The sequence below is a fragment of the Pinus tabuliformis genome, chromosome 5_1 (genome assembly GCF_031772625.1).
Source record: "Pinus tabuliformis cultivar Carrire ecotype Pingquan chromosome 5_1, CPIR1, whole genome shotgun sequence".
NCBI lineage: Eukaryota > Viridiplantae > Streptophyta > Pinopsida > Pinales > Pinaceae > Pinus > Pinus tabuliformis.
In genome coordinates, this window is record NC_142305.1 from 959,951,272 (window position 1) to 960,023,360 (window position 72,089).

At 38.5% G+C, this 72,089-nt stretch overlaps 1 protein-coding gene, 1 non-coding gene and 1 pseudogene across 2 annotated transcripts; 1 reads left to right on the top strand and 2 right to left on the bottom strand.

Moving 5' to 3' along the window:
- Positions 1 to 15,201: 15,201 nt before the first annotated feature.
- Positions 15,202 to 20,624, top strand: LOC149167949 (uncharacterized). Its single transcript, XM_089430643.1, has 2 exons — positions 15,202 to 16,828; positions 18,247 to 20,624. The coding sequence occupies exons 1-2, from the start codon at positions 15,202 to 15,204 to the stop codon at positions 20,622 to 20,624; spliced, it is 4,005 nt and encodes a 1,334-aa protein (XP_089286769.1).
- Positions 20,625 to 39,107: 18,483 nt separating this feature from the next.
- LOC149167950 (U5 spliceosomal RNA) lies at positions 39,108 to 39,226 on the bottom strand. The gene has a single exon (XR_016260995.1). It is a non-coding gene; the product is annotated as a U5 spliceosomal RNA (small nuclear RNA).
- A 14,025-nt stretch (positions 39,227 to 53,251) lies between these two features.
- LOC149167951 (U5 spliceosomal RNA) lies at positions 53,252 to 53,359 on the bottom strand (annotated as a pseudogene).
- Positions 53,360 to 72,089: the final 18,730 nt, after the last annotated feature.

Below are 72,089 nucleotides of genomic sequence, written 5' to 3' on the forward strand. Positions count from 1 at the left end.
AGCTGAGCATGGGAATGCCCGCCTCAGCTAGATCATGAAAGCAGTATGAAAAATAATGTATTGTATTGTATCTTATTACAGGTCTCCTCCCAGCATTGGATGAACTTCGGATCCTCCTGATAAAGCATTTCACCCAATAAACGGCCTCATACTTTAGGGGGCAACTGTTATAGACATTTTTGTGCCTTACAACATTGAGCATGAAATGTCCATAATCTAAGGGATCCAAAGTCCCTAAACATGTTGTTCCTACCCCTAGGGGAACAAAGCTAACAAACCACAGCAATTCACAGAAGTTCTCCACCAAAAACTGCTCAAAAACAAGTCAATTCAGGATCAATTCAGTGGCTCCACTAGCTGTTTGCGCTGAATGTCAAAGTCAACACTGGCTACCTGCACTGCAACGCAGGTAGAAGCACTACCAGGGTGCGTTGAGCGAGATTTGACAAATGGCAAGTTCATTCCAAGAGGTGTCAAGACCCAGGAAGCTTCCAGAATCTTCCTCAATGACACTTGCCTCAGTGAATTCGACTGGTGATGAGTAAGAGGTTCCCAATCTCCAAGTGGAAGCAAGAACCTCCAAGTGGAATCAAGAACTGACAGAGGGAGAGGACACTAGTCAGATCTCAAGCTGACTCATCCTCTCTCCAAACATCTATATATGGATCTCTCCTCCATGAGATCTAGAGGCTGGAATTTTGTTATTGCAAAGAATTGTTGTTGGTTTGAGATTGGAATCATTGGGTGCTTAATGCTTTGAAGGGGGTGAAGATAGGAATTCCATTTGCTGGGAAGGAGATGCTGGATTGGAGCCCTCTGGGTTGTATCTCTTCCTGAGCCTTGTTATTCACCAATAAAGCTATCTTGGTTCCTTCTATATACTGATGTATCTTTGATGTATGATTGCATTAGTATGTTTAGTTTATTTCTAATCCTGAACTAGTTATGAATATGAATCCATGTCTTGTGTAGTGTTCTCTTCTTGTGATCTTGCAGAAACCTCTTGAAGTTGGGCGAGCGAGAAGGCAAGTAGCTGGGAACTCTCAAAGAGGAGGGAAACTGGATCGAGGGACAAACGGAAGACACCGGTTAGTCCATCCATCTCTCTTCATTCTTAATTCATAAAGGAAGAATACTAGAATAGTTGTCTCTGTTTGTTGCTAAGGCACTGTCACACCTTAGGTGGATAGGATCGTCCTGCATAGGCATTTTTCCCCACAACAATGTGTCTCGAATGTATGGAGAAAACAGACTCTATTTGGACATATACACTTATTTTTTGAGCGCCTCGATGCGCCACACGAGATATCTATATATATATATATATATATATATATATATATATATATATATATATATATATATATATATATATATATATATATATATATATATATATATATATATATATATATATATATACATACATATATATACATATTCCTATGGTTCATTATTGTGTTTTGAATGCTTCTTATATGCTATTTTGATTACATGTTACGCAAATGTTTGTCTAATACATGGTTTGCCAATGCATCAGTTAACATGTTTAATCTTCGTGGAATGTGCTGATATGTGATAAAATCAAAATTCATTTCTAAAAATTTAACACATAAATACAACCTTAAAATCTGATGGTCTCTAATGGAATAACGCCCATTAAGCTGGTGGACGACAAGCTGAGAATCCAGATTCACAACCAATGTATGAATACCAAGGTTGATAGCCTCAGTCAGTAACTCAATAACAGCACTATATTCATCGACATTGTTTGTGGTACAACCCATACAAACACCTTGAAGGTCTACTAACTCACCGTGAGGGTACTGCGGCAGGCACCATCGGCGAAACCAACGTAAGGTGTACTAGACATCTGCACAAGAAGCAAAAGACACAATAAGCGGCAATTATGCCTACACACCAAGCCAAACATGAAAACACACACACACAACACACCTGCTAAAAACACACATATGTACAAATCAGAGTGCATGAAGTTCACGCATAATATTTTTTCAAGTAAAGCCCATTTCGGGGCTTATCTAGAGGGTTCCCTTCATAATCAATCAGCTCATAGGCCCCTTTTTGCAAAAATCGCTTTACGGTATAAGGCCCGTGCCACATGGGATCAAATTTTCCTGCCCCCAGCTCATCATTTGCTTGATCATAGAGCATGACTAAATCTCCTTCAACAAAAGAACGAGGATGGACAGTATGATCAAAGTGAGTTTTCACTCTCTTATTTTGTGCTTCAATAGCTAGAGAGGCTAGTCGGCAAGTCTCGTCGAGCCGCTCTAGGTAGAGAAGGCATTCTTCTACCGAAGTAGTGTTGGGGAGTAATTCAACTGCTAATTTCAAAGAAGGGATCTCACACTCGATGGGAAGGGTAGCCTACAGTCTGTAAACTAATTGGAACGGGGTGAAACTAGTGGCATCCTTCACAGAAGTTCAGTAGGCCCATAAAGCAGAGAACAACATCAAGTACCAATTGGACTTGTGCATGCCAATGGTGCGTTGAAGCATCGTAACTAGAACCTTGTTGGCGGCTTCTACTTGGCCATTGGCCTGAGGATAGTATGGTGTCGAGCTATCATGCCGCAAGCCTAGCTGGGTTGTTAACTCATTCATCATATGATTACGGAAATGCTTACCGTGATCAATGACAATAGCTTGAGGGACTCTGAACCATGAGATAACATGATTAAATAAAAATTGCGTCGTTGTGTGACCATCTTCAAATAGTGTATGCATCGCCTTGGCCCATTTTGTGAAGTAATCAACGGCAACGATGATAGACCCATGCCCCCCGGCCAAGCAAGGGTTACAAGTCATATAATCAATGCCCCATTTGGCAAAAGGGCCGACGGTAACGACAGGGTGCAATGGAGCAGGAGGCGCACGCATCTCCCGTTGGTAGATTTGGCACTCTGAGGAAGCGCCAACTCCAAGCCAAGGGGAGTGATCGTATGAGTCGAGAGCTCAACTCGAAGGAGCAGATTCAGAGGGTGGAGCTGATGCAGCAACAATTTCGACATAGTTGAGCTCGGCAGGACTTAACGGCATCTCATCGGCCCATGATTCTATCTGATCAGTGAGGGGAAGAACCCAAGGATTAGAGCGAATAGAAATCATATTAATCAGAGCGACATTGGGAGGTGGGAACAAAAAAAACCCATAAGGGAAAGATATTTAAAGAGTCCAGCTCCCACACTCTCACATGGAATGGAGGTATGCTCCACAAAAGGCACGTTGCCATCGGAAGAGGAGGAGGTGAAGAAAGACAACTGGTCTACTGTGATGATCTTCCCCTGATGAGGGAAACGAATGACACAAAATAGAGATGAAGCCACGGCTCACATGGCATATGTCCAGCTTCATCCCAAAAGGAGGTTGTAAGTTAGATTGGCATCAACGACTTCAACCTCCACTTCGACTGTCTTCCCTTCCAAAGTAATAGGCAAGCATTGGAGTATACCATAAGGGCGAGACTCTCTCCCATCAAAGGCTTCCAAGGTCATAGGAGACTGGCTCAGAGTCGGAGAACCAATAGCCTTCCAACAAGCAACAGACATTATGCAAGTAGAAGCGCCTTCATCAATGACGATACAATGAATCATTTTAGAATTGATGATGACCTGAATAAGGAAGGAAATTTGGTGAGGCAATCTCGGTATATGACTGTCTAGGTCAAAAGTGATCAGATCCGAATCGACCAAGTCAATGCCACCGATAGCTAATAGCAAGGACTTCCTCTGAGAGGGGCAGCTCTGGAGAACTTCTAAAGCGGACATAGCTGATGGAGCCTGGGCTAAGTCCTCAATGATGCTATAGTGCTGAGCAGCACGAGCATTAGGGTTGTAAGAAGACTTCCAGAGTACACCTTTAGGAGGGGGTCGGATGGGTGTCTCAGTGCTAGGTCTCTCAATATGGAGGGGACCAGAACTGGACGGAGGAGTGCTAGAGGGGACCTCAGGCTCTTTCCCGGCAGGTGACGGATACTCTTTTGCCCGAGTACTAATGTGGACGGGAATCGTCCCAGCCATAAACACTTGAGAACCAAAGGGAGAAGAGGATTGGGATGGATCAGCCACCATTTGTGTTTGCTACGAGGGAAAGGGTTCTTTGAGCACGACAGGAGTCCCAGGGGCACCTTTCAACAAATGACTAACTTCAGACCACCTTGGGCAATCTTTGGTATAGTGATCCTTGTCACAGATAAGGCAAGAATACTTAGGCTTGCATTTGGTACCTTCTTCGGGTGGAGGTTTAGGGGAATCCTGCTTCGGTTGATCAGTTTTATTCTTTCCTTTTCCCTTCTTTTTTCCTTTCGAGGCTTTATCCGTCGTGGTGGACTGGACGACGTTAACCTCGGAAGTATTACCAGAATTGGACACACCCTAAGAAGTATTTTCATTTGGAGCATTCGAATTTTGCTTCCTAGGGTTCGCAGAAGATTTCTTAGAGGATGGATTAACAGAACCAATGATGTCGTCAACAGATGGTGTTGGCAGGGCTTTGGAAGTTCCAGGCCTCAGGGTATCAGGAAAATAATCATATAGTGTACCAGACTGGGAGTAAACCAAGTCAAGGTACTGAGCACGCGCAATAGCCTGCTCTTCAGTTACACATGCCCCCATAGCAATGTCCCGCACTATCGGACCGACAAATGAGGTCGTGAACCAGTCGGTCAGAAGCTGATCGGGAATCCAAAACTTAATCAAACGGCAACGCCGTCTCCATTCATGGATATGATTGGAGATATGTGTAGCCGTTGTTTGTTTCAAGGATTTCAGGAGATGTGTGCCCATTTCATATCGAATCAGCAACTGAAAATGAGTTAAAAATGCCATAGCCAATGAGTCAAAGTCCTGAAAAGATCCATGAGCTAACTCAATATACCATTTAGCAGCAGAACTAGTGAGGGTCCATTGAAAAAGGCAGAGCCGGATTGAATCATCAAGCCACGAATTTTATGAACACCATAGATGATAAGTCATAACGTGGGCTTGGGGATATTCTCCAGCTTTACCGTCAAACTTGGGACAATCACCGGGAATCTTAGTTGGAACCGGCGGCCAATACGGATTATGAAGAATAGGATCATTTGTCAGTTTTGACACATCCGGTAACTCCAACATTTCTAAAAACGGTAATTGAGGGTTAAAGGACATCTGAGGTTGCAGGTAGGAGGTAGCACCAGAGTTCCAGCCAGTTGCTTGTTGCCCCCATTGATTCTGTCTGGACAGATTTGGCCCAGAAGGGTTCTGTCCGTAGGGATTTTGTCCATAGGGGTTATAGCTATAACTGGATGGCTGACCCTGGATCTTCCCCCCAGCATTCCATTGATTACCAACTTGGAATACAAGAGCAACATATGGTTGCTGGTAATTCAGGTAAGGACTCACCTGCAGTTGTTGATAATTTTGGTACGGGGCAAATTGGGTTTGCCCTTGGGACTGTTGGAAACCATAAGGCAGCTAGGCTCCAAACTATGCCTGGGAGCTAGGCTGTGTCTGATAAGTAGGTTGAGAATGGGATCCAACCTACATTTGAGGACCGGATTGGGCCTAGAGCCTAGACTGGGGCTGAAAACCAGGTGGAGCTTGAGAAGCAACCATCATTTGAGTGCCCAGTTGAGCAGGCCCAGATGGATGTCCTTGAGAGAACTGAGGTTGAGCCACCTGGATAGAAGGTTGACCTAGCTGAGATTGATATTGACCCATTTGCCCAGAACGCTGAGCTTGCTGGGTATTGGGTTGTCCTTGTACAACTGAGGGTTGTCTTGACTGACTAGATGGCTGACACCAGGTTGACCTTGTTGTATGTAAGGTTGTCCCGGATTACTAGAAGGCTGCCCGAAATAGGTAAAAGATGAACCACCAGAGGCCGAAGGTTGTCCCTGGAAGGGTTGTCCTTGTGGGCCGCCAGGTTTCCCTGGATAAGGTTGTCCATAATATTGTTGTCCATGAGAGTGTTGCGCGTAAGACGGTTGACCTTGATAAGGTGGTCCTTGAAAATTCGCAGGTGGTGCTTGGCCTCCATGATAAGTGGTGGTACCCCAAGCAATGGATAATGGAACCGAGACCTCAACTGCGGGTTGAGATGGCATAGGTCCAGGGTAATAGATATGAGCCCCTCTAGAATCGTAATAATGAAACGAATTTTGGGGATCCAGATTCTGGAGAGCTTGTAAATATTGATCGTATGCCCCCCTGCTGGAATGGAACCAGAAGAAGGTGGGGCATTTAGCATAGGATCAACAACTCTGGATGTAGATGTCGATGGGCCACTGTTTGCTGATCCAGACGAAGGTCCAGCAACAGTGGTCACAACTGAGGATGCAGTGACAGCACCAACAACAGGGGCTGAAGAAGCCACACAGACAGTTGGAATAGTCGGGACTGAGGTGACAGACACATTGTGAATTTGAGGGATAAAAGACTCCGAAGTTGGAGTGACAGTATGAGACCACATGAAACTCGTAAGGGAAGTCCTCTAACCCATAACATCCCTCAAAGCCTTATAGCATAAAGGCAGCGTGACACCGAAAGGGGTGACACGGAAGGGTGAAGTTCCCGTTGGGATAGGAATTTCACTGCTCATCACAATGGATTCTTCACTCGTGATGGGAGATGTGTCATCCATATCAGAAGAAAACATTGGGACCGAAACACTAGGAGGAGTACCAGGAATATCTTCTTCCGAAGGCTCCCAAACGGGGTTCCAATGAATATCGTAAGACTCGTCTTCTGGGGTGCGAGAGTTAATCGGTTGGATACTCGGAATAATAGGGAGAGTATCACTAACAACTGGCATCTCAGGAGCAATAGAAGAGGGATACCTTGGTCACTTCGAATGGGAGACGGGATCGGTGATTCCGCCAAGATGATTCGATTCAAAAATCCTAGGAAAACTAACGAGAAAGAACCCTACTCAAGCTAATGCAAACAAGATCTAATAGGGTAAATGTGAACGTGGCCAAATAAATTTTAAGACACAGGAATAGAACTTGACCTTTTCATCTTTAAAGAGTCGAGAAAAGGACAAAAAGATGACTATAGTTGCCTTCGAATATTTAATGAGCCTGAAGTGACAAGTGCTCAGATGGACCTTTTCTTTTAGGGAGTCCAAAAAGGAACGAAAGTGACTACTCTGAAAACTAGGTAAAAGGTTTACGAAATAACCCGTAAAACTGCATATACACCTTGGCAGTCATATGAAAACCAAGGACTTTCCGTACGGCAGTCAATCTTCCCGAATGTTGTGTTTGGTGCGTTACGGTTTGCAAGGCGGTAGACATGGCTTCCTAAGGATAAAGGATGATAACCTAGTGGGGTCTCCCAACATATACTCGATGGTACATGGGAGCACAATTCCATACTAGACCGCTATTGAGTCACAGAAGGAGGAATCACCCAACCTTGAGTGCAAACAATAGTGACTAGGTTTAACGACGTCGAAGCACGTCTCTAGCCTAGACCTCTAAATAGTGTGTGTTATGTTCCAATGCGTTGTTAGGTTTATTCAGTTCATTTTAGAGTTGATCTTGAATTATGTTTCAGTTTTCAGGCCTTACCGTATGTATACAACAAATCCTAGGATGCAGCTAGAATGAGAAAAATATCCTTTTTCTTCAATGAACACCTACCTACGGGAGGGTAGAGAGATCATTCCCAAACCAAGAAAACCAAGATGAACAAAGACAGTCACTCAATGCATACAGACATCAATTCCTAAAGTGCACGGATACTACTAATGAGAGATTTAATCATTCACTTTCCAATATGCAAACTTGAAATGCAAATTCACTTTCACTTTCGAACACTAAATGAATGCAATCTTTTTTATTTTGATGTCTTTAAATCTAGAAGAAACAAACAAGCAATAAGCGTGGAAAAAACCGGTTGATCCAAACAATTGTGATCTATGTTCGGCAGTGAAAAGAAATCAAATCAATACCAAAGATTGGTTCAATAACAGACACTAAACAATCAACCAAAAACGAGCAATGGCGAAGGCTCAATCAAACTAACAAAAATCCGCAAACGAACCTTGAAAAAACCAGCAACCAAGCCAACTGATTCAAGAAACTTGAAATAATAAACTAGGTCACACAGGCAAAAAAGCAAGATTCATTCAACAAAGCCAACGAGAGAGCGCCTTAACCATAAACAGTGAAAAACAAGCTACTAAGCCAGCGAGAAAAGCAAGGGACCAGCAGGACTGATGGGCTCAGGAGGCAGAATTGAGAAAATCAATTCTACAGCAATCAGCGTGGGTAATACACAAGCAACTAGCGCTGATAAAGAACTAACCGCAGCAACATAGCGATGCCAACGCAGAAGTACACGACTTTTCTGCGATGGTTGGATTTACAGAGCCGTCGCGACTATGAAATGTTTTTATGCGACGCATAGGATCTTACAAAAGGGTGAGCACGATGACAGCGTGACTGTTAAATTTTTATCCGCGATGATGTTCAAAACAATGACAGGCGAACAAAAACTCCCAAACTAAAAACAATCAATTCTTCAATCAAATAGAGGTATTTCCCAAATCAACCCAGGAAACTCAAAAGACTAATAGTCAATCCCCAAACTTAAAAAGAGACCAAATCAAAATCAAAACAAGAGCAAACAAGAGAAGAACATAGGATAGACTCCCCAGCGGAGTCGCCAATTTGTGATGCAGAAAAGTGTTCCCTCTGCGGACAAAGGCAACCCCTCTAGCCCTAGAGTGGGTCTAGTCACAAACAAGGACAGATCAACAATAGCTTTCCTTAAACAATCATAGTTGGAGGCCTACCTCAACCGATGGTCAATGGAGTTCCGTTGCGCTGCTCCAGGTTCCGCTTCCTTCTCCTCAACGAGTGATCAACCTGAAACAATGCAAAGGAAATACAACAAAGCACGTAACCGAAAAACAACAATGATCTATTTACTCACAAAGTCAAGAAGTCATGTTCTATCAAGTAAATTACATACAAGACATATGAAAACATCATTGATTGTATTAATAATGAAATAAGAGCAAGCTTACAACCAAAGTCTTAACGTCGCAAGCCTTCTCAAAGGGATCCAGCCAGCATGTTCTTCAAGCATTCACTCTTTGAAGATGGATCTCCCAACATACAAAGTTCTCTCTCACTCATAAGTTTTACACAAAGTTAAAGGCACTTCACAACCTTCCACAAACTATCAACAATCCCACACTTGTCACACTCACACCAGCTACACTAACAACACTGCTAAATCCAAGAATTTACCAACTAGCCAACCATCCAACTATCAAAAACTAGCAGTGCATAGCAATGGTGAGAGTTTAAATAGGAGAAGGAGTTTCCATGAAAGGTGGAAGAGTGAGCTTATCTCCAAGGAAGGTAGCACAATTGATGGAACTTCCATGCTAGAGAAAGGAGGGCGATACAAACTATGCCAACAACCAGGTCTGGAGTCATCCAGAAGGCCGACTGTTGGAAAAAATTCGCCCAATCTGGATCATCGCAGGGGTATAACTGATCTTTAGCGCTGACATCGCTAGTGAGCAATGTAGCTAGTCATATCATTGCTAAAGATAATAAGTAACCTCGCGTTGGAGCATGAAATCGGACCATCGCGGGAATTAGATGTACTTCCGCACTGGCAGCGCGTCTGGACTGTTCATGAGCACCCTTCAGCGCGTATATTAAGTCCATAGTCGCGATGAGGCAAATAACTTAGGAAAAATGGGTCATTTGGCAGCACAAGAGAGCATTTGTTCAATATGAGCATGTTTGACTTGGACACATGACACAGTAGAAGGACTGGGGTGAAGGTAGTGACAAATTACTGTGTAACACACATGGCATTCCACACTGTGCCATGTCATAGCAAGGATGATACAACCTAGTAGCATGCCAATATGGCATGCAACATCACCCTCTACCCACATGGCTTATGCCACAACTCGACATGTGGGTGCATGTATATAGTATGAATAGTGGATCTGATATTACCACGTCAACCATATTATAATATGGTTTGCGTATTTAATTTAACACAAGTGCCACCCCCATTGAATCCAACGGGGGAGGTGTAAACAAAAAATAAATGGTGGGGATGCAATGTGGACCCCCCTCACTCTCTACCAAGTCAAAGGGGGGGTTTGTGTTCCTTGTTCTAAAGCACAGTTCCTTCATCTTTATCTCATGGCCTCCATCCTCGTGACATCACCTTGATTGATCCATCGAAAGAGGTTTAGAGTAGACCCCCACTCCTCCCTGCTTACATTAGGGTGGTATGATTTTCATATGTTTCATCCGATCAATGGCTCATCACAACCGTCAATTTACGTCAATGCCCGGGTTCCCAACTCCTGGCCATATAACCATTTTTTCCATGGAGCTTTTGAATTTTTAGCTCCCTTGTATATGAACATATAATTATAACGGAGCCTTTTTCCAAGCATCTCGTTTATCCTAGCCTCTAGCCCTTTTTCCAGATCACAAGCACCCCACTCAGATCCTTCTCACTACTATACCATTATGGCTTATCATGTCACTAGGGTCAACAGCCCCACCAATCAGACTGTCATAGTCGGCCTCTCCACGAGGAACCACATAGGTCCTAACCTCTCGACCATAGACTAGCCAAATAGTACCTAGGCCCCGACCACCAGAATCGTAACTGGGTCATGACCAATAGTCAAACCGCTCAGTACTCGACCAAAAAACATTTGAAAATATTCCCACTCTGTCGAAAAACATTTACCAATCTGCCCACACAACCAACTTTTCGACCCCCGACTTATGGATCCTCATGGAAACCCTTCAACCTGTTTTGTGGGAATTTTACACTTAGAAAATTTTCATGATTTCTCTCAAATTTCGCCAAAGCTTGAACTTTCACATACTCAACCAACTAGTAATCTTAGTCATGGTTGTTTTGTCCTGCAAGCCAACTCAACCCATACTTTTCCACTTAATTTGTCCTTTTCTTTGCTTGTAATTGCTGGCCAACAAGGACATGGCATGTCCTTGTTTTTCAATTGCATTAGTAATACAATTAGCTCCATTAATGCTACCATTCATCCCATTTACTAATATTATAACCACATCTCTAACTCCCCAAACAACCTCCTCCCCAAGCTCTGAAACTTGTGTCCCGTCTCAATCTTATATATATATATATATATATATATATATATATATATATATATTACAATGTTTGTAAGTGGGGGAATTTTCCCAAAGGGGTTGTCACAGGTATGAAATTCAAAACTACCAAAAGTCTCAAATGTTTATTAATTCTAAGCAATGTTTGAATATGAAGTACTTACCATGCTTTATTTAGTCACGCCCCATGCATTTTGAGTTGAGGCGAATATTAACTAGTATGGCTTCTTTCGCCACCAAACGTTGCCATAGTCTATTTACACCTTGTTTAGTTTGTTCCTCAAGGATATTCTCATGAATTTCAAGACACCTTTAGTACTCTTTATTTGCTTTTTCAACTACTAGACTATCTCTCTCAAATGTTCATTATCCTCTTAGATTTGTTGATTTATCTCCTATAGTTCTTGAATTTATTTTCTATTGAGATACTTTCCAATGGTTTTCTTTTGAAACTCACAAACTCATAAATCTTCTACTTTGATACTAAACTAATTTATAACCTAGTAGGTGAGTAAAAATATCCCAATGACACTCAAACCATATTTTTATTTAAAAAATAAATAAATATTTTTGTGTGATTATTCTATTCTATATTCCTTCCTTATTATGCATTCAATATAATCATACACAAGAAAACAATGCCTTTTAAGGTGGACCTTTGTGGGGAAGAAACTTTAGTGACTTCTTTAGTCTAATATAAGTTTACTAGTAAGGGTTTAAAAATGCAATATTCCATCATCTCTAGAATTCTACGTCCATAACGTTGAATATGCATATTCCTTCCACTTATAATCTCCTATATAAATTTCTTGGTTATCAACAACTTACCATATGAGAATTTTGCATGCCTGATGTGACTGTTGGTTGGCATTGCATCGTTGACAATGTCTAATAATTCCAACTTTCAAGTCAAATTCTCCCTTTATACAAGGTTCTTCTTCTCCATAAAAAAACTCTTAGATAGCCATGATCATTCAATCATTTTCCACGGTGTTATTATTCAACCTCTAACACATGTTTATGGCTTCTTGCGTTGGCCCCTTCTTAGATTCCACGGGTTCCTCATGAACAAAATATTATTGGTGTGACATGTAAAGCCTTCTCAACGTTTATCGTCTACCATTTCTTGCAAACTATGCAACAAGTCTTTAACATCTTCATTCGCTAATTGTTCTCTTTCTCTATGTCTCCTTCTATACAAATATTCAATCATGCTCAAATATGTCATTGCTTTAGCTTTCCCTTAATTTGCATGACTCGTCTAATGAATGTTTACCATCTCTTGTCTATGGTGTCTCTATAACTACAATATTTGACTCACCTACAATCAAATATTTCTCGTTTTACCTCTACCAACCCTCAATCTCTATTAGACTAACTTCTTATGGGTCTTCTCCAGGAGTTAGTTACAATCATTCCTCTTCTTTGCTCATTAGTTTAGAAATTGATTCTCCTTCTGCATGTCAAGTAATGCCAATTGTCTAATGATAATGAATTGATCCATTATCGTTAATGTGGCATACACATTGTGCTTAGAATCTAGTCATCATTTATCCATTTTGTCATTCTATAGAGGTTCATATATGTGTCCCCAAGAAACCATTAGAATTGGTAATTATGTGTTATTTGACTAGAATAATCCCAATTGACATAGTACTTGGTCACCAAATTATTTGTTGAGCATACTTCATAACAAAGATAATCAATAAACATTACTAGAACATAGTAGGTTTTTGTCAACATGCATTCATTATTGCCATGATTTGACATCAATGTGCTTTCGCAATCAATTATGCTCCATCAAGTTCTCAATTTTGTTGCTTCTTAAGCACCCAATAAAGTGTCTCCACAAACTTAGACTCTACTCAAAAAACTCTAACGTTAGATAATTATTTGACTTTTCAAAGAATACATCACACCCAATCACTATTAAGTTTCTCCCCTTAAATATAGGGATATTAAGGTTTGTTTTCATATCACAACATTCTTTTGCATCGTTGGTGAAATATCTTCTATAGGCACACTGAACTATAGCCACTAAGAATATAAATTTATAATCATGAATCAATATGAATGAGCAAAGATAAAATATTAAGTTCTAAGCAAGGTTAACATTCACCAGTGAATAATTTCAACTTCTGGAGTTTCAGTGTTTGGAATTGATTTGCAATTGATCTCACTGGTGTTCTATAATATGTAGAATGCTAAGATGGGAATGGGTTTTTGGCTCTGCTAGGGTTCTGCGAGTTCCTGCAAACGGCGCCGACAATCCGTGAAGCAGAGTACTTCTCAGGTATCGCGTAAGTTGCTGCCGCACCCAGACCTGCAGCGCATCAGGGCTTGGGAATGGCCCATCCCCAGGGGGGGGCGTCAGTGCCCTCCCCGTCGCAGTTGGATCCTGAGCATCAAGTCGTTTTTGGCTCGGTGGACGAAGAAATTCTGAACAGGGGTAAAAAACCCCAAAATGACCTCAATGGTGATGGAAAACGCAAAGAAGGAGATAACGAACCGCAAGGAGAAGCTGGAAAGCCTGGAGAAGGTCCGAAGATTACCTCAAACACGTGCCGACCAGTAGCTAAGGTACGACCAAGGATCGAGTTGCCTGGAGACAAGGTCGATGAGAGAATAGAGTTCATGAAAGATCATGCCCTCATTGGCAAGTTCATAGGTTTTTGGCCAACTGAGAGAGCCCTATATGGATGGATAGCTGCAAAATGGAAACCCAAAGGGGATGTCACGCTGCAGCTAGGGCCGAAAGGCTTTTTCACTGCTATATTCTACTGTCTGGAGGACAAACACAGGATTCTGGTGGGAGGGCCCTATTTTTTCAACTCGGCTGGGCTATATATGCGCGACTGGATCCCCAAGTTTAACCCGGATAAAGAGGACCTAACGTGGGCTCCAGTCTGGATCAGGCTGTATTCGCTCCCGGATGAATACTGGGGGGAGGAGCTACTCAAAAAGATCGGCAATGGGGTAGGCGAATATATCAGAGCAGCAGAAGAAACCCTATCTCGTAAGTACATCTCCTATGCCCGGATTTGTGTCTTCATTCGCCTTAATGAGGCTCTCCCTGAGTCAGTTACTCTTGCCCACCGTGATGAAGAGTGGATTCAGCCCCTCGACTATGAGCATGTTCCTTTCCGATGTAGGAAATGTCATACCCTAGGCCATCTATTCAGGGATTGCCCTCAAAATATCCAAACCAGTCCTCTTGATTCCTCTGGTTCCCCTGCCCAGGATGGATTCACCAAAGTCTTAGGCAGGAAGCGTTCGCATAAAAAGCCCTTCAATGGACACAAACCCCAGCCCAGCAAGCCGCATGGCCCAGTAACCAAGAACAGCTTCGATATTCTTGGGCAATCTTCGGAAGATCCCCCCACCAACAATGATGTCGTCCCTGATCATCCCTCCTCCTCCTCCCCTCCCCCTCCCTCCAACCCCCCTCCCAAATCCTCAGCCCCCATCACTAGCCCCATCATTCTGCAAAGGGATCGGACCAAATCAGCCGAAAATCTCAAAGATATGGATGTAGACGGCAAAAACGATATCCCCCAGAATCCAGATATTAGTAATGAAGACAGCGATCAAGTGCAAATAATGGACGAGGAGCCGGAAAGCATAGACCTACATGGCCTAGATCTCCTAGAAATAGAGGCGGCATGTAGAAGGAAAGCATATGATGCCATCCCAGAGTTTCAACTTGACAAACTTGAATTGGTCATTTCTCGCGCCTACTACCAGAACCAACTCGGGATCCAACCAGGCAGCCAATGGGATGGCACTCTACGCCATAAGGACTCGAAGAAAAGAGGCCGGAAGACAGATTTGCAAAGAACGATAGAGATTGGGAAAATCCTGGTCGACTCAGGCAGATATGCTAAGTTGACTAAGTACTTCAAGCCCTCTGTCAGCGGTTAAATATGAAGCTTGTTTCCTGGAATATAAGAGGGCTAAACAGCCCCGGAAAACTCAGGATGTTGAAAAACATGATAAAGAAGGAAAAGCCCCAAATATGCTTTCTCCAGGAGACTAAGTGTACTAGCTCTATGTTAGACAGTTTTTTTTCAAAAGCCTGGCCAGGATGTCGCTCAGTAGCGGTAGATGCTTCTGGAGCCTCGGGAGGGCTGGCTATTGCATGGAACACCCAAGCGGTCTTCCTAACAGATTTTCATGCAGCACATCATTTGATACAGGCTACCTTCCACATTCTGGGGACCAACATACATGGCAACCTGTCAAATGTCTACTTCCCGCAAGACACTGGCAGTAAGGTAGCGCTCCTTGACACAATCGAAGTCCTAAGTAACAGCAGAAAATTCCCGCTCTGGATCGCTGCAGGGGACTTCAACATGATCACCAAATCTGAAGAAAAGCTCGGAGGAAGAAGTAGAATGGAGCCTGAAGTCGATAGATTCAAAGAGTTCATACACTCGGCTTCTCTTATAGATATGTCGTTCTGCAATGGTACCTATACTTGGAGCAATCGCAGGGCAGGCAAGCACCAAATCGCCTCCAAGTTGGATCGCTTCCTCCTCTCTGACAACGCGGTTCACTTAGGGGGAGACATCTCTGCAGCCATCCTTGCTCATACTGGATCAGACCATTGGCCAATAGCTCTTCAATGGCAAAGACCAGGTAACATGACCAAAAGACCCTTCAGGTTTGAAGGTTTCTGGCTCACTCATCCTACCTTCAAGGAGTTTGTTAAGACCACTTGGGCCTCGTTCATCCCACCAGAAGGAGCGAAAATGTACCAATTTCAGAAGAAATTAATATTTCTCAAAAGCCATCTGAAAAGATGGAATAGGGAAACTTTTGGTAACATCTTCGAGGAGAAGCAAAAGCTCATGCAGGACTTGGAAACTCTTCACCAGCAGATTATCACGGAGGGGCACACGGAAGCAACGCTGGAGAGGGAACGTCGTATTCACAATCTACTGGACGAAAGAGGGAAGCAGGAAGAAATCTATTGGAAGCAAAAGTCAAGAGTTCGATGGTTGAAGGAGGGGGAGCGTAACACTAAATTCTTCCATAGAACAACAGTTCAAAGGAGAATGAACAACAATATCCCCTTCATCCAAAACCAATCAGGTGCCAAGGTAGAAACTCATGAAGGAATTGAAGCAGAGCTCCTCAATCATTTTCAACAAGTCCACCAAGAGCAGGGAGAAGACAGGCAACAAGCCATTAACAAAATTACCAGCAACATTCCAAAAATCATTACAGAGGAACAAAATGAACTCTTAATGCGCCCTATTAGCATAGAGGAGGTGGACGATGCTATGAAACAGCTCAAAGAGGGCAAAGCTCCAGGTCCAGACGGGTTCACAACTACTTTCTTCCATGCCTTCTGGGACATGTTAAAGGAGGAAGTCTGGCAGATAGTAGAAGAATCCAGAGCAACGCGTTGGCTTCTTCCCTCTCTCAACGCTACCTTCATCGCTCTCATTCCCAAGGAGGAAGAATCCATCACTCCGGATAAATTCAGGCCCATTGCATTATGCAATGTCATCTATAAAGTGATCTCAAAAGTCATAGCTAATCGGCTCAAACCGCTTCTGCCGGCACTTATATCCAAGGAGCAGTCAGGCTACGTGGAGGGACGGCATATAATGGATGGTATTCTACTCTCTCACGAAATCATTCATTCTCTCAAGAACTCTAAGCAGGCAGGTATGCTTCTCAAATTAGATCTTTCAAAAGCATTTGACAAGCTAAACTGGAACTACATCCATCATGTTATAGACATTTTTGTGCCTTACAGCATAGAGCATGAAATGTCAATAATCTGAGGGATCCAAAGTCCCTAAACAAGTTGTTCTTACCCTTAGAGGAACAAGGTCAGCAAACCACAGCACTGCAAAACAGTTCTCCACTGAAAAACACTCAAAAATAGGTCAGTTTTGGATCATTGCAGCTGCTCCACTAGGCATCTGCGCTGCATAGCAGGTACAACAAAGGCTACCTGCGTTGCATAGCAAGTAGAACAAAGGCTACCTGCGTTGGGCGTACTTGGACATGTGGAGGAATCTTTTTCTCAAAGTGCCAGTGCCCAGGAAGCTTCTAAAAAGACACTTGATGATAAGATTCGCCTAATGATGAGTTAAGAGCTTCTAAAACTCCAAGTGGAAGACAGAAACTCTGAGTGAAGAACTGAAGAACAACTGGAGTTGAAGAGGACAACAAGTCACACATCAAGCTGACTTATCTTCACTCCAAAACTCTATATAAGGATCTCATCCCATGGGATCTGGGAGGCCGGAATTTAGTGCAAAGAATTGCTGTTGGTTTGCAGTTGAGAGTATTGGGTGATTGCTTGAGGGAGGTGAAGAAGAGATTTATCTCCGTCGGGAAGGTGATGCTGGATTGGACCTCTCATGGTTGTATCACCGCCTGAACCTTACTTCCATATATTAATAAAGCTTTTGAGGTTCTTCTATTCGCATGTGTTTCAATAATGTATTGTCTTACTTGCGTATTTGATTTATGCTAATCCTTGAATCAGTTATGCATGCATGCTTCTTGTAGTTTCCTTTTCTTGTCTTATTTGCAGGATCTCGTGTAGCTGGGCCCGTGAAAAGACTTGGAGCTGGGAGCAAGCGGCAATCAAAGGAGATTGGATCGACCATTTGCGCAAGACATCGGTAAGTGGATCTCTTCCTTTTATCTCTTGCATGTCATAAAGAAGAAACTTTAGATAGTTTTGCTTTCAGCTGTTGCTAAGGAACTGTCACCCTTAGAGTGGGTTAGGGTCATTCCGAGTTGGATACTTTCCCCCACAACACATCATATGTTAAAAGCCTTTGGTTTTTGTCCTTCTTGGATAAGATGGATCCTGAACATGATTAACTCCACTCATTTCTCCATCCTTGTCAATGGCATTCCCTCCCGTTCCTTTAATCCCTCTAGGGGCATCTGGCAAGGAGACCCCCTCTCCCCCTTTCTTTTCGTTCTGATGGCTGAAGGGCTGGGGAGGCACATTAAGCAAGCTCTTCACTCTCAGCAAATCAAGGGTATCTCGGTGCACAACTCCCCTGCCCTCTCCCATCAGCAATTCGTTGATGATACGATGTTGTTTGGCTATCCCTCAGCTCAAGAAGCCCGAAGACTCAAAAGCCTCCTCCAGGACTTCTCTCTGGCGTCTGGCATGACTATCAATTGCTCCAAATCGCAAATTTTCTTTTTTCATACTCCTCCCTCTGTCAAAGCTGCTGTCTCCCGCATTTTGGGCTTTCCTTCTGCATCCCTTCCCTCCAAGTACTTAGGAGCCCCTCTCACAGCTTCAGCTATCAAGCACTCTGCCTGGCGCACTCTATTGGAGAAAATCGAAAGCCGCCTCAACCTCTGGACTCACAGGTCGTTAAATCTGGCAAGCCGAATTGTCCTCATCAAATCGATTTTGCAAGCAATGCCTCTCTACTTGTTTTCCTCTTTAGCCGCCCCAAAATGGGTTTTAAAATGCCTCAGAAACATTCAGCGAAATTTCTTATGGAGCAGCTCGGCCACCAATCGAAAATGGGCATTGGTGAAATGGACCAAAGTTTGTATGCCCAAGGACAAAGGAGGAATTGGGCTAAGAGACCCTGAACACAGTAACGCCATCATGAATGCCAAGATCTGGTGGCAGTGGCTCACTAATCCAGACAAGCCATGGGGGACAATATGGACAGCTAAATATGCAGGCAACAGACCCCACGAAGAACTCATTAGATTCACTCCCACTGAAAAAGGATCTTTGATATGGAACGCAGCCAAGCAACACCATCACATCATCCAACAGCACAGCTTCTGGGAAATCAGGAATGGTTGTAGCGCCAGGTTCTGGACGGACGCCTGGAATCAATTGCCTAAACTCACGAACATTCTTCACCCTTCTCTGATTCCAGAGAGGCAGGAACAGCAACAGGAAAAGGTCCATCATTACTGGCAACCAGAACCTGAATTGGGCTTCAGAAAATGGAAAACAAGTGACCAAATCCTCAGCAGAGAAGATGCCAGGATGGAAACGGAGCTGGGAAGCGAGTTGCGGAAAAGAAGTATAAGACAAGATAATGGTGAGGACATACTCAGATGGGGATACCTACCCAAAGGTACCTACACCACTGCAGAAGCCTATAAACTTCTATGTAACTTTGCAGATACCCCTGACCCTTTATGGAAGAAAGTATGGGAGCTCGGTCCCTGGCCAAAGATCTCCTACTTTCTCTGGCTGACAGGACATAAGAAGATTCTCACCTGGGACAAGCTCAGGAAAAGAAACTTCCATGGCCCTTCGATTTGTCACAATTGCTTTCAGGATGAGGAATCCCTTCAGCATCTTTTGAATACCTGCCCCCTAGCCAAGCTTCTCTGGAACAGGGTCAGATTCAAATGTCAAAAACAATGCATAGAGGAGGAAGACATCATCAACTCCATAAGGCAATGGTCTAGGCACCCCTACAAAAGCTCGATTCTCAATCACTTATGGAGCATCATTCCGGGGATCGTCCTCTGGAACATTTGGAAGGAAAGAAATCAGCGCATCTTCAAAAACAAAAGATCTCCGCTAGATGTAATATGGCGCAAGATCCAGAGAAACATTCAAGAAACTATGGCGCTCCAAGGTTGGACCAAAGAAGATTTGCCGACCACGGATAGTGAGCAGAATATTCTGAGGAATTGGCAGCTGCAGATACCTCAAGACTCTTTGAAAAGTAGCATTCCTAAAAGCAACAATCAGAAAGATTGCCATTGGAACGCTCCCCCTGAAAACTCTTACAAGCTAAACTTTGACGGGGCATCCAAAGGCAACCCAGGAGCCGCAGGATTCGGAGGCATAATCAGGAATCATGAAGGCATTCCTCTGCAAATCTACTTTGGAAGTATAGGATGGGACACCAATAACTCAGCAGAGTTGGAGGGGCTCTGGCAGGGCCTTCAACTAGCCTGGAACCTCAATCTCCAACCCTTGATTGTAGAAGGGGATTCCCAAATTCTCATCAACATGGCAACCCGCATACAGAATGGCTCGCAAGCAAGGAAGATAGCTCCCAGCTGGAGACTAGAAGCAAGATTAAATGGAATAGCACACAAGCTTAGCAATGCAAGGGCCATCTCCTTCAATCATACTCGACGGGAGGGAAACAAAATTGCCGACCTTCTGGCCAACATTGGAGTTGAGACCAGCACTCCCCTGATTTCCGGAAACACAAACACCATCTCCAACAGGCAGCAGCTCCAGGAATGTGAAAGCTTAATCCGAGAGGAGGCTGCTGTCCCGGATGCGGGTGCTACGTCGCATCACATGGAAGAGCCACTTGCCACGGAGGGGAGGTCACGCGACGGACGGAGATCTTTATGGCCCCTCGCCGCCAACTCCACAGGCCAGGCATTGCAGTTCATCAGCCTTAATGAAGGTGCAGGGAACATTGAAGGGTTAGATGGCCGCATTCAATGCGGGAGAATTCCGACGGAATGTGGAAGGCAATAAGAATTGCAGAATGGGGGCAGACGCTGCTCAGTGCGATGGTGTATATGCCCAGAATTCGGAGCAGAGCGGTGTTATTGTCGATTTGGGGGAGGCTGGCAAGCTGCTGGTCCTCCCTGGTTCTTGCCTGCGCGCATTTGTGTGTTGCCTGGAGCCGAATTGGAGGAGAATTCTGCCTAAGAAGGAAGCTGCTGGAAGTATGGTGCGAGAGAGGATGCCGTGCAGAAGAGGAAGGGGCTCAGGGCGTGGCAGCTCCTCTCGCTCGCCTGCAGCAGACACTCATCACCACTGCTACTGTTGTTACTGTCATCGACGTGTGGGAGCTTCCCCTGTTCAGGCAAGCCATTTTGTGGAGGCTGGAGGGTCCAACAATGGCGAGCCAAGGCTACCTGCGTTTGGCTCGGTTATTTTCACGTTGGGCAATTCCAGGGATAATGCGGGTATCAACGCCCACATATCCGTTCTGTTCACCAGGGTCCCTGAGGAAAATGTGGAGGGTCTGCCGAGGCCCCTTGCAGTGGAAAATCCCATGGAAAACGAGGGAGGAATTCAACAATCCCTTGCAGGGGAAATTCTGTCGGAGCATGGAGGAAGGCGGCAACAGTCTCTGGCGGAAGAAATTCGGGTGGTTGACAAAGGAAAGCGTCCACTGGGTGAGGCTTCAAGCTCGGGGGGCAACTCACTGCTGGAGCCCCACCATACATCAAGCCGTGCGCGTGAACCTGAATTGCCAGCTTTCATGGATGGACTACCCGAGGGACAAGGATGGGCGTGGATTCGGGAGGCTGAGCCAGAGGAAGCTGAGCCTGAGGAAGCTGCGACCGAGGACTAGGCCCATGTGGCACTCTCACGTTCTTCCAGGAAGCGGTTGGGATCATGGACGGTTTAGTGATCTTTCCTGTTGTCTTGTGTCTTACATTACTGGTCTCCTGTTCAATGTCGTTGGACTCTTGTCTTATGTTGTTTCTTGTTTACTTCTATGATATGGATAGCAGTTTCTCTGTTTTGGGACATAAGCACATTCCCTGTAGAAGTCTGAGTCATATAGCCTTCGAATTCTGCCCCTGCGTGGGTTCTTCAGAAATGTTTAGGATCTTTTTGTTAGTTGATGCACTGGTCAATACTGGAAACATCACCAGGTGCAAGTGTTTTTGGAATCTGTTACAGCTGCCCATGGAGCCACAGTTGGAAATGGGCAGCCAGTTCTCTCGAATGTAAGTTTCAGCTGTACATATTAATACAAAAGTAGGTAGTGTTGCTTAGAAAAAAAACATTCACCAGTGAATGACCAAGACTAAAAAGAAAAAAAGATAAAAAGATAAAATTAAAATATTTAAAGGTCAGAATCACTAATTCCCATTGAATAATATGGCCCAATAAACATATATCCTTCACCTGGTGTTTATGAATTAACTTTGAAAAGTTAGGATAGTGGGCAACCCTCTCTTGATACACGGTAATCAAACAAGTCAACAATATTAGCTTCAAAAACATGTAAATATTAACTTAAAAACACGTATATAGAGGATTTTTTTCTAAAGATTTTGATCGAAAGAAAATATATCTAAGAAATGTTAATCATAAAGTAGAGTATATTTTATAAAAGTAGAGTATATTTAAAGGTCAGAATCACTAATTCCCATTGAATAATATGGCCCAATAAACATATATCCTTCACCTGGTGTTTATGAATTAACTTTGAAAAGTTAGGATAGTGGGCAACCCTCACTTGATACACGGTAATCAAACAAGTCAACAATATTAGCTTCAAAAACATGTAAATATTAACTTAAAAACACGTAAATAGAGGATTTTTTTTCTAAAGATTTTGATCGAAAGAAAATATATCTAAGAAATGTTAATCATAAAGGAGAATATATTTATTAAAAGTAGAGTATGTATCTAAGAATTGGTAAATTTCATTATAATTGGTAATTATGGGTTATTTGATTGGAACAATCCCAATTGGTATAGTCCTTATTCATCCAAGTATTTGTTAGCCATAATTCATCAAAAATATAATCAATAAACATTACTAGAACATAATAGGTTTTTATCAACATGCTTAATCAATGTGCATTCATTATTGCCATAATTTGACCATCAATGTGTTTTCTCAACCAATTATGCTCAATCAAGTTTCTCAATTTTTCCTCAACTTTCTTCTTCAACGCCTAATAAAGTGTCTCCACCAACTTAGACTTTACTCAAACTCAAAATTCACTTGATAAACTTTAAGGTTTCTTTTCATATCACAGCATTATTTCCCATCATTGCAAAAATACCTCCTATAGGCACATTGAACTGTAGGCACTAAGAATATAAATTTATAGCCATGAATCAATATGAATGAGCAAAGATAAAATATTAAGTTCTAAGCACCATTAATATTCACTAGAAAATGACCGAAGACTAAAAAACATAAAACAAAGATAAAATTAAAATGTTTTTTAGGAAAATGAAGAAGTAAAATAAAGGTTGGAATCATTAATTCCCATTGAGTAATATGTCCCAATATACATATATCCTTCACATAGTGTTTATGAATCAACTTTGAAAAAGTTAGGATAGAGGGGAACCTTATCTCTATATAAAGTAATAATCCTAATTCAGGTTTTTGTGATCCATATCTTGAATAATGAGAAACACTCTCGATATAAATCACATCAAGAATATTCTATCGACGTGTTTCAGACCATCTAGTGTGTTTTATCGTCAGGACAAGATGGAGAATCAAATCTTGGCACCGGATTAAATAAGGAGAGTGCTATGTAGAGACAATTAATTCTAACAATTAGATTACAACGGTTGATTTTGAACAAGAATTATCATTTATTAATAAGGAATATTTTAGAATAAATTATTATTATTATTATTATTATTTATTAATTTATTTGTAATATTCAAAGAAAAGTTATTAAGACTAAAAAAGTAAAAATAAACTAAAAAGGAAAGAAAAGGACCAACCTGTTATAGGTTAAGAAATATAGTGGTCGAAATCAAAGGAATAAATGCAGGACATAATGATCATATTATATATTATGGATAGCATACATCGAAAAAAAATTGTCTGCAATGTCAGAGTAGTAGATATCGAATCGGTCAAATAACAAAAAAGGTTCTTCATCATATTCCCATAATTCCGCATTTGCAACAATTGTTCAAGTGCAAAAGCATAGCACGGTTTATGGATTACCATGCACGTAAGAGAAGTGGAGATGATGTTCTTTGAATGCTTGCAGATGGTTATGCATTTAGGTAAATTGAGGAAAAATGACCCCATTGTAAAGATGAACCTCATAATGTTAGAATTTGATTGACAACTCACGATGTTAATCCTTTTGGAGATCTCAAGTCTATTTACTCAACCTGGCCATTTCTTGTTATCAACAATAACCTTCATCCTTAGATTTCAATAAAGAGGGAGCACATAATGTTGACCATGATTGTTCCAAGTATTTGTTTACATTAATTTTTCGAATGTAACATTTTCATTTTTCTTGTTTGTTGCATAATATCTTTTATTTATTTATTTTCTTATATATACATATCATGGTAGTAATTATGTGTAATTTCAAACAATTAGGTAAGTACCAAGTTAAAGATATGAATGTTATACTGAGCCTATTCTCAACGAGCTACTAAAGTTATGGGTCGACATTGTTGTGTATGATGTCTGTAAACAAATAAGGGAGAAGCAATTTCAATTCCACTGAATACTTGTATGGACAATTCATGATGCCCTAGGACTAACAAATTTTTGTGGTATGTAATGTTCCAATATTTCACTTTAGTATATAATTATTTGACAATATCATGCATGTTTCTTAAATAATCCCTTTGTATAATTAACATTAATCCATCTCTTGCAGGTCTTTAAACAAAGGGTAAATTTACATGTCCATTTTGTGGTCCTAAGATGAAATCTCATTATTCAAAAAGTTTACGAAAGGATGTGTTTGATTATTATAGGTACTTCCTCTCTTAGAAATGTAGGTATCATACTACTGAAAAACATCTTTTCAATGGGAAAGAATAGTCTGGATTAAAACCACAAAGAATCACACCTCACCTATGGAAGTTCGAATATAATAGAATCTATCAAGGTACACAATTTTTTTTATGTATCATATATGTAATGTTTTGAATTCTTATTTTTAGATAATTCATTTTACTATATTTGATCATTATTATGTGATTTCTTCTATGTTTCATCAAGGTAGTGAAGGTATTAATAATGGGCTTCCACAGGGAATGAAAAGTTATCCCACTCAATTCATGAGGCTACCCTATTATGATCACCTAAGAATAGTTCATTTGTTTGATACAATGCATATTAGGAAGAATGTGACAAAAACATTATGGAAAATCATAAATGGTAGGAGGGATAAAGAAAAAAATCGTTAAATTTTGTAATGACATTCCAGAAGTTAGTCATGCAATACAAAGTGGGATTTGATCAAATAGCGATGGAGATCGAAATAGCCTTCCATGGTTATTAACATAGAAGAAAAACAATGTTGTAAAAGATGTCATTCGAATAATTAAATTTCCCACGGTTTTTTCTTCAAACATAAATAATATCTTAACAAAGAAATGTGAATTTGGTGGGGTTAAAACACATTATTGGCATACCTTAATTAAGGTAATTATTTTGTTATATATGTTTCTATATTGATATACATCTTCAAAGATTCTTTTGTCTACTTTGGATTAAGAAAATATTGATTCATTTTTATTGTTACAATATGATCTACCTCCTAGAAAATAAAAAAAGGCAGAAAAAAAAATTCTTATATTAATAATTACTTGTGATCTTTTAGTTATATTCTTATATCTCTTCTTTAATTTCTTTATGTCTTCTTATCATCAAGCAACTACAAAAAAAAAACGTGAAGATCAATGACACAAGATGCAGGCTCTCAGCAAGGGAAAAAACCCTCTTTGAGGGGAAAATCCAAAAATATCTTCTCTTCTTCCATAACCAAATCAAATGAGACAACTAAGACCTTTTGACCAGGACCAAGACCTTCCACCATTCACCAATTCAACCTCTCATCATGGCAATTCAAACTTTAGTCAAAGCTTCAAAAGTCAACATAGATATGCTCTCCAAAAAGGGTGAACTAGGGTCTCGACCCTCTCTGCAATCTAAGATTTTCATCTTGCACCTTCAGCCCTGCAACATGGCTCGGTCTATTTTACACGTGTGGTAGAATGACAAAATTTCAATTTCTTTCTTATTGGACAAGAATCTCCTCTTCTTTGATGTGATCTTTCTTCTCTTTTAGGCTCTTAAAACTCTCTTTTTCATCTTAGAAAATTGTAGATTGAATCTCCACTTGCTTGTCTCCAAACTAGGTCAAATCCTTTGCAATTTATAATGGTTTGAAGTTGTTCTTTAATACAAAATGCCCAGTAAGGGTCTAGACCATAATGACAAGGATTGACCTTATCTAAATATCAATCATCCTCAACAACATAAGAATCTTTATAGCGCAACCCTAGACATGAAAGTTAGTAATAAGCAAAATGATCATACCTTTTATGATGAAGACTTGTTACAAGTCTTATGATCTTAAACATACCTTGAGTTTCTCCTTTGTAAAGACCTTGAAAGGCTCCTTCTCCAACAATGCTTCTTTCGAGACTCAACTTCCTTTGAAGGCTCCCTCTTAATCTAGCCACAAACCTTTCTTTTAGAATATTCTTGAAAACCTTACTTTTTCAAGGGAAGCATAAAAGAAAGGGTTATAGTCAAATATAGAAATGGAGCTAGATCTATAGAGGAAACCATTAACAATGTAATGAAAGAAACAAAGAACAAAATACTTATCTTAAGTAGAGTCTCCCTCTCAACATTTTGAGATCCATCATAGTGCACAAGGATCCAACTTGATTACCAAGTTACCATTCCTTCTATACATCATGCTCTTAATAAGATCAACATATCTTTCTAAACTTTTGTTTTCTTCATTATGTACCTGCAACATTTATTGACAAGTACTACCAAAATACACAAGAAAAATTATGATATGGAGTCTATAGAGAGGGATAATTTCAAACCTTAAGTCTTAGGATGCTACCTTTTGAAACATCAACTCTAGAGTTTGAATTTCAAATTCTACCTTCATTTCACCCAATAATATCTACAAACCCAAGACACCAGAACTAGGATTTCTATGAGGGAATAAAATAGGGTTAGGGTTTCTCTTTAGGGTTTTAAAATACTAACAAGAGTTTACAAAAAGCTTTAGATGCCAACAACCTTCAATAATATGAATATTACAAACCCTAAAAAAAATCATAAAATCCTAACCTAATTTAAGTTAGATCTTGAATGAATAAAATAATTATACATACCTCAAGAGCTACTTACCTTGGTCTTCCAATATTTGTTGTAAGATTTTCTTGAAGATGCCATGATATACTTATGTTGGCTTTTGACAACAAAGTTTGTCCTAAGATGTCTTCAACAATGGGCTTGGTACCTCCTTCAAAAAAAGTGTAGACAACTCCTTATTCTAAGTATGATCCTTTGACTAGGGCTTCAATAATCACTATAGTAAACTGCTTAAAACAGGCCTAGTATGCCTTATACAACAGTAATTTGACTTTATTCTTTAAGTCGACTTCTTTTCCATTGTATAGACTTGGTCCTCGATATATGTGTGTGTGTATGTGTGTGTGTGTGTGTGTGTGTGTGTGTGTGTGTGTGTGTGTGTGTGTGTGTGTGTGTGTGTGTTTGTGTGTGTGTATACTGGTATTCATCCTCTTCCAGTGATATCTCGACTTATTTTTAAATACTATGATGATTGTAACTTTAAAGTAGGTCTAGACAACCTAGACAACCTCTATATAGTTTAGTCTTTTCTTTGATTACTAATAGGACTAATTCTATTCCACAAGAGATACTTCAACCTTGTGATTTTGTCACATTTTTAACTTATGCACAAAAAGTTACGAATTCAAATCTTTGTTGGTAAATTTAGAGGCACAAAACTTAAATGATTTCAGACCTTAGGCTTTTTATGCCTAGAATCTTTCTCCTTCAATTAATTAGACCTACAAGCCCAGGTCTGCAACTTTCAGGTATCTCTTAGCCGACTATAAATTTAGGCGTCTCTGCCTAAGGTTAGATGATTATGGTATGAAGAAAACTTAAGGAGAAAACCTTTTTGTTGTACTTCTAATCCTCCTTCAAAATGGTAGACCTTGATTTCTTTTGATGCCACCTTAGATGAGGTCTAGATATTCTTGAAACCAAGACTTATTTACCTTTAAAGAAAAAATAATGATGAGAGCCCAAAGATCTTCAAGCTGACTTTTTCCCTCTTCACCATAGCTCTGATACCATGTTAGAAAATCAAAAAGGCATAAAATATTTTCTTATATTGATATTTACTTGTGATCTTTTAGTTATTTTCTTATAGCTCTTCTTTAATTTATTTATGTCTTTTTATCATCAAGCAACTACCAAAAAAAACATGAAGATCAAGGACACAAGATGTAGGCTCTCAGCTAGAGAAAACCCCTCTTTGAGGGGAAAACCCAAAAATCTCTTCTCTTCTTCAAGAACCAAATCAAATGAGACAACCATGACCTTTTGACGAAGACCAAGACCTTCCACCATTAACCAGGTCAGCCTTTCATGATGACATGCCAAACATTAGTCAAATCTTCAAAATTCAACATAGATCTGCTCTCCAAAAAGGGTGACCTAGGGTCTCGGTGCTCTCTGCAATCTGATATTTCCGGCCTGCACCTTCGGCCCTACAACATGCCTCGGTCTACTTCACGCATGTGGTAGAATGACATAATTTTGGTTTCTTTCTTATTGGAAAATAGTATCCTCTTCTTTATTGTGGTATTTCTTTTCTTTTAGGCTCTTCAAACTCTCTTTTTCATCTTAGAAAATTACAGATTGAACCTCCACTTGTTTGTATCCAAACTAGGTCGAATCCTTTGTAATATATATATTGGTTTGAAGTTGTTCTTTGAGGCTAACATGAGGATCTTGAGGTCGGCTTGTAGAGTGAGTAGGCAAACTTGATGGTAGTGGAGTAGAAGACTAAATTACATCAATATAATTTTATTTATTTGATACAAGATGCCCAATAAGGATCTAGACCATAATGGCAAGGACATAGACTCATGACTCAACCCTAAAAGCACACAATGGGTGTTTTGACCTAGAAACAAAATAAATAAAGCATGAAACCCATGCTATCAAATAATTTTCTTCTATAAAAAAAATTCCTCTTTCTTTCTTTTGATAAATACATTACATCATGACTCAAATACAAAATTATGAAGGCTGATACTAGTTACATTTCTCAACTTTATCTCTCCCAGAGGAATTTGATAACAACATCAAACAACTTATATATGATCTTGGCAAATACATGAGGTAAGTAGTGATTTATATGCAAAGTGTTTCTTCAATTTGTTGTCGTTGAAATAAATCCATAAATAAAATATAAACTATAGTCTATTGGAGGAGAGAAATTCCTTGACTAATGTGTGAAATGCAAAAGTATCTCCCTTTGACATTTTTTAATTCACAAGAAAACTACCTCATACACGTTGAGAAGATTGAATTGTGTGGACCTGTACACACAAGGTCAATGTGGATGGTGGAGAGGCACTTGAAATCATTCAAGGCTTTGGTTAGATAAAGAGCATGTCTTGAGGGTTCTATGGTAGAGGGATATATGTTATATCAATCGATGGTGTATATTATTCAGTATATTCCTAAATATCCACGTGGAGCGCATTTGAGATGTGAAATCCATCATTAAATTTGAATGGGTGCACCTATTGGGGAAAGGTAGAATAAGCAACGTTAGAGGTAATTAAATATTTTTGGAGATTTATAATACATACAAATTTTCATTTTTTTGCATATCAAACTTATTTCAGTTTTATTCTTTAATGAATTATTAATATTGACCATGGTAACCAATATTCTTTAGTGAATTATGATTTTATGATACAATTGGTCGAGAGTGGGATGCACTACATAGGTACATTGCATGTAGAATTTATACAAATATCTCTAATACCATGTAGAAATTATGCGTAGATCTGAAACTACTCATGTAAGTTACTGAAACACAAGACTCAAATCTCCTCTACTCATTTAATCTATTCACGATTTAGAACACCGTTATCATAAACATGCACAAATATTTATCAATCATGCAAACATACATCAATCACATACATGAGAACACAAATGTATAAGGGGAAAGTAACTTCTAAAAACCCCTTCATCCTTGTTTTCATTATTCAAGTGAACAAGAGAAGTTATTACAATTGCCTGCTCAATTCCAAAGCTCAATCTACAAAAGCAAAACTTTTCTCTATTTGTTATGTGTTAATGAATGACTTAGTTTGGCTAGTAATTAACCCAGTCAGCACACCGCACCCTTATTTCCTTGTCATTGGGCCAATTAATTGTTCCTAAAAGGGAGCAACTAATCTGATGCACATTAATCTATCAACCCGGGGTTTTGTTCTACTATTTAAAGGTTATCGGTATTGTTTGTGCAAGAGGAATGCAAATATGACTAGTTTTTATGGTCCTATGGAAAAGCAAGACTGCAATATTAAAGGAATCAATTCAAAATTCAATCTCAAATTATCTCAAATTACTCAAATTAATAACTTCTGCAGACCTCTGAAGAAAACAACAAAAGAAAACATATTGAACATCAAGTTGTTTCTTAGGGAACAACTACTACAGGGTGAAAAGATAACACTACAAAATCACATTATCTAACAACGATTGATCAAATGAAATAACAATCTATGATAATTCTACAGGGAATGAAAGAAAATAATAATGCTTCTTAATGAATTAACCATAGCAGATCTATCCTTATAACAATTCCAATAAACATGATTCAAGACATAGCATTCAATTTAACAAATCAAAAATGAGTAATTAAAAACCATTACACATATGGAAATAGATGGAACAGGGAAATAAAATGCTAATTTTAATGGTACAAGAGAACACAACGTTGTTCCCAAGATCGGGCCCAAATCCATAATCAAATTGCCTTACAGGAAAATCAACACACTAGACTAAGTTTTAATAATAAATACTTCCCTTCAAATTGTAGAGAAACTAGCTGCAAAATAATCACAAGTCGGATTTTGTATCAAAAATAATATTACAACTCAAACAACCTCTTTTGAGGTTCAACGCCAGTTTTTATATTGTAACAACAGAGGATAAATACCAAAGATTCTATTTTTAATAATGAGTGATCCTGAGAATCTAAAGATTCGCAGGATTTATCTTTTAAGTTAAAATGATCTTAATGCATCCAAGAAGCGAGGTTGAGAAGTCATCCTCAACTAACACGTTCCAAACAGGGTGTAACAGTTTGAGGCTTGCACGGTATTCTCTGACCGTTCCAGGAAACAAACATCAAATGTCAATGAGCTAATAGATTCCTATCAATATCAAGGATCTGTTTATTAGAAATAGCATTTTATTAATCAAATTTGTTCAGAAAATAATAAAATGATAAATGTGTATAGAATACTACTAAATTCCCTACTACTCATTAACATGATTTAATTTCACAAAAGACTTTATAAAATGATATTAAAAAAATATATAAATAAGGCAAGGAAAATATGACAAATATGAGGCCTAACATCACCCCCCAACTGACCTTTTTGCATGACCTCATGCAAATAAATGGTTAACATGTAGGATAGTCAAAGAATAAGCTTCATAAGCTTCTTCTCCTCTATTCTTGAACCCATTTCTTTTTCAGATCTCTTCAATAGATACTAACTTACCTACTTCTAATAAGTCATTATCAGATTTATAAAATGATTGGGGACACCAGATCATGGGGCACTGATACCTACATCTTGTCCAGCACCAAGTGAACAAAGTCTTCCATTATATCCATAGTATATTGTAAGTTATGATAACCAAAAGGTTCTCTGTTCTTGACTTCATTTGGTGATGTCTACAATATTTCCTTGGCTCCACAAATATCCTCCTCTCTAATGTCTTCCAGATATTCCATTCTTGAGTGCAACGCATCATATTGTGTTTGTACAAGTGTAGGGGAAACACTAGGTTTCTATATGAATATCCTATGACGAATCTGTGTGCGAAAGGGGTTTGGAGGTTCCCCTTTGTCCCAAAGATAAAGGCCATGTTCTCGTCTCTAGAAAGTATGATAAGCCTTTTCCCACTTAACCTGGTTCCTAGCAAATGATATAAAAGCTTGAAATTGAATATCTCTGATGAAAGGGACAAGATTTTCTTCTACCTGTTCTTCTAAAAAGAAGTTGTGCATATACAACTCACACAGAAAATATTGTGTATGCTTATCCTATTTTTGAAAAATAGAAATAACATATAGTACACTTATGAACTCATGTGGTTGTAAAAATTGTATTGCTTTTACTTTAAGCAACAAATATCACTTGAGCAAATATAAAGCATAATTTTGGGCTGGGGACTTGCATGCCAAGGCATCTGAGTAAATAAAGAAAATTTCCTTCGTTTCTTCTACAGCTTTCTTGAGGCGGTCCTTTAAATTTTGGACCTTCTTTTCAAATGCTCTTAGTTGTGCATAGGTCTCATCTTCTATTGTTGTCAATGCTTTAAATCGTTGGAGTAGCTCTTGATGTTCCCTCTGAGGCACTACTTCTCCTTGATATCTTGCTATGGTCTGTTATTCCTCCATAGTTTTATGCATAATTCTAATGGAGGCTTCTACAATCAAGGGAGTATAGGGAGGTACCTCTTCCATTTGTACCCCTTTGTCATAAAAAGTAAATGGCAGATCGGTCTAAATTCCTACTTCAACAAGGGTAGGAGGAATGTCCATTGCCTATACCTCGGGCTCAGTCTGCATTACTTCTTCGGCAACAACAATAAAAAGGTATGTCTGAGTGCTAGCTTCATTAAGGATAGATATAACATCAATATGAACTCCCATTTCCTGAGTTTTCTTCTTATTTTTAGGCCTCTTCACATAATCTATGTAAAATGCTTGCTACCTCGTAACCAATTCTTTAGCTTTTGTACTTTCCTTTTCAGTTTCTTAGTTTCTCCTTTTAACTTATCGATTTCCTTCTGGAGTTTTCCTTTTCTTTTCTTTCTCCCAGCTTCAATACCTATGATCATCTGAACAGGACTGCTAACCAAGGCTATTGGGGAGGAAACAACAACTACTATTTCAGCTTCTTCAGGAATAGTTTCCTGAGTGGGTTTGGTTGTTGGTAAGCTGTCAACTTCCCTTGTCATTATATCAGTACCAGACTCTAGGAGGTCCTTAGAAAAATTAATGTGAGGCTTGGCTAAAAAGCCAATGCTAACATCTTGTTCTTCATCAATAAAATTTTCAAAAGACTGTGGAGTCGTTCCCTCCAGAGAAGAAGGCTCTAATAAAGTATCAACAAAGTCTTTAGAACACCCTTGGGGTGAAACAACTTCAGGATCATTATCTGAATCTAGGATAACAATGGCTGCAAAATCAACAAGAGAAGTTACAACCGGCGAATTCGATGAAGCCCCCTTTTCAAGAGATCTATCAAGATGGACTGCAAATTCTTATGTTGAAGTAATCACAACTTTTCCAAATTTTGCAATATCTAGTAAACTTTCTAGCCCTTCTAGTGCTTGGGCTATTGTTGTTTCCTATTCCATCTGATCTAAAGTTGATACATCCTGAGATGATTTTTCTTCTGTTAGCTGCTCAAGAGGGTTCAAGGAACTCTGACCCTACTTTACAAGTCTAGCGGACCTCCTCCTTTTCTTAGGCAGGGAAGCTAAAACTGATGCCATCCTTTTCTCCATTGTGATAAGTTTTTGAGGTTTCTCAATCTGTACGGTCCCTCATGAAATATTTTCTGTCATGGAGGTTTTATTTAAGTTTTCCTCATTATCTCCCTCTAGCTACTTATCACTATCTGGAATGTCCCTAGATGTTCCAACAATTGTTTTGTTTTCCAAAGGAATGTCTTGATCATCATCACGGTTTCTAAAGAACCCTTCCCAAGTCTGTTGGAATTGGCTAAGACCTCTTATAACTAATCCCCTCATGAAAAGTTTGTGCCTCTCCTCTTTTTTATTATTGGGTTCTCTTCATGTGTTGTCTTCTCTGCTCTCCCTGAGCAATTCCTCTATTCCAGTAATGCCAAAAACAATTGATAACTTCTCTGCCATTGACCTCTCTCGACCTCCTCTTCTCACAGTTGTTTTAACTGATTGCGAGACTCCTCCTTTCTTGTGTCAAATAGGGGTCTTTTCCCCAATAATTCCTCCCACTATTGATGGCTGCCTCCTCCTAATCTCATTCATGGTCGTTTTGTCCTGCAAGCCAACACAACCCATACTTTTCTGCTTAATTTGTCATTTTCTTTGGTTGTAACTGTTGGCCAACAAGGACATGGCGTGTCCTTGTTTTTCAGTTGCATTAGTAATACAATTAGCTCCATTAATGCTACCATTCATCCCATTTACTAATATTAATAACCACATCTCTAACTCCCCAAACAACCTCCTCCTCAAGCTCTAAAATTCGTGTCCCATGTCAACCTTATATGTATATGTATATGTATATGTATATGTATATGTATATGTATATGTATATGTATATATATATATATATATATATATATATATATATATATATATATATATATATATATATATATATATATATATATATATATATAAGGGGTTGTCACATGTATGAAATTCAAAACTACCAAAAGTCTCAAATGTTTATTAATTTTGAGCAATGTTTGAATATGAAGTACTTACCTTGCTTTATTTAGTCACGCCCCATGCATTTTGAGTTGAGGCGAAGATTAATTAGTATGGATTCTTTCGCCACCAAACATTGCCATAGTCTATTTACACCTTGTTTAGTTTGTTTCTCAAGGAGATTCTCATGAATTTCACGACACCTTTAGTACTCTTTATTTGCTTTCTCAACTACTGGACTATCTCTCTCAAATGTTCGTTATCCTCTTAGATTTGTTGATTTATCTCCTATAGTTCTTGAAGTTATTTTCTATGGAGATACTTTCCAATGGTTTTCTTTTGAAACTCACAAACTCATAAATCCTCTACTTTGATACTAAACTAATCTATAACCTAGTAGGTGAGTCAAAATATCCCAATGCCACTCAAACCATATTTTTATTTAAAAATAAATAAATATTTTTGTGTGATTATTCTATTCTATAGTCCTTCCTTATTATGCACTCAAAAGAATTATACACAAGAAAACAATGCCTTTTAAGGTGGACCTTTATGGGGAAGAAACTTTAGTGACTTCTTTAGTCTAATAAAAGTTGACTAGAAAGGGTTTAAAAATGCAATATTGCATCACCTCTAGAATTCTGCATCCATAAGGTTGAATATACATATTCCTTCCACTTATAATCTTCTATAGAAATTTCTTGTTTATCAACAACTTACCATATGAAAATTTTCCATGCCTGATGTGACTATTGGTTGACATTGCATCGTTGACAATGTCTAATAATTCCAACTTTCAAGTCAAAGTTTCCCTTTATACAAGGTTCTTCTTCTCCATAACAAAACTCTTAGATAGCCATGATAATTCAATCATTTTCCATAGTGTTATTATTCAACCTCTAACACATGTTTATGGCTTCTTGTGTTGGCCCCTTCTTAGATTCCATGGGTTCCTCGTGAACAAAATATTATTGGTGTGACATGTAAAGCCTTCTCAATGTCTACCGTCTACCATTTTTTGCAAACTATGCAACAAGTCTTTAACATCTTCATTCGCTAATTTATCTCTTTCTCTATGTCTCCTTCTATACAAATATTCAATCATGCTCAAATATGTCATTTCTTTAGCTTTCCCTTAATTTGCATGACTCATCTAATGAATGTTTACCATCTCTTATCTATGGTGTCTCTATAACTACAATATTTGACTCACCTACAATCAAATATTTCTCGTTTTACCTCTACCAACCCTCAATCTCTATTAGACTAACTTCTTATGGGTCTTCTCCAAGAGTTAGTTACAATCATTCCTCTTCTCTACTCATTAGTTTAGCAATTGATTCTCCCTCTGCATGTCAAGTAATGCCAATTATCTAATGATAGTGAATTGATCCATTATCATTAATGTGGCATACACATTGTGCTTAGAATCTAGTCATCATTTATCCATTTTGTCATTCTATAGAGGTTCATATATGTGTCCCCCGGGAAACCATTAGAATTGGTAAATTCCATTATAATTGGTAATTATGTGTTATTTGACTAGAATAATCCTGATTGACATAGTACTTGGTCATCAAAGTATTTGTTGAGAATACTTCATAACAAAGATAATCAATAAACATTACTAGAACATATTAGGTTTTTGTCAACATGCTTAATCAACATGCATTCATTATTGCCATGATTTGACATCAATGTACTTTCGCAATCAATTATGCTCCATCAAGTTTCTCAATTTTGTCTCGAGTTGCTTCTTAAGCACCCAATAAAGTGTCTCCACAAACTTAGACTCTACTCAAAAAACTCTAACATTAGATAATTATTTGACTTTTCAAACATCACACCCAATCACTATTAAGTTTCTCCCCTTCAATGTAGTGATATTAAGGTTTGTTTTCATATCACAACATTCTTTTGCATCATTGGTGAAATATCTTCTATAGGCACACTGAACTATAGCCACTAAGAATATAAATTTATAACCATGAATCAATATGAATGAGCAAAGATAAAATATTAAGTTCTAAGCAATGTTAACATTCACCAGTGAATGACCTAAGACTGAAAAAACATATAAAAACCAACAAAAAAAAAGAAGTTAAAGTTAAAAGGTCAGAATCACTAATTCCCATTGAATAATATGGCCCAATAGACATATATACTTCACCTGGTGTTTATGAATTAACTTCGAAAAGTTAGGATAGTGGGGAACCCTCTCTTGATACACAGTAATCAAACACGACAACAATATTAACTTCAAAAACATGTAAATATTAAACTTAAAAACACCTAAATAGAGGAATTTTTTTTCTAAAAGATTTTGCTAGAAAGAAAATATATCTAAGAAATGTTAATCATAAAGAGATCATATTTTATAAAAGTAGAGTATATTTTGACTCATTTAGTAACCATTTTAGAGCAAAGTAGTTGTCCATAAATTTGGGCATTGATAGAAGCTCCTAATAATATTGCAATCTTAATCTATCTATCATACCATTGATAGATAGATCATACACACAAGCAGGGTTTGTTTAATCAACGGTTGCCATGGTTTCCACTAAGTCTATGATGCCCACGCTATAGTAAGTGCCATCCTAGGAGTAAAGGGAGCTTACACACACTATGAGAAACCCAAGAATCAGGATGTGGACACCCTCTCAAAAGTTGGACTAGTGTTGGGCCAAGACAAATGAAAAAAAAAACATAAGACATCTAGTCATAATATTTTAGGACAATTGGCTCCAGCTAGACAACTGACATAAATAGAGGATCACAGTGAACTTTTTGGCAGTTTTATAGATTTTAATAGTATACTCGAGGAGATTGCAGGATAGGAAATTTATGGCTTACTCTTTATCGCTCAGAGTGATATACTCCACGAAAGAAAATGAATGTATATATTGATATGACTACTCTAAAGGAAATTTTTGAGATCCAATCCTTTTGGACAAAAAAGTGGCCCTCCTGACATGTAATTTTGTTTCAGTAATAAAAATTACAAGACCCTTTTCCATGAGAATTATCCAACATTAAGAAATGTGAATTTTGACGTCCAGTGGAAGGACGTCAGTACGAATGACATTGTTTGGGCTAAGGAACATAAAAATTTGATATCATAATGTCAAAAAAATGCTTTTCAAACGAAGAGGTCAATAGTTTGGATCAAATTTCGTTGCACTAAGAGCCAGAGAGTCCCAACCTCCATAAATTTGGGCATTGATAGAAGCTCCTAATAATATTGCAATCTTAATCTATCTATCATACAATTGAGGATTGGATTGAGGTTGAGGCAGTAAGCCAACCAAGCATGGTGCTTAATATTTGTGATTTTCATGTTAAAACAACTTGTTTTAACATGGGCACAATTGATGATTGGATTGAGGTTGAGGCAGTAAGCCAATCCCACTGGGCACAATTGAGGATTGGATTGAGATTGAGGCAGCAAGCCAATGGAGCATGGTGCTTAATATTTGTGATTTTATGTTAAAACAACTTGTTTTATTTGTGATTTTCATGTTTTAACATGAATTTAGGTTGTGGAATTTTTGTGCATTTTGATTTTGTCCCATGGTGGATTTATAAACCACATATTCAGCTTGCAATGTTATTTTATCATATCCATATAGCCTTCACAAGTGGAACAAAATTGGGATGGTGAAATGTCCATGTAAAATGCAAGTGCAGCGAGCAGGAGCTGCGATTTTAGCATGTAATTTTTTCATTGCAAGAAACACATTTTCTGAAAGCACAGCAGCTGCTTGGATTCAATTTGGAGTACTTGATGTCAGCGTTCCAGTACCCTGTAAGTTCCCAACCTCAAAACACAGTTCAACAATGAATGCACTCTGCTTTGATACACCCGTGAAGATAAGAATACACTTTGATTTGAGTGTTCTATAAAGATAAGAATACACTTTGATTTGAGCGTTTTATAAAGATAAGAAAACAATTTGATCAGAGCGTTCTATAAAGGATAAGAATACACTTTGATCAGAGTGTTCTATAATCCAGTTAAAAATCCCTCGGGAGATTTTAGTTGGGAGCCAAAATCGGTGCAAAATTGTAATTGGCGCGAGGCCAATATCAAACGCCTCTGATTCGCCCTCTGTTATAGTTACTTACCTGTGCAAAAGATGCATGTGGCCAATATCAAACGCCTCTGGATTTTAATAGAGGATCTACGTCTGATTACTAAGAGAGGATAGAAACCAGTGTCCTCTGATTACTAACAGAGGATAGAAACCAGTGTCCTCTGTTAGTCACCAGTGTCCTCTGTTCCAGTGACTGGGGATCTGTTCCAGTGACTGAGGATCGAAACCAGCGTCCTCTGTTCCAGTGACTAACAGAGGATCGAAACCAGCGTCCTCTGTTCCAGTGACTAACAGAGGATCGAAACCAGTGCGCGCCTCAAGACTCGATCACAATCTCTCATTTCAGATTAAAACTTGTACAGATTCACAACCTCTCATTTCAGATTAAAACTTGTACAGATTCACAACCTCATCTAATTTGAAATTGAAACTAGTACAGATCACGACCTACCTTGCATATAAAGCATGGGATGTCCCTCTAATTTGAATTACATCGCTATAATGACTATTTACTACTCAAGTATAGCTCTTAACAATGTTACTGGCCTCAACTTTAAGGAAATGCATCGAGCCATTCTTCCATGCTAGTATTATTAGCATTGGATCGAACCATTCAATTTTAGTGTTAGCATTGTTGGCCTCCATTTTTAGGAAATGGAAGACTTCAAAAATTGGCGTATGCCGCTGAGAGTGGCCAACACACGGTATTCTTTAGTAAAAGGCGAAAGAATAGTTCGCTTTGTGTTGACCACACGGCTCCGTAATTAATCTAGTCTCTTCTTCTCTTATCTATAGTTCATCCTTTGTCAACTTTCATCTGCGCCCTCAATGTGGGATAATATTTAATATCATCATATGTGGGAGGTTTAATATCCATTTTTTAATATGCTCACTCCACCCTATATTTCCGTTCTTTTTATAGCATGGATAGCCATTAGATCTTATATTTCTGTTCTTTTTATAGAATGGATAGCTAAAGAACAGATAGCCATTAGAATACAATGGAATGGATAGCCATTAGAATACAGTGAATCAATAGAATTGATAGCCATTAGAATACAGTGAATAAAAATAAGGTGTCTAAACCGAACTGAGCTATAATTGTTAGTAGCTTTAATTTTATTTAGAAAATAGAAATGAAATATAGTTGATTTATATTTTATTAACCAAATTAAAAACATGGTTGGATAACTATTTGTTTGTATCATTGTTTGCTTGAGTTTAAGCCTCTTGGTCAAGAAATTTAGACATGGTTGTGAGTTCCAATTCTTTCAATACAAAATTTGTTTCCTTTTTAATAAAAATTGGGAACATGTAAAAACACAGTGATTTATTGTTTTTTGAAATCAAGCTTCTGAGGTTCATGAGCTAATGGGTATGAAGCCATGTTGGCCAAATTCTTGTAACATATCCAAGAGATAAGTAAAATTTTTGTATAAAAACCATTATTTTCGTAAATGCAATGTAATAAGAAATTGGCATGGCCTCTCAGTATGGCTCAAGAACTCTAAACACAAAGCTTGTAAGTGTCGATTAATTGTTCTTATCTAGTAAATTATACGTGCTCTCAATCAAGCTTTGTGTGTTACATTACAAAATGGAAGTCAATGGTGTTCACATTTTTCCAAAATGGATGTACATTTAATTATGAAAAAAATATATTGGTTAGTACAATTAAATCAATGTATGCCAAATTTTTAAAATATTCAAAAAGATTCACAAATTCTAGGAAGTGCCTCAAATGTGTGTGAATCGTCTAAAGACTATTACTTGCCCTTGAATGAGATTATAGGCATGGTTTTGTCAACCTCCATATCGAGTCGTATGGTGAAATTGCATAAGGATATTAACGTGTCATGTGAACCATAAAATTCCACAAGAGAAATTTGTGGTAGGAGATTGGAGTTGAATCTTTCTAGGTGAAAAAAATTACACATGGTTTGAAATCATGGCACAAATTCAAATTATTTTAAAAAAAATATATTTAATTTTATTAATGATCCAGGTGGATATTGGTGGCCACCTGCCAAGTCCACCTGGACCCCCACCATTGTCTTTCTCAGCATTTTTAGTTTCCTTAATTGTAGCACAACTTACTATTTTTAGCAGTTTTTCGGGTCCTGAACTTCCGGAGCCGTTTTGAGGCCCTAAACGACGTTTTTTGGGGAATCTGGGGCAACATGACCCATGTTGCCCATTCCAACAATGATAGTGCTCGGATAGATCTTTCTAATGAGCTATTGTACGCGTCAAATGGAGATCATATGCCAAAGTTACGACCCCGGGAAGTTGATGTACCAATTTACCCCAAACGGGGCCCACAGTTTGGCGTTTCATCTCCTAGGGTTAGGTTTTGGAATGTTAAGGGTTTTCCATTGTTTCTCAACAATAAATAGGCCTTCGAGCCTCATTGTAACACAGTTCAGAGGCATGTAGCCATCACATCTCTTCTCAGAGATAAGCTACCATCGCCCTAACTGGTTTATTTCCATTTCTGGTTGTAAGCATATTTCAGTATTTTCCATTAATGAAATGAAGTATTATTTCCGCTGCATCTTTGTGTATATGGTTATCTCTGTAATTTGTTGCGTTCCTGTTTAAATCCGGATCAATTAAAAACTCGTTGGATGTGAGGAAGGAATTATTTGTTGTTGTTATTGGTTTTTGAAACAAAGCCAAGCTATGAAGAAAATATTTTACGTGGATATTCAAGTTAGTGAGCCCATATGTATCAAGCATTATTGTCAAATCCCCATATTAACAAAACTCTCTCATGGAAGCCATACATTCCATAAACGTGATTTCAATAGAAATAGGCATGGCCTCTATATATAGGAAAAGCAATTTGAACACAAATGTTATAAATGATTTGTGAGTATATTTTGTGTTATAGTTGTGTTGAAGTACAACTTAGCACGTGATCTTTAATACTATGTCAGTATCTTCCTCAATAGCAAATATCTCTCAAGTCTCTCAAGTCATTGTAAAGTGATTGACTCTTGGATTGGTTATGCGTCTTTGCTATCAACCAATGAGGAATGTCCTCTTTCAAGGTCCATTAAACTCTACAAACCTATCTTCAAATAAATAAAATAATATGATTTGAATAAAATTTGAGAAATAGAAGCTCTAAAATCTTAAAAAAAATGAACATTCTCTAATGAAATTATGTATTGCTATTGTGGTGTCCACATATACGGATAAAACGTGTGGAGGTTTACTAACCATTAATCTTCACTGGATCACTTTCAAAGTTACTTCAATCGTTCATCCACGAATGACAATTTCCAAGGGAAAAATTAGACCTATTGATTATACCTTTATGTTCGCAGTGGCTCAATGCCTTTCCTACAATTGTGCAGGACCTTTATTTTTGTTTATCAACACCAACGATCACTTAGTGCTCAGCCTTAATTTTGTAGATTAACATTTAGTAATTGCTCACCTTGCATTTATTTTCTCTACCTCCTAGACTTTGTAGAAGATTAATTTTTATTTTTGTGGCACTAAGGATTTATGATATTCTGTGGCAAGAAAGGATTTTTGGTAGAGGAAGGTTTAGCTCATTTAGTTACAAGTCACAACAATGACCACTTATCCATCGACAATTTTGAGTCTATTCATGGACAACTCTGTGAGGTGCCTATTTAACCCATGATTTGCTTTTGTCATTGTATGTTGCTTGTGTTTATCGATAAAAGCAACAATTATGCAATGTGAAGAGGTGGATAGTGTGATTCCATAGGGTTGTCCCACTTGGGTATTAAAATTTACTTAACCACAGAATGAATACATTAACAACCACTAATGAGAAGGGTTTTCCTAATTAAGAAAGATAACCAATGTTCAATCTTAATAAAAGACTAACGTCATTATATGTGCGAGATGTACATGCATAAATGTATTGGTAAATTCTTCATGGCAAGCCAATTTCCTTGGCTCTTAATCAATGATTGAGTGTTGCAGCTTGCATAATGGAACTCAAGGTTGTTCACATTTTTCTAAATGTAGACATGACTTTTAGTGATTTTATGTCACCGAATTCACAATTCTTCACCAATGTGATAAAATATTTGGAAGGAAATGTTTTATAAATGTTTTCAATATTCTATAAATGAATTTTATATTTTTCTGTTTTCATGAATTCACTAAATAATTTTATTAAATAAATTTATCCACTTATTAGAAATTATGTGTTGTTTTCCCTCTCTTATATTTCCAAAATCATGTGTTGTTTTTCCTTCTCTTGTATTCTCAAAACCGTGTGTTGTTTTTCCTTCTCTCTAAAAACTCGTTTTCACTTATCCTCCATTTACTTTCATGTGTAATCTCAATTCACTAGTAAATTCAAATTCACATGTATCTATAAAATGTATTTCCTTGAGTAAATTCATTGCACCATATAGCTGTAAATTTATTTCACCTACACCTCCTCTCATCATAAAATATATTTATATGAATTTCATTTTTGCTCACATCTACATTAGTTTCATAAACATATCACTGTAAATTTATTTTACATGCGGATAAATGAATTTCACCTGTAAAGTATTTTCATAATATATCATCCAAGCTTGCGAAGAAACCAAGTTCTAATTCCATAAAAATTCGATTAATCATTTCGATTATTCCAACGGAACCCCTTCCAGCGTTATCATTATAAGGTTTAAATGTAATAGGGAAAATGGTTTTCGGAGGGGAGGTAGGTAGGAAGTGGTTTAGGAAGGGGGGTGTGGACTGAAAAAGGAGATGACACGTGTAAAAATTGATAAGGTAAAAACATTGTTGGGGGTCGAAATATATTGATAACCCTTGGATTTAATGTGTCCATATCATGAGGCATGGGAAGTTTAAATAGTTAAGTGCGGGGTGGGTCATAGACTTTGACTTTTTAACGGCCATAGGCTTTGACTTTTTAACTCGATTCTACTTTTAGGCTTGATCCAAATAATTTTTTATAACATAACTTTTAACTTTAAATAGATATTTCGGTAAAAATATACCATTATATTTTTATAAAAATACAATTATTTTAAAATTAAAATTATTATTATAAAAAAAGAATTTATAAATCATTCAAAATTACTTAATCAGCATACATCTTAGCATTTGGCCAAGACATAAATTGGCAATTTCTCATTAAAAATTTGTAATTTTCAGTGTACCAAAATATGTTACAACATCGGCTCTAATGGGGACCGCTTCTTCCTGTGAGACACAGAGAACAAGTAGACCAGTTGCCTTATCCATTGGGCATGGATTCATACCATAAAACCATCAACCATTCATATGCTCTTTTATAAAAATATAACAAATCCTCATGGATCACTCCTGTCATTTGAACATTCTGCTACTGCATGGTAAACCCACAATTGTAAATGGAAACTATATTGCCTGCACTAATCCATAAACTCTTTCACACTGAAAACTGAAAACTGAAAATTGTTGAAGTGAAAGACTTGACACTGCAAATGAAAATAAGCACAAGAGTGCCTAGTTCATCGGGCTAAGGAGTCAATTAGTTAATCAATAATACATTTACTCCTTTTAATCCCTTTGAAGTCATTGCACTCAACCAAACCAAACTTGATACTACAAACTTGAAACATAACTGAAACAATTGTTCATCCACTGCACACTGAATCTAAAAATAAATAATCAATCCCATACACCTCTATCTAAATGAACTGAAAAATGTTACACTGTTAGGTGTAATATTCTTTCCAATGTAACCAAGTGAGGAGTGGGTTTATTGACAAACCATGTTGCTAGCAACTGAAAATCTGAAAAATATATACAATATAAAATTCAAATTCCATAGGAAACTTATACTCACAAGTGAACTTTGGGAGTTGCATCCTCTATGGAAATATTAGATTTCTGATCATGGCTAAGAGGAAAAAACATATTCTGTTGTCTGCAACTATCAATGAGCCTTGTGTAGCTGAGGTCTCGAAACAGTGGGATCGGTAACCTAGTGGAATCGCCATATGACAAAGTGGAGTCGCTAGGTGAAAGCAATGAAACCAATAATAAATGCCTACTCCTTGTTCACCAACAAGGAATAGATCTAATCTTTATCATTCTCCGGAGAAAGATCTATTCGTTACTTCGTTCTCCGGCAACGGTGCCAAATGGTGTACGTGTTTCCCGTAGGCAGTCCTTGGCTACAAAAACTACGCTTGGAAACCAACTTGACCATTGTTTAGGATCAAGTTGGCCCTTGAACCATATGGAGCTACCTCAATTCTTACGAGGCTTTATTTAACGTTGTTCACCTGTCATTGAAAAGTAGCCTATGAAGCATAATGGTTAGATTTAGGATTTAATGGGGTGGTTGGTAATGATTGCACAATTCTTGTTCATAAATAAATCCCTCTCTTGCATAGTCCTTTCTTAAAGTGTCAACTTCCAGCCTGACAGAAGAGATTAACTTTTAAAGAATTTGAAAGAAGAATAAAAGGGGATTCTTGATAATTAAGGAGTCAAACATAATACTTAATTAACCAGGCAAAATTGGATCCGTGTAGAATACTTCTACAGCCCAATGAAACACATTCAGGAGAAGATAGAAAGACGAACAATAACCAGTTCAAAGAAGAGTTACCTCAGACAAACGGTCCAATATACTAATCTCTTTAAATGATTGTAAATTTGCAGGGGATTTCAGAGAGATTGAAATTCAATCTATTCTTACCCAGATCTCTTATAATACTTTGAACATGTGCAGAAATCAAGTTATGGAAACACTAGAAAAAAATACTAGAACACAAATTCTTTCATAAACTGGAGTCGGAAAGCTTTGATTAGGAATTCTATAATAGAAGTTTTACAGAGCTGAAAGTTTTTAGCATCAAAAGCCAACCCCTGTTTATTACAAATCACGGAATATATAGAATAAATTTCTCCTAAACTGTTACAATATTTCTGGAATAATATCCTAAGAAATATACTAAAAATAAAACAATCCCTACATACTCTGCCGGAAATTTGGAACTGTTTGAAAGTATTGTGCCTTGTTATCTGGTAATTAGTTGAATCATTGTTGAAAATCTACAAAATGATCCTCAATCTATTGATCTTCTGCTACTAGATGTCTTCTGAATGTTGACATCTCTGTGCCCTTGAAATCTAGAGCACTTGATTCTGCCATTTGTCTTTCAATTGATAATTATGTACCTTAAAATATCAGGTTTGTGAAGTTGTCGTTGAAGCTCTACTTGGAATGATTTGATGTTACTTTTTGACAATGCTTCACCAATGTCATAAAATATTTGGAAGGAAACATTTTACCTTGATCTAGCTTCTATTCTTACCTAGTTCTAGTCTTTTAAAAAGCTTAGGGTAGAGTTTCCATTTTTTAGGTTAGGAATATGTGAGGTAAGTCCAATAAAGATCATAAGTAAAGAATATGTGAGGTAAGTCTAATAAAGATCATAAGTAAAGAACTTTGAAAATTGAGTTAATTTAAATGGTAATATTGTAATTTGTTTCTATTTTTTATTTTATGGTTTGATATATTTACTTTTTAATAAGATTAAAAGTTTTCTTTTTAGTATTTAAATAGATTAAATTAAATATGTTTTTTAAATATTTAAATGGATTTAATATTATTATAGGTGCCGTAGATATGGTATAATGCATTTAGTTTTGTTTTTGATTGGTTTGTCTTTGACTAAAAATTTATGGCTCTTATGCATAGTTTAATATTAGGGTTTTTCGATGGCGGGAACGATGGAGCAAGGGTTTACTCTGTGCAAGAACGCTTTCCTGGGTGCGGCCGCTTTGCCCCTACCTGTTGTCGGCTTGAAGGGCAGCCATGGCGGCCATGATTCATGGCGGCAATGGAGGATTCTTTACTACACGAATACATCGTCCATGCTTGGTCTTTCTGGCTTATTCTTAGCACATGGGCTCTCGGTGGTATGCCCTCACAGGCAAACTGAAATGCTATGGACGCCCTGTTTCTTGTTGAATCAGACGGGTTTGGGGGCTCAAAGGCCGCAGTGGGTTTCCCTCCACAGTTTGATTCACGCACAGGAAGCGGGACAAGGGGAGTATGTGCCCAATAGTGATTCAGGGCCTGAGAGGGGGCTTTTGTTCGCCCAAGGTATGCAGCAGGGGGTAGAGCTGGGAATTCCCGGAGGTATTACGGGCCCGGGGGTGGACGCTGGACGGACTCTCTTCCTAATCGGTTCACCTGCCGTCATGGGCATTGATACTCACTTCCTGTTGGTTGTTGTGAACCTCGCATATACAGAGGAGGCGTGGACTCAAAATCTCCTGTATGCCAACATCTGCTCAGTGCGGCCCTCGGTGGCCTTTGCCCATTCCTTAGATGCGCGCCCTGGGGGTTACAAGCGTGAGGAAGGCACCAGATTCCAGGCAGATCATGGTACCGAAATAGAGCGGAGCTCTGCATCGACAGCCTGGCTATCAACTGGACAGAGAAAACCCAGCAAAATAGCAAGGGGACAGACCACAGAGGCTTCTTTAGAGCGGGGAACAGAGACGGGGAATAACACAAATGAGTCGCATAAAAACAGGGGAGCGAAGGAAATGACACAGATCACATACAATCCACAGAAGCTCACCCACAAAGCGGCTGAACACTACCAGGACGAAAACAGGATTCAAATTTTTATAAAATCTACTGGGGAAGGTCACCGATGCATGAGACTCCGTAGGGGCTCAAACATACAAGAGCTCAAAAAAGAAATACAACATCAACTTGGAATACCATCAAATCAACAGAACCTGATTTGTGCAGGACGTTGTCTACAGGACCATCATACTTTTCAGGAATATGGGATCTGTCAAGATACAACCATATTTCTTAACCTAAGGCTGCGCGGTGGATGCAAAGGTTCCGGTTCAAAGACGCCAGCTTCATTCCGTGACGCAGTCAAGGGTAAAGAAAAAATGCAGAACAAACCAGTGATACTAACAGAGCTACCAGGCCCATATATAGTAGATCAAAAGCTGGAATCCCCAAGGCTCCAAGTTACAATGCCAGAGGTAACAACCCTACACTCTGCCCTCACTAAAACTGCTATAATATGTAGATTCAATGGCTTCTGGCCTAAATCTGATGCTTTACACCAGTGGATTTATTCCAATTGGACTCCAGAATGCGATATACATCTATGCTCAAAAGGCTTCTTCATTGTTAGCTTCCATACAGAAGAAGAAAGGGATAGTATCATTACTGAGGGGCCTTGGTTTTGGGGTAATGCTGGTCTTTTTGTAACCCCTTGGTTCGCTGATTTTGATGCAAACACTATGAAAATCACAACAATGCCGGTTTGGGTGCGGCTTCATAATCTCCCACTGCATTTCTGGCATCACTTAGTCTTAGCAGCCATTGGGAATACCTTAGGGAAATTCATAAAAATGGATGAGGACAGATTATGCAGAGGAATCTTCTCCTTCGCCAGAATTTGCGTTGAAGTGGATATGAGTCAGGGGCTGCCTGAACATATCTCACTAAACTTCAACAACACTCAGTGGCTTCAGCCCCTTGACTATGAAAATACCGCATTCAGATGTCGCAGCTGCAGGCAAACAGGACACCTCCAATACTCCTGCCCCCTGGTTAAAAAGAATCCCAAAGGAAACAAGAACAGAAAAAAAAAGCCCAATGGATGGCAGCACACGGAACCACTGGAAGAAGAGGACATACTCTCAGAACAGGCAGTCAACCAAGAGGAATCGGACACAAATATGGAACAGCAGGGTACACAAAATGATATCTCCCCAGACCCTCATCGGGAATCGCCCCAAATTCAAACCCAGCAAAATCCTCAGCTGGATGTAGGTGGCATCAAAAGAACACATGGTTCGGAAGGCTCTGAATCCGACAAGGAATCACCAGTGAACAATCTGGTATCCATGCAGGCTATCATTGTTCCCTCTCCTGACACACAGGGTTGGCGTAGAGTGGAGAAGAAAAAGGGCCGCAAAGTTTAGGCTTGCGGTTATTTGTATTTTATTATTTGTATCCGTCCTTCTCATGGACGGCTTTATGCATATGCTACTAGCATCTACAACATGTAATTTTCTTCACTTTATGAATAAAATTACGAACACTATTTTCCCCGGAAAAAAGTTTAATATTAGGAATTCAATTTTTGCTATTTTTTATTATTATTTAAATTTATTTATTTGGAAGGTGATTGGTTGAGGTATTATTATGGGTTGTTTAGTAACTTCCATTTCTATTCTATTAGTTACTAATTTTTTGTTTTATTTCTTTTTTATTTAGCTTTTTATTTTTTCTATTATTTCTATTTTAATGAATTATAAAATTTTCACAATAATTTCTATTTAAAATGACTTATTGTTATATTAGAAACCTATTTTAATAGATTTAATTATAAAACAATTATATATATATATATAATATATGTATATAATTTGATTAAGTTTTTAAAAAGACTAGAACCTAGATCTGGACCAAGATCAAGAATAGAAGCTAGATCAAGGTAATTTGATTCATCTTAGAAAATTCCATACGGTGGATTTGAAAATTCGATAAATCTCCACAAGAACGATTAATTTACTCATTTTTGCAAGTGCGAACATTTATAGCTAAAAATGTTAACAAACTGCATAAACTAATGGATCAACCCTGTAATTTGGCGTCATGTGCGAACATTTAGGGCTAAAAATGCCGAAACTAATCGACCAACCCTGTAATCTGACGTCATGATGTATTATGCAGTTCAAGAAGTATGAAATTGAAATTGAACCAAAAGTTTTATTGGAATTTTAAGTCAAATGATTATATTTTTTTAATGTATTTATAATTTATATTGGAATTGGATTTGAAGAATTATGGATTTAAAATAAATAAATAAATAAAATTTAATTTCAAGATAATATTTTTCAAATAATAAAATACAATACTATTATTAAAAAAAAATTATTTATACATTAAAAATAATATATTTCGTCACTAGTTAAACGCATTAAAATAGAATCATTTCATTTCCCTATCATATTATGATTCAAAAAGATTTTGTATACATGTTTTGATTTTTTTTTCCATTGTTTCTAAATAAATTAAATTAAATATACAAAATTTGTAAAACAATTTAATTTTACATGTTTTAATTTATAGTTTATATTCAAATTAGATTGGAAAAAAATAATTTTTAAATAAATAAAATTTAATTTCAAAATAATATTTTTCAAATAATATAATATAATAATATTAATGATATTAAAAAAACAACAAAAACAAAAAAACAAACCTATTTCATTTTAAAATATTATATTTAACCGCTTGTTAAACACATAAGAATAGAATTATTTAGTTTCTATCATATTAAGATTCAAAAAGATTTTGCATGCCTGATTTGATTTTCCAAATAAACTAATTTAAATATACAAAATTTGTAAAAATGTTTGAATTTTCTTCTTCCATTGTTTCCCAATGAACTAATTCAAATATACAACCCAAAAAAAATTCCTCCCGCACTCTCGAATCTAGCTTTACCGCTGTTGTGGATAAAAGTCGCGTTATCTGATATTTTTAATATGAAATGGTGAGAACATTGATTTCAAAATTACATTACTCATATGTCTAAATAGTGTTCACATCGGGTTAGGGTTGTGATGGTTTATTCACCTGAACATGGTGCATGTTTTACCAGGTAAATTGATACATTTTTACCATATACATAATACATTCATGCATTTTTATCACATACATATCACATTTTTTTATTTTTTATTTATTAAAAATAAATTTTATAAGATTAAAAATAATATTAATATTGTATAACAAAATGTTAGGGTTGTGATGGTTTATTCACCTGAACACGGTACATGTTTTACCAGGTAAATTGATACATTTTTACTATATACATAATACATTCATGTATTTTTATCACATATATATCACATATTTTTATTTTTAATTTATTAAAAATAAATTTTATAAGATTAAAAATAATATTAATATTGTATAACAAAAAATTTTAAGAGTTAAATTTTTTCGGACTTAAGGAAACAGTTTAACTATTCAAGACCTAGATATATTTAGGAGTGAAACCCTGCCCCTTTACAAACTACCAACTGTCCCTTTACAAACTACCAACTGCATGCATTCACTAATAACAACCAAAATACTTATCTTTATTGTTAGTTTGACAATTAAATTATAATAGATTTTCTTACATTTCAAAAAACAAAAATTCTATCCATTCATTTATAAAAATAAATATTATTACCAAGCTATATCTATTATCAACCATGTGATTGTACTATTTAAATATCAAAAATAAATGTAAACTTAAATGTAGATTTGATCGTCAAATTTCTTTTTACCAACGGACCAAATAAAAATCAATCTGACTTGCTTTTCCTTATAGTGAAATAAGAAAGGGATGTAACAATAAATCTGTTGGATGTAACAATAAATCCGTTGGGCTTTCTAGAAAATCCAGAGCCATAAATTTAATTAAAACCTTAATCACACATTAAAACCAAAATGTATTTTTACTGAATCTTGATGACACATCAAACCCAAAACATAATTTTTCTGAATCTTCACATCACATTTAAACCCAGATTCACTCTTACTGAATCTTAATGATATAGTTTTTCAAAGATTACATGCTACAATTACTTAAATCTACTTTTTAATTTATCCCGAATACCTCACAGGGGTGTTAACTCCAACGGCAAATTCAGATCCAACCCTTTATCTCCCTCCACACTCGCCTCCGCCGAGACTCGCTCTCGCTCATTCTCTCTCCCTTTCAAGCCCCGCGCGCCGGCCTGGCAATCGACCTCGCGGGTTCCATTCCCTCGGGGTAAAAAATCCTCCCACTCGAATGAAGGTCACCACAATGCCTGAGACGTAACGGCTTTGGCATCATCGATCTTCCCCGCCCCGCTGCATTTTGCAGCAGTCGCTTTCTGATTAGCGTCCGACTCCTCGAGCAGTGCCTCTTGGTGGCCTCGATCCGTTGCAGCAAAGCAAAGAATTCTTCAAAGCTGTCGCTATCAGCATTGGTGCCGACGCATGGCCGCTTAGGGAATGCCTAAGCTAAAGCTAAAGATGATTCCATAGAACATTTTTTCGTCCTAATCTCCACAGCCGCGGATCGATCCCTGGACCCATCAATATAATTCAACACTGCTAGCGCTACGCAGAACGCTCAATATATCCTTGCGGATCGATCCCTGGACCCATCAATATAATTCAACACTGCTAGCGCTACGCAGAACGCTCAATATATCCTTCCTGCAGAATTTTGAGTTCATTTCCTACTAAACAGTCGAGCCATTGAAATAGGGGCACTATGTTTGACAAAAATCCAAGCCATAAAAAACCTGCCTCTCTAGTGTTCATGTAACTATGCGCGGCATTTTGAAAATTCAAAATTTAAATTTCGAATAGCCACTGATCCATACTTTAATGCTTTAATTGTGTTGGTCTGCGCTGTGGACGGTATCAGAGATAGTTTTGGCAGTCATGGGAAGTTAGGCAAGGAAGCCGACCATCTCTCATACATGCTATGCCATGTATGTATTAAGAGCATGTATGTATTACCATCTTAATGGATGTCACGTCAACGTCAACGCGCGTTGAAAAAAGTTAGGCAAGGAAGCCGATCATCTCTCATACATGCTATGCCATGTATGTATTAATAGCATGTATGTATTAGCAATTGTCCCAAAAGGTACAAAGAGAGGCGGATAGGATTATTAAATTGGAATTGTTGAATTTTTTTAGAAGAGATATTGGTTCAATCAGCCTGGTCGCCTACACTACCACAACTCTTCCCGGTAAACCCTGACAACGATTTTGCTTTTGTAAAAAATTAAAATTTGCACCAGTAAACGTCACACATATACCTATACAGCTGGATTGTTGATTGATATCTTTGGACGTTGAATAATTTAAGGTAAATCTATTCGCTATTACGCGTTTGTGAAAAAATGAAAATTTGCACCAGTAAGCATCACAAATATATACAGTTGGATTGTTGATTCATACCTTTGGACATGCTCGATTAATGAATAATTTAGGGTATAATCTATTATGTAAACAAAGGATCAAAGGGGGAAGGGGTGGGGTTTGTGTACTGGATCAAGCCTCTGAGATTCATGGGAGAAACGAAGGAAGAATCCCCGCCCAAAACCTCCTCTGCAATCATCCACTGTACCCTCTCAGTTGGATGAAATTTGTCCCAGTAAACATATTAGGCTGCCCTGGTTCGAGTCCTCCTGCCTCGAGTCCTCCTGCCGATGGAACCCTCACATCCCCCCTCAGGGTATTAATGAATATTATTATATATAATATTATATTAATATTAAGGTTTAATCCTATTCATATTACCAAAAATAATTTAAGAGAGTCATAAACTAAACAATATGGGGATTAACAAAAAAAATTAATTGTTGAAAAGTCACATTAAATATTGCTTGCCATGCTCATGCCTATGCGAATGGAGAGATGCCCATGCGAATGGAGAGATGTATTTCGGTTGACCAAATGTACTCTTAAGAGTCTTAAATAGTATTTCGGTTGACCAAATGTACTCTTAAGAGTCTTAAATACCCAATATTTATGGGCCTCTAAATTGAATTACATCACTACAATGGCACAGCACCTTAACAATTCCGTAAAAGAAATAAGCGCATGCAATCGAATAAGCGCATGCAATCGAACCATTCTTTCATGGCCTCTTTGAGAAATGCAAGGGCCTCCGGCTCCGTAAAAGAAATAAGCGCATGCAATCGAGCCATTCTTTCATGCTAGTGTTATTAGCATTGGAAGGCTCCAAAAATTGGCATATGCAGCTGAGAGTGGCCAACACACCGTATTCTTTAGTAAAAGGCGGAAGAATAGTTCGCTCTGTGTTGACCACACGGCTCAATAATTGATATAAGTTCTTCTTCTCTTATCTATAGTTCATCCTTTGTCAACTTTCATCTGCGCCCTCAATGTGGGATAATATTTAATATCATCATATGTGGGAGGTTTAATATCTATTTTTTAATATGCTCACACTCTCTAAAAAGACAAGTTACTCACATTTGATCTGATGGTCAGAGGCGGATTCGGACAGTGGTAGTAATTCCCAAAATAAAAAGATGGGGAGAGGAAAAAAGTAAAAAGAGAGAGAAGAGAAAAAGATGTTTAATATGCCTCCTACGTTATCCATAACATACGAAAGTATTAGCGTAATTTGCTAGTCTTTTAGAAAGTATTCTGGTGGAGTTTCTATTTTCTAGGTTAGGAATATGTCGGGGTAAGTCCGATAAGGATCAGATCACATTTGCTCCTCAACTCAAAATGAGAGATAATCTAGATCTGATACGATTTATGAAAGAATATGAATTGAAGTTTATTCTCTGTTCTTTTTATAGAATGGATAGCCATTAGACCTTATATTTCTGTTCTTTTTATAGAATGGATAGCCATTAGACCTTATATTTCTGTTCTTTTTATAGAATGGATAGCTAAAGAACAGATAGCCATTAGAATACAATGGAATGGATAGCCATTAGAATACAGTGAATCAATAGAATGGATAGCCATTAGAATACAGTGAATAAAAATAAGGTTTCTAAACCAAACTGCCCTATAATTGTTAGTAGCTTTAATTTTATTTAGAAAATAGAAATGAAATGTAGTTGATTTATATTTTATTAACCAAATTAAAAACATGGTTGGATAACTATTTGTTTGTATCATTGTATGCTTGAGTTTAAGCTTCTTGGTGAAGAAATTTAGACATGGTTGTGAGTTCCAATTCTTTCAATACAAAATTTGTTTCCTTTTTAATAAAAATTGGGAACATGTAAAACACGGTGATTTATTGTTTTTTGAAACCAAGCTTCTAAGGTTCATGAGCTAATGGGTATGAAGCCATGTTGGCCAAATTCTTGTAACATATCCAAGAGATAAGTAAAATTCTTGTATAAGAACCATTATTTTCGTAAATGCAATGTAATGAGAAATTGGCATAGCCTCTCAATATGGATCAAGCACTTTCAACACAAAGCTTGTAAGTGTCGATTAATTGTTCTTACCGAGTAAATTATACGTGCTCTCAATCAAGCTTTGTGTGTTGCATTACAAAATGGAATGGAAGTCAATGGTGTTCACATTTTTCCAAAATGGATGCACATTTAATTATGAAAAAAATATATTGGTTAGTACAATTAGGTCAGTGTATGCCAAATTTTTAAAATATTCAACAAGATTCACAAACTCTACGAAGTGCCTCAAATGTGTGTGAATCGTATAAAGACTATTAGTTGCCCTTGAATGAGATTATAGTCATGGTTTAACAGCCTCCATATCGAGTCGTATGGTGAAATTGCATAAGGATATTAACGTGTCATGTGAACTGTAAAATTCCACAAGAGAAATAATTTGTGGTAGGAGATTGGAGCTGAACCCTTTTAGGTGAAAAAAATTACACATGGTTTGAAATCATGGCACAAGTTCAAATTATTTTCAAACAAAAATATTTAATTTTATTAAAAACTCGTTGGATGTGAGGAGGGAATTATTTGTTGTTGTTATTGGTTTTTGAAACAAAGCCAAGCTATGAAGAAAATATTTTATGTGGATATTCAAGTTAGTGAGCCGATATGTATCAAGCATTGTTATCAAATCCCCATATTAACAAAACTCTCTCATGGAAGCCATACATTCCATAGACGCGATTTCAATAGAAATAGGCATGGCCTCTGTATATAGGAAAAGCAGTTTGAACACAAATGTTATAAATGATTTGTGAGTATATTTTGTGTTATAGTTGTGTTGAAGTACAACTTAGCACGTGATCCTTAATACTATGTTAGTGTCTTCCTCAATATATCTACAACTGCAAATATCTCTCAAGTCTCTCAAGTCATTGTAAAGTGATTGACTCTTGGATTGGTTATCAACCAACAAGGAATGTCCTCTTTGAAGGTCCATTAAACTCTACGAACCTATCTACAAATAAATAAAATAATATGATTTGAATAAAATTTGAGAAATAGAAGCTCTAAAATCTTAAAAAGATTGAACATTCTCTAATGAAATTATATATTGCTATTGTGGTGTCCACATATACGGATAAAACGTGTGGAGGTTTACTAACCATTAATCTTCACTGGATCACTTTCAAAGTTACTTCAATCGTTCATCCACGAATGACAATTTCCAAGGGAAAAATTGGACCTATTGATTATACCTTTATGTTCGCAGTTGCTCAATGCCTGTCCTACAATTCCGCAAGACCTTTATTTTTGTTTATCAACACCAACAATCACTTAGTGCTTAGCCTTAATTTTGTATATTAACAATTAGAAGTTACTCACCTTGCATTTATTTCTCTACCTCCTAGACTGTAGAAGATTAATTTTCATTTTTGTGGCACTAAGGATTTATGATATTCTGTGGCAAGAAAGGATTTTTGGTAGAGGAAGGTTTAGCTCATTTAGTTATAAGTCACAACAATGACCACTTATCCATTGACAATTTTGAGTCTATTCATGGACAACTTTGTGAGGTGCCTATTTAGCCCATGATTTGCTTTTGTCATTGTATGTTTCTTTTGTTTATCGATAAAAGCAACAATTGTGCAATGTGAAGAGATGGATAGTGTGATTCCATAGGGTTGTCCTACTTGGGCATTAAAATTTACTTAACCACAGAACGAATGCATTAACGACCACTAATAAGAAGGGTTTTCCTAATTAAGAAAGATAACCAATGCTTAATCTTAACAAAACACTAACGTCATTAGTTATAGGTAGTGTGAGAGTTTTACTTCAAAAAAAAATTTACAATGTAGTTATATCGGTTAGGAGTGTTACACGTTCTGTATGGAGATGACTTGATTTAACCACTGTAGTCTTGCAAGATTAGAGAGAGTAACTCACAGATTTTCAATGCAGAGCAATCTCCAATCTCGTCGGGAATTTGGCCAGAGAGACCATTTCCTTTAAGGTCATTGCATGCAGAACACTAAATCAACTATGAATAGCATATATATTATAAAGAGCTGCTAAATATAATCTATATTAAGACTATCAGTTTAATTGCAATGAACCCAAAGTGCTTAAAAGTAATATATAGTGAACTTCTGAATTCACATACATTGACTCTGAGCTTTTTAGATTTCCAATCACTGGGGAAATTTCTCCTCTGAGGTTCAAATGAGAGAGATTCCTGCACAACACAAACCAGAACAAATACAAACATATGAGCTTAAAGTAAGCATATAATCAAAACTCAAATAACGGCAGACTGCCCAACAAGCATTCTTAATGATTCCCAATATAACATATTCAGAGTATATGCTCTATCTTACATCAATTCCAGTGGAAAAGTGATATATAAACTTACAATGCAACCTATAAACTTAGTGTGATGGAGAAAATCGGTCGTTGAGCATTTATCTACCACGCATGCTGCTTTTCCCTGTACAAATTTATTAGTAAAACCCATAGATATTGAAAACCAAAGCATACCTGCTTCTATCCATAAAAAAATTCGAGAATTGCATTCCAATGGATCAAGAATTTCATCTCTATCGATTCTTCTGCTCAACATAACAGCGACAAAATAGAATCGTCGGGATAAACCATGTAAAAACTCTTTTAAAAAAAACATAAATTAAATTCAAAACAGAGAAAACACAATGAAAATAAAACACTGTAAAATCCAAAATGCACGGCCATGCAACAAAGAAAATAAACTTGAACAAGAAACAAGGCAAGCCAATGCAATGCAGAGTATTGAAGAAAACGAAGAGATGAAAGTGAGAATGCCAAAAGCCAGGGAAGAAGAACAGTGCTTGCCAAAAGGCAGGGAAGAAGAACAGCAACAACAACTGGCAAGGAAAAAGCAGTGAAAATATCTTCAAGAGTGACATAAAAGAATGGGAAAAAGTAGTAAGGCAACTCAACCAATAATTGGAAAAAGCAGTCACACTTCAAATCAACGGTTGAAAGTGTCTCACCTGATCCAACGGAGCAGTATAAAAGTGTTGACGATTGTTGATGCATAGGAAGGCCTATCGGCCTAAATATTACCTTTGTTTAGCAAGAGGGGATTCAATTCATTACTAAATTTACGCCCAAGTTTTACTTTGTGTTCCAACAAAACCTGGTACCCCTGTAAATCTGTAGGTTTACTCTGCCAATTAAATAATAACAAGTTGTGTGTGTGGAGCGTTCAGTCCAGCATTCACATTTCCACACTAGTAATTACCCATCACAATGCAACATTCCATGCCTGACGTGGTTTTCTTCCAATAGACATGAAGACAAGCAACACTTCAGAAAATATTGCTCGAGCATTAAACATGTCAAACCAACAACAGATAAAATGTGATGCTTAAGCAATAAAACGGCATAGAACTATTTCCTTCAAAGCCAAAGTTACTCAACATTGGTGTAATGCCCCGAGAAAACGATGTAAATATTTGAATTACTGTGGTAGAAACAAACTCAACTTGTTATTAGTATTTGATTAAAAGTTAAATATAATTTGGTGAATTGTGAAAATGTAAAAGTGTTCCCTAACTGGAGGGTTTCCAGGGAAAAGGGGAGAAGGGAGGAAAAATTTTGTGCTGTACTGACAGGCAGAAGAAGAGACTCCAGGAAAAAAAAAAAAAAAAGAAGTGGCTAAGTCTGGTGATGACCAGATAGCCCTGCTCACTGTACGAGCAACTTGCGCAAGACTGAGGTCTGGCAAGAAGCAAGGGGGGAGATTCTGGTCTTGAAGGACGAATCTCGTGGTTGGGCGGTTTGACAGACGACAGACCCAGTTTTGGGTGACTGTTAGAAGACGACATTCTATCCAAGGAACTCCAGACCCCGTGTTTTGTTTCGGGAGTCAGCCAGAAACGACATTTCAACCAGAAGAATTTCAGGTACGAAGTAATCCCTAGAATTGATACTAACTTGGTAATTTTATAAGGTTATTCTTAGTTTTCCTCTTTCCTGTTATATTATGAAAGGAGGGTGAGAGAATTCCTACAGGGAATTGGACTGTGCGAGGGTATAACAGGGAGGGCAAGATTTTATTTCTGTCTTTCATTTTTCTTTTCTCTTAAAAAAAAATACATATGGTTCAGGAAGTTAAGTGTGAGCGAGGGCTGCTGGGAAAACCCTTTCAAAGATTACGAAAAACAGTTAATGCAGAGACTCATTATAATTACAGAATTCTTGGAACTAAAATGTCATTGCAATGAAAACGATTATATTTCATAAATCATCAGAGAGTTCAACAGTTATCTGTTCTATGTCCAATTCCTATATAAGCCATGAAACGTAGCAAAACAAGAAAGCTCATTTCCAAAAACTCGACCCTGAAACATTTACAGAGTCAAAATTATAGACAGTATCAAAGAAAAACACTAAGGAACAAAGCCGTAACCGCGAGGGTATGTCGAATCGAGGACCAGAGTTACACATTCATATTAGCATGCAGGTAAAAGAATCTTTAAGTCGACACTGTAACCATAAATATTTATATATATAACATAGCCAGGGAGTTATACAGAAGTCGCGGCTCCACAAGGGAACAAGAAAAACAAAGAATACATACAAGTGTGGGCCTGGAATCGAGTTCATGTAGTACTCCTGTGACTCATGTGAACAATAACCCTGTAGTGAGATGCCAGACGAATATTCTTTGCCCAAATACTTAAAATAGTAAGGCATTAAAATCGTAATTAACATGCGGTAAGCATCTTACTGTATAATGGTGATAAGAAAATGAATAGGAAAACTGAGCATTGTGCAAAGTAGTATATATATTCAGATAAAATTATGGAAAAACACTGTCATGATTATAAGTGACTCCCTCCACAGTTCATGAACCCTAACCAGGGCAAATGCAAAAGAGTGATTAAGCCATACAGTCAGGCGCTGCAAGGGAGGCGCTCACCTCTTCAAGGGAGGGAGCTAGGGGGAGATTTTGGTCCTGGAGGACGAATTTCAAGGTTGGGTGGCATATTGGAAGCGGGAGAAACAAAGGAGGCCCAACTCTATAGTACTTGTAAGTTACATCAGTTCAGGTAAGTGAGTAAACATTTATAAGTATTTCTGTAAGGACATTAGAAAAAGGTAAATGTACTGTATAGAATTAACAACTACTGTTAGAAAACTCAAGAACTTGTTGCTGCCACCGAGGTGGTGATAACTGAAAAAAAAAAAAAAAAAAAAAAAAAAAAAAAAAAAAAAAAAAAAAAAAAACATACATAGGATGTATTCCCCTATTGTTTAATAAATGTTTGTTTAAAAAAAAAAGCATAGTAGCAGTGATAATCGAAACCTCCACGAAGGTGGGAGAGTGTTATGGACGCTACCGAGCGGTTGTAGTTGACAACTGTTGTCGGACTATTTCTAAATATAGGGGGACTGTATAGTAGAGGTTATGTTGGGAAAAGAACTGTTGCAATGTCCTTGTTAAACACCATTAGTAAACGAGTCATGCAATATTTAGTGCAATAATTAATAGAAGTACAGGTTTCATAGAATGCTATAAGCTCCTTGCTGCGAACGAAAATGGAGTTAAGCACTAAGGTTTCCAAAAAAAAAAAAAAGGAAAGAAAGTCAGGTTGATTCCTTCATGGAATCCGCCTTGGGTTTGACAGCTTGAGCATTGGAACCCTTGTGAGACGTGTGGGATTGGAAATTTGTGGACTCTGAGAGTATAAGCCCCGGGAATGGGGAGTAAAACAAAAAGATAAATCCTCTACAAATTAGGACGAGTAGTAAACATTCTACCTACAAAATAAGTGATGTTTAATAATCCAGAATTCCAGTGGAACAATTCCTCCAAACGAAAAAGGGAAATCTCCACTACCAGGAATGGGTGAGGTCCCAGTTCTGTGGTTTACACTGCATGCACCCACATTAGAAACCGTTGGGTCTAGGAGAGTGTTGAACTCATGGGCATGGGTTCTCGAGTCTTGGCCGCACTGATACATGGTAACTGGAAGATACGTTACAATGGTTGTGAGTGGCAAGGCCGTAACCCTCGAAAACCCTCATGTGGGGTCAAACCCCCAAAATGATTAAAAACAGTAAATACATTTGGTTGGATTAAGCAGAAAGCACAACAAATGACATAGTTAACACCGAAAATCAATTCTTCAGGATGAAACGTAAAGCTGGAAACCGAATAAATATATATATACTGTTGTACAGAGCCACAAATTTAGGGAGTCGAAAACAGCTCTAAACAATCAAATAGAACTAGAATCTGAGCGATAAATCATTTCAGTGAAGCCATAATACATGTTCAAGATTTCAACAAAAATTTCCATGTTCAGTTCCAAGTCTAGTAGACAAATAAATGGAGCGCACAATACATATTACATTATCAAAAGCTGGGCCATGAAAATGGAGAAGCCGCCCAGGGACATAAGTTAATTCTAGGCAGACCTGGTATAAGTAAACAATCAGAACAACATGCACAGCCAGCGTGGCTCAGAGAAAGCAAACCACGAGGAACGAAGCCTCATATTCATTTAACTAAAACAACAGAAGCCCTCTCGGGGATAACTTCACCAGAACCCGAAACCGGGCCACCTATCCGCGAGCTCTGGCAAGCGGTAGACACAAATCAGGCGCAATAGCCTGTAGACCAGGTCCAGATCCCATTCCTACAAACAAAAGCAAGTGGAATTTCATCATACCGGTGGAAGCCAGGATGGTTATCCGCTCACCACTCCGTCCAATGCCATCCGCAACCCAGACAGAAGGAGTGGGGGTACCTGCGTGCGAGCAAAACACTGTGGTTAAAGAATTGTAAATACTTATCCTGTATATGATGGGTCTATTTGCAAATCAAACGATTGTAAATCAACGAACTAGGAAAGGAAACTGTCAAATAATTACCCGGTCGATAAATTCTGGTGGTGGGATTAGGTTCTGAAACCTCGCGCACATGTTCTCTGCAACCAAACCATAGAGCTGAGACTGTCAAGCCCTCAGCTGAGGCAGGAGGCGGAACAAGTTCCAGGTCTTCCCGCGGAAGAATGGGACTACAACCTGGCACCAAGAGTAGTGTAAGTCGGCAAGCATCCATGGCAGCCGTAGGATCGCCTCTCTCATCTCGTAGTCGTTGATACATGAAGGATCCCGAGGCGGCAGCTGGAGACTGCCCATGCCACGTACCTAGGGTGGGACAGACAAGTTAATGCTCAATTAATGTTAACCCAAATCAATGTGTATCAAACAACACAAAAACCACAGCATCGCTAATTTCATAGCCCTGGGGGATTACACGAATCATCGGGTGGAGATCGTGTCAATTGCTAACAGGTTCGAGTCATGGAGAACTGCGTGGGAATCATCGCAGTCCTGTCCAACCGGTTGGGTAGTTGTACAGCTATAGGACTTGTTTCATGCAAGTTTTAAAGTGAGCCATTATGTGAGCGTACATAAGAATAGGAATTGCAGACCTGTCAACCGTATAGAGAATAACTCATGTGTTGACAATTATGTACACATGATACAGGACCGTCAACCTTATAAAGCACGTCTATGTGTTGGTAATTATATAGCTGTGTATATGTATATATTAAAAAATAAATAAAATTGCAGCGGGATATATGACATGAGCTTAACATGGCCACCCATATATAAATGCAATGTCCAGCCAGCATATTTAATTACTGTCAACTTTTCAACAGCGTGCCATCTTATAAAGCTTTAATATCTACTTCAAATGGGAGTCAGAAGTTTGGATTTAAGATGCTACCTTAGCTTTGATAAGCGTTCCATCTCCCAGTTTTACTATAGTTAAATAAGAATATGTAGACTGTTGAATGGAAATGACTTTAGATTAAGACAATGCGAATCTTTATGCAGAAATCAATCGAGAGCACAATTAATGAAATGGCGATACCTTTATGTATTCGACAAACAACATACCCACAAGTGTTGTTGGGAAAAGTATCTATTCAGAACGCCCCTATCCCACTCTAAGGTGTGATAGTGCCTTAGCAACAAACAAGGAAAACTTACTTGAGTATTCTTCTTTATGAAATGTAAATGAGGAGAAAGGATCTAACTAACCTGTGTCTTTCGCTAGTTTGTTGATCCAATCGCTTCTCTCTTCAGTAGTTCCCAGCTCCCAGCTCCCTCACCGGCCAGCTTCACCGAATTCCTGCAAGATCACAAGAGAGAGAAACTACACGAAGATATAAATATACATTCATAAAAAGCTCAGGATCAGATTAAGCTAAACATGCAAATACAACAAAACATCATTGATACACAGCATGTAGGAGAAACTCAAATAGTTTATTGATAGAATAAGAAAGTCCAAGAGGAGATACAACCAAGTGAGTCCCGATCCAGCATCTACCTCCCAGCAAAGGAATCCCTTCCTCTCCTCCAACAAAGCATAAATCACCCAATGTACTAATCTCAATCTCAAACCAACAGCAATTCTCTGCAAAGTACAAAATTCCAGCCTCCGGATCTCTGGGATGAGGGATCCATATATAGATGTAAGCAGAGAGGATGAGTCAGCTTATGTTTTGACTTGTGGCTTCTCTCTGTCAGTTCTTGCTTCCACTTGGAGACTGAGAGCCTCTTACTCATCACTTGGTCGAATTCAGTGAGGCAAGTGTCATTGGAGAAGATTCTGGAAGCTTCCATGGTCTTTCCACCTCGTTGAATGACTCTGCCACTTGTCATTTCCCGCTCAAAGCACCTGGGTAGTGCATTCAAGTGCGTTGCAACGCACCTAGCCAGTGTATTTGGGTGCTTTGCAATGCAGGCAGCTAGTGGAGCTTCTGAATTGATTCTGATTTGACTAGTTCTGAGTGGTTTTTGGTGGAGAACTTCTGGGAGAAGCTGTCATTGGTTGACCTTGTTCCTTTAGGAGCTGTAACAACATCTTTAGGGACTTTGGATCTCTTGAATTATGGACATTTCATGCTTATAACTGTAAGGCACAAAAATGTCTATAACAGTTGCCCCCTAAAGTATGAGGTCGTTTATCGGGTGAAATGCTTTATTAGGAGGATCTGAAGTTCATTCAATGCTGGGAGGAGACCTGTAATAAGATACAATACAATACATTATTTTTAATTTTGTTTTCATGATCTAGCTGAGGCGGGCATTCCCATGCTCAGCTTTATAAATTCATTTTATGTACATAGGACAGACAATCGTCTGATGGTAGACTCATGATTCTGATGAAATCATCATCCTTTTGGTAGGATGATTATCTGTTCTGCAATGTTGTACATGTCAATGTATTTATTTTTTCCTGAATATATATCGCAGCCCGGATGGATGAAACTAGATCCGGGGTCTTCAATCTCATCCGATCTTCACTCTAAGTACAAGTCGATCCATGTGAGAAATGTTTTGAAGTCGAACATGGAAAGACATCGCTTGATTACCAGTCAATGATGTAAACTGTTAACAAGCGCGAGAGGAATCACCGATAATGATAATGACCCTCAAGGTACTGCAGTACAATCCACGTGGTGTGAATAAAGGACTTGGTGTCGAACACCACGCAAAATCTTTCGGTTGAAGGTCATTGATCTATACCTGTCGCCGGAAGTGAGAAACTTGCCATTGAGGCATGCAAGCTTCAAAGTACTGAAGGGGGGTGTCCTTAGATCAACTTCTTGGATAATGAGCTGATGTCAACAAGAAGCGATCCATCACAGGAGGGCCTTGATGTATCCCACATCAGTGACATGGAACGGAGCAAATGATTTTGATGGAGGTGAAAATGATCTGATGATATATGGTTCAGGGTGGCGGTCATGAAAGAATGAAGTATAATGTATGGTAGTGGATGGGACACGGTTGACTTCTCTGGATGACTTCTCTTGAACATATCAGCGACACTTATGTGATGGATTGGTAGCATTTACCCCAAAGGTGGATGGTATGGCGAGACCATGGTGATGTGACCGGTGAATGAAACAACCCAACCCGACTCAGGCACGGAGTGGAAGTGTCATGTTCAAGAGCGACTTGCTACCAATAAAGGTTCTTTGAGTTTCTTCCCAATTTTTCCCCAGTCATTGCTGACCAGTACCTCTTTATTTTTGTCAAGCTTGAGGAGGATAACATATGCTTGTTCTATAATTTGCCCTTCGGGCAAACCCATCGCTATGTTTTAACGAGCCTAGCGATAGTGAAACTCGTTCTCGTCTAAAGACAAGTTTGTCGCTATTAATGTTTTTAACGAGTCTAACGACAAAGATAACTCGGTCCTTTTCATTTTTAGGGAGTTTGAAAAGGTACGTAAAGTTAACTCCGAAAGTCCTTTTTCGTCATCTAATCCCTTAAGTCCGAAAAAGTATAAAACAATACAAAAGGGATGAATTTTCGATAGTTTTAACGAGCCGAACAAAACAAGCGCTCGATCTTTTTGTGCAATAATCCCTCAGGTCCAAAAAGATTAAAATTTAGAGGAGGGATAGCTCTTCCGGTCGCTTTAACGAGCTGGAAGGCCAAAACTCGGCAATCTTTTCATATTTTACGAGTCAGATGAAAAGAGCTTAAAGAAGACTCGTCTTTTGAGGAACGAGTGATAAAATGGGTAGCAGCTGATTCCAGGTAAGGGTTGGAATTTTCCAAGCACAGCAGTGTCACAAGGATGGCTAGTGAAATCACTCTTCGCAGTTGTTCCTCAAAATGGGTAAACAATCAAATGGAGGTGAATGATCGGCCAATGGAAAAGTGGAGGTGACGGTGCAAACACGACCAAGGCTTTAATGGCTGATAATGTTACATTCACGGTGGTTATTTACCAGGGGATAGTTCATTTTTTAACGAGCTTAAACGCAAGTGGAAACATTTGCTCGGTGCGGGTTTATTTTTTAACGAGCTTGAACCTTGCGGTAACACTGCTCGATGATAAGTTTGCATGCCCCCAGCATAATAATGCAAATCGAGGTGCATGCCCCCGAAGCTTCATTGCATTCAACTCGGTGGTTGGAATGAAGGTTTACCTTTGAGATTTGAAAAGGGGATTTGTTTCATTTTTTAATGAGGTTGACACAGTAAAAGAACTATCCTCATGACTCCTTGTTTCATTTTTTAACGAGGTTGACACGAGATAAGAACCATCCTCGGAGTCCAAATCCATTAGATATAGAAGGTTTCATATTCCACTGTGGCCACTTCCGCCAGATTACTCGGAGGCGGTAGGGCAAAAGTACCCATTAAGGCAGGGTCTTTTAGGAGACCTACTCCAATATTTTGGAGCGAATGATTGCTTCCATGGATCATTGGAATGCTTCCCGTAACTTGTGAATTGTTGGGGAGAAATGTTTGTTGGTCAACGATTGTAATTCCTCCTTGGAAGGGAAATGCAATCTTCCTGAAGTAGGTCGACACAACTGCGGCCATGGCATATATCCAGGGTCTTCCCAATAGGATGTTGTAATCAAGGTTTCCATCGATTACTTCAACATCAATTTCTACTGTTTTCCCTCCTAGTTCAACTTTCAAGTTATTTAGGATACCATATGGGGTATATGACCTTCCGTCGAATGCTTTTAATGTCGTCGAAGATCGCGACAAGGTTGGAGATCCTAAAGTTTTCCAGCAACTCATCGACATAATACATGTAGATGCCCCCTCATCAATAATTGTTCGATGAACAGTTTCGTTGAGGGCTTTCACTTGAATAAGGAAAGCTAGTTGTGCTGGTAACTGAGGATCGTATCCTTTGTGGTCGAAGGATACAAGATTGGAATCCTTTGGATCAACCCCACCAATGGTCGATAACAAAGCCTGTTTTTGGGATGGGCAATTTTGTAGCACCTTAAGAGTCGACATAGCGGATGGCGATTGGGCCAAATCTTCCACTATGTTATAATGTTGCGCCGCTCTAGCGCGGGGATTAAACGTCGACTTGTGTACTACTCCCTTTGGCGGTTTTATTGTTAATTCAGGAATGATGGGTGGTACAACTTCTGTCGAAGTTGTTGTCGAACTACTTGGTTGATCTTTATCCTTGTCGTTCGACAGCTGTGGATTCCCGTAATCTTTGTTCCTTGTCGAAATCAAAGCATCATTTTGTTGCTTTGAAATTGACAGCATTAGCACTTGCGATGGGGAAGCATTTCCACTTTCAACCAAATTAGTTCCTGGATTTGGAAACGGATCAGTTAACACAGCTGAGGTTTTCGAACTTTTAAAGAATCTTTTAAGCTCAGCTTTGTACGGGCATTCTCCTGTCTGATGATCCTCATCACATATTTGACATGGATATTTCAGTTTCCTATTTCCAGGAGGGTTTGAAGAAGTTTTTTCAGGAAATGACTCACCCTGTTTCTTCTTCTTCCCTTTGCTTTGTTTCTTCTTGCTTCCTGGTTGTTTGGTTTCTTTGCCTTTATCTGCTGATATGGCATTTACTTCCAAAGCAAGAATTTCGTCTTTTGCATTTTGATCTGAAATCTTACGGGTTTTCTTGGACGTAGCCTTTTTCGATTTCGCGTTTGTCGTGCCAATCACGCCATCGCCGGCGTGAGAGTCATTGTTTGATTTAGGAGGAGGAGGAATTGAAAATTCTGGTCTAGGGGCGTCAGGTATTTTGTCATAGAGCATGCCAGACTGAGTATAGACCAAGTCTAGATATTGCGCACGAGCGATGACTTGCTCTTCCGTTACAACCCCCCCCCTTTGCCACATCTTCCGTTATGGCAGGAAGTAACGACTTGATAAACCATTCAGCTAATAGCTGATCGGGAACGTACGTTTTTACCATTCTACGACGACGTCGCCACTCATGTATATGATCAGATATGTGAGTGGCCGTTGTCTGTTTGAAGTTGGTTAGGATTTCCATTCCCATTTCATACCTTATCGGTAATTGAAAATGGGTTAAGAAAGTCGTGGCTAAGGTACTGAAGTTGTCGAACGAAGCTCTAGGCAATTCAATATACCATTTTGCCGCTGGACCCGTTAACGTCCTCTGAAAAAGGCGAAGCCTTATCGAATCATCATTTAGGGTGTTTGACGAACACCATAGATGAAATGTCATCACGTGATTCGATGGATCTTCACCTGGATTTCCATTAAATTTAGGAATATCTGATGGAAGCTTATGAGGGATCGCTGGCCACCAAGGGGCGTAAGCAATTGGATCGTTTGTTAACCGGTGTAAATCAGGTAACTCTAAAGTTGCCACGAATGGTAACTGTTGATTCAGGTTAGGTGAAGCATACCCAGGATATGATGGAATCGCCTGAGCAGTTGGCCTTTGCATACCAGCATAATGTAGTTGATGCTGGTATGACTGATACGGTTGGTGGACATGACCATTGTAGAATGGTTGATTCTGACCGTTTTGAATGTACGGCTGTCCACTATTCACAAAGATCTGTTGCTCAGAACTTTGGTATACTTGTTGGAATTGTGGTTGTTGGTATTGCACCAGCCACGGTTGTGAAGCCATGTTCTGTTGCGCTATACTAACCGTCGGACCAAGGTGTGGGGTAATTGTACCCGTTTGGACCTGTGTCGCCCCACCAGTCGGCGATTGTGGTTGAGTCACAGGGTCAAGGGGTTGTTGCATTACAACCTGAGAAATCTGAGGTTGACATACAACAGGCAGCGTTTGAACTTGTGACACTGTCACAATAGCTGGCGTAGTCGGGATGTTCGACATAGGTACACATTGTTGCATAGAATACACAACCCTTGGTCGTTGGGGTAGTATAGGTACCCAACCACTTGACGTAACTCCAGTATAACCTGAATACTGTTGCGAACTCCCGTATGGATATCCTCCCAGAGGGAGTAAGGAAAGGGCATACTGCCCCCCATACGGTGGCAATCCGGAACTCAAGGGGATTGTCTGCCCTTGGGGACTGGATTGCCCAAATTGACCTCCAAATGGATCAATTTGGCGAGTCTCAACATAAGAGTTGCCGGAGATTATTCCGGCAGAACAAACAGGAACGGACCATACTGTTGAAATAGCCCCTGGATGGACTCCTTCTAGCGGTTGTGAGCTAGTCGGGACAGATGGTACGCCGGCGAACATTGTCGGAGTGACGGTAGGCAGTTCTTCTGTCGCTGTGTCAGTCGACACAGTCCTAGATGTTGACGGTTGTTCAGACATTTTGAGTCTATCCAAAAGATTACCTAGCGATTCTACAGGAACTTCCATTGGTGGTAGACTAACTTCTGATGTCGAAGGAAATAGAGTGACCCCGACTCCAAAATGTGTTGGAGTACTTGCTTGCGGATCTTCTACAATTTCCTCTATCGCAATCAAACTAGGTGGAAGTGGAAGACCGTCAGGTCCGTAAAATATTTCTGGTGCCGAAGAAGGGGTTGAATCGACAGCGACAGATGTTTGAGGAGCAAGACTCTCCGAACCGGTTACAGATGGAACTGGTTCAGTAACACAAGTGTTTGCTCTCAGACTAGGATCAGTATCACTGTCCCTCTGTGGCTGTTGAACTTCTTCTGTAGAGGCAGGGTTTCCAGAAATGTTTGGAGTAACCGGAATCTCGGATGTTGTTGGAACACTTGTTCTAACTTTAATAGGAGATTTCGAACCGGTTAAACGAGTTCGCTTTGTCCGTACTGTTTTCGATTCCGAAGACAAAGACGGTTGACTCGTAAGCCTCCGCGAATGACGGGGTTTCAATTGACTTTCTTCCACGATTGCGGATTACTCGATCAACTAAAATACAAAAGGGGAAATATGTTTCCGAATTAAATGAATTTTAGACGCTTTGGACACAACTTGCTTTTTCAATTTTAAAGAGTCGAGAAAAAGCAAAAGATGACTCTAGTCTCCTTCGATGTTTTAACGAGCCCGAAGTGACAAATGCTCGGATGGACTTTTTCCGTTATAGAGTCTGAAAAAGGCCAAAAGGAACTGCTCTGGAGTTCTAGGTAGAGGTTGTGCCAAACTTTTCGCAAAACCGCATAATACTTTTAAGGTACGGGCGGTCAATCTTCCCGAATGCTGTGTTCAGTGCATTGCGATCAGTAGGGCGGCCGACACGACTTCCTATGGATAAAGGTTTTATGCCTATAGGGGTCTCCCAATATATACTCGACGGTACGTGGGAGCACAATCCGTACTGGTGCTTATCGTCTCTCAGGAGGAATCACCCAACCATCAGCGAGATCGACAGTCACCAGGTTTTACGACGCCGGAACACGTCTCTAGCCTAGACCTCTATGTTGTGCGTTAAGTTACAAAGCGTTGTTAAGTTCATTCAATTTATTTTAGGTTGATCTTTCTTAGAAGTTTTCCTTTTTGGATCACCACGAGATGTATATACAATTCCTAAATGCAGTCTAAAGATGATAAGCAAGCATTTATCTCTTTTCAACAATGAAAATCCTAGCTACAAGGGGAAAAGAAAGACACAAACTTTTCTCAAAGAGCAAAGAGCACACTGTAAATGCACTTTTCCTAAATCAAACCATACAAACTATCATTATGCAAATGAACAAATGCATGTATTTGTTTCCACTTTCTTAATATTGATGCCTAAAAAGAAAGCTGTTGTACAAATTTGAATTCGATTTCAAGTGAAAACACAAACAAGTTTCTTTTTGAAATCAAAAAGACGATTACGACACTTTATGATTTTGAAGTAAACACTTGTTTCGACACTAGAAATTCACAAATTCAAACCAAAAGACAAAAGTAAAAGCGCAATCAACTGTCAACAGCAAAAAACTTTCTCCTAAGATCAAAACGACACTTATGACAGGTCCAGATCTAAGGGCGACAGTATGACTAGTTTACTTTTGTAATGGGAAACTGCAAATGATGTAACAAATACACAAAAACAAATACAGTTTCTTTATACAACTGAGGCGGAATCAAGGCAGAGAAAAGGGGTTTTCAGATAGGTACACACACTGATAACAGGCTGCAAAAAACAGAGATAAAACTGAATACAAGGATGCAAAGAACCACAACTGCACAGGGCAAAGGCTGATCAGCGCACCTGCAGCACAGAGAAACTGAATTGCAGCGCAGGTAGCCCTCTCGGGACCTGCGTTGAAATGCAGAGTCTCTTCACAGAGCCTGCGCTGAAGCAGAAACGAGAATTGTCTCTGGGTTCTGGGTCACGTTTGTAGTCTGATCTAAGGTTTTTGGCCGGATAAAAGCTATCAATAAGGTACTATTAGAAGGATGATTTAAAGGAGGACTAAGAGCTATCACAAAGGGCAGTTAGAGCATTTTGGATCAGCTGTTCAGATCATAAACAGGCCCAGTGAGTGGACTAGAGTGGCAGATCTCTACTTTGCATTTGTAAATGGCAAATGCAGTTCGATTCTCCACTCCTAAGTTTATGAGAAGAACAACAATAGAAACACAAATAAACTAACTAGATACGATCCCCAGTGGAGTCGCCAATTTGTTGTTGGGAAAAGTATCTATTCAGAACGCCCCTATCCCACTCTAAGGTGTGATAGTGCCTTAGCAACAAACAAGGAAAACTTACTTGAGTATTCTTCTTTATGAAATGTAAATGAGGAGAAAGGATCTAACTAACCTGTGTCTTTCGCTAGTTTGTTGATCCAATCGCTCCTCTCTTCAGTAGTTCCCAGCTCCCAGCTCCCTCACCGGCCCAACTTCACCGAATTCCTGCAAGATCACAAGAGAGAGAAACTACACGAAGATATAGATATACATTCATAAAAAGCTCAGGATCAGATTAAGCTAAACATGCAAATACAACAAAACATCATTGATACACAGCATGTAGGAGAAACTCAAATAGTTTATTGATAGAATAAGAAAGTCCAAGAGGAGATACAACCAAGTGAGTCCCGATCCAGCATCTACCTCGCAGCAAAGGAATCCCTTCCTCTCCTCCAACAAAGCATAAATCACCCAATGTACTAATCTCAATCTCAAACCAACATCAATTCTCTGCAAAGTACAAAATTCCAGCCTCCGGATCTCTGGGATGAGGGATCCATATATAGATGTAAGCAGAGAGGATGAGTCAGCTTATGTTTTGACTTGTGGCTTCTCTCTGTCAGTTCTTGCTTCCACTTGGAGACTGAGAGCCTCTTACTCATCACTTGGTCGAATTCAGTGAGGCAAGTGTCATTGGAGAAGATTCTGGAAGCTTCCATGGTCTTTCCACCTCGTTGAATGACTCTGCCACTTGTCATTTCCCGCTCAACGCACCTGGGTAGTGCATTCAAGTGCGTTGCAACGCACCTAGCCAGTGTATTTGGGTGCTTTGCAATGCAGGCAGCTAGTGGAGCTTCTGAATTGATTCTGATTTGACTAGTTCTGAGTGGTTTTTGGTGGAGAACTTCTGGGAGAAGCTGTCATTGGTTGACCTTGTTCCTTTAGGAGCTGTAACAACATCTTTAGGGACTTTGGATCCCTTGAATTATGGGCATTTCATGCTTATAGCTGTAAGGCACAAAAATGTCTATAACAACAAGAATACCCAGGCAGGCTTGATAGCCATAGTTATCAACTATGTAAACCAATTTCAGAGTTAAAATAAATCCTCGGACATAGCTAGAATTTTCAGAGAAAGTTTTAACAAGCAATAATATATTACAAGCAACAATCATCGCAACTAGCATTTCCCCCAATAGTACACAACGAAAGGCACTTGAGCATTCTTGAAATATTTGAAGAGTACAAAA

Bases quoted from the DNA above. Each gene is read 5' to 3' on its own strand.
- LOC149167949 (XM_089430643.1), top strand. From the start codon at position 15,202: ATGTTAGACAGTTTTTTTTCAAAAGCCTGGCCAGGATGTCGCTCAGTA. The intron at 16,829-18,246 runs GTATGCTTCTCA...GCTATCCCTCAG, and splicing joins CAAGAACTCTAAGCAGGCAG to CTCAAGAAGCCCGAAGACTC.